The sequence below is a fragment of the Gymnoscopelus braueri genome (genome assembly GCF_963280865.1).
Source record: "Gymnoscopelus braueri genome assembly, chromosome: 4".
Taxonomy (NCBI): Eukaryota; Metazoa; Chordata; class Actinopteri; order Myctophiformes; family Myctophidae; genus Gymnoscopelus; species Gymnoscopelus braueri.
This window is the reverse complement of record NC_137605.1, coordinates 3,773,085-3,845,173: the sequence shown is the minus strand read 5'-3', so window position 1 is coordinate 3,845,173 and position 72,089 is coordinate 3,773,085. Positions and strand designations below refer to the sequence as shown.

The 72,089-nt window shown below is 40.2% G+C and overlaps 5 protein-coding genes across 6 annotated transcripts in view; all 5 read left to right on the top strand.

Moving 5' to 3' along the window:
- LOC308084257 (uncharacterized protein) overlaps nucleotides 1–7,098 on the top strand; it is a 9,810-nt gene extending 2,712 nt beyond the window's left edge. For both annotated transcript variants that reach the window (XM_080426815.1, XM_080426814.1), the window contains exons 5-9: nucleotides 3,059–3,166; nucleotides 5,317–5,446; nucleotides 5,926–5,977; nucleotides 6,097–6,444; nucleotides 7,015–7,098. In XM_080426815.1, the coding sequence (XP_080282941.1) occupies nucleotides 3,059–3,166; nucleotides 5,317–5,446; nucleotides 5,926–5,977; nucleotides 6,097–6,105 (299 nt within the window). In that variant the 3' untranslated portion in view covers nucleotides 6,106–6,444; nucleotides 7,015–7,098. The remainder of the gene's footprint in view (nucleotides 1–3,058; nucleotides 3,167–5,316; nucleotides 5,447–5,925; nucleotides 5,978–6,096; nucleotides 6,445–7,014) is intronic.
- Nucleotides 7,099–12,387: 5,289 nt separating this feature from the next.
- On the top strand, nucleotides 12,388–21,348 carry LOC308083772 (C-type lectin domain family 4 member M-like). Its single transcript, XM_080426110.1, has 7 exons — nucleotides 12,388–12,441; nucleotides 12,563–12,629; nucleotides 15,948–16,058; nucleotides 18,895–18,984; nucleotides 19,815–19,960; nucleotides 20,048–20,148; nucleotides 20,456–21,348. Exons 2-7 carry the CDS (start codon nucleotides 12,569–12,571, stop codon nucleotides 20,592–20,594), a joined length of 648 nt encoding a protein of 215 aa, XP_080282236.1. The 5' UTR covers nucleotides 12,388–12,441; nucleotides 12,563–12,568; the 3' UTR covers nucleotides 20,595–21,348.
- Nucleotides 21,349–28,178: 6,830 nt separating this feature from the next.
- LOC308083134 (urokinase plasminogen activator surface receptor-like) lies at nucleotides 28,179–41,825 on the top strand. Its single transcript, XM_080425292.1, has 5 exons — nucleotides 28,179–28,317; nucleotides 38,077–38,193; nucleotides 38,308–38,460; nucleotides 39,661–39,786; nucleotides 41,154–41,825. The coding sequence occupies exons 1-5, from the start codon at nucleotides 28,272–28,274 to the stop codon at nucleotides 41,549–41,551; spliced, it is 840 nt and encodes a 279-aa protein (XP_080281418.1). The 5' UTR covers nucleotides 28,179–28,271; the 3' UTR covers nucleotides 41,552–41,825.
- Nucleotides 41,826–51,324: 9,499 nt separating this feature from the next.
- Nucleotides 51,325–56,820, top strand: LOC308083742 (uncharacterized protein). The gene is made up of 7 exons (XM_080426070.1): nucleotides 51,325–51,381; nucleotides 52,021–52,143; nucleotides 52,790–52,921; nucleotides 54,600–54,719; nucleotides 55,201–55,311; nucleotides 55,618–55,708; nucleotides 56,534–56,820. Exons 1-7 carry the CDS (start codon nucleotides 51,330–51,332, stop codon nucleotides 56,583–56,585), a joined length of 681 nt encoding a protein of 226 aa, XP_080282196.1. The 5' UTR covers nucleotides 51,325–51,329; the 3' UTR covers nucleotides 56,586–56,820.
- Nucleotides 56,821–65,925: 9,105 nt separating this feature from the next.
- The window catches only part of LOC308084527 (ependymin-like), a gene marked incomplete at both ends in the record, with an annotated part of 7,345 nt that continues 1,181 nt past the window's right edge, over nucleotides 65,926–72,089 (top strand). The window contains 4 exons of the mRNA XM_080427193.1: nucleotides 65,926–65,995; nucleotides 66,910–66,944; nucleotides 67,389–67,523; nucleotides 70,405–70,591. Of these exons, the coding sequence (XP_080283319.1) occupies nucleotides 65,926–65,995; nucleotides 66,910–66,944; nucleotides 67,389–67,523; nucleotides 70,405–70,591 (427 nt within the window). The remainder of the gene's footprint in view (nucleotides 65,996–66,909; nucleotides 66,945–67,388; nucleotides 67,524–70,404; nucleotides 70,592–72,089) is intronic.

Below are 72,089 nucleotides of genomic sequence, written 5' to 3'. Positions count from 1 at the left end.
AAATAGCCCATGTATAAAATAGGGCTAAAGTGGTTAATGTATGTTTCATGATATCATAGTTTATATCTGAAAAGTAACTAGTAACTAAAGTTTTCAAGTAAATGTAGTGGAGTAAAAGTACAATATTTGCCTCTGAGATGTAGTGGAGTAGAAGTAAAAAGTATTGGAAATTGGAAATACTCAAGTAAAGTACAAATACCTCAAAATTGTACATAAGTACAGTACTTAAGTAAATGTACTTAGTTACTTTCCACCACTGCATACGCTATGCGTGTTGGTAGTTGCAGGGTAGGGGGGGGGGGCGTCGCGGACGTCTGTCGCTGTGGCCTAAAAGGAAAGGTTGGTCCTCAGGTATAAATGATATTCCCAGTAACCAGGGGGAAGGTTCTCTCTCCCTCCCACTTCCAGGAGTACTGCTATCAACAGTATTAGATGATTCTGCTGGTGTGTGTGTGTGTGTGTGTGTGTGTGTGTGTGTGTGTGTGTGTGTGTGTGTGTTAAAATGCTGAATGTATGTATGTAGGCCTACTGCATAGTGTACTACTGTCTACAGCAGGGCTCCTGAAACCTTTTCATGCCAAGGACCCCCAAATGAATGTATATGGCTGTGGACCCTCATCTGAGAATATATTCTGCCAGGGACCCCCGCGCGAGATTTATATAATGTAATGTTGAAAATATGTATTTTTTGTTTCAAGATTTGCAAAAAAATGGCTGATGCATATAGGGTTAAAGTGCCCATTCCCCCCCCCCCCCTGATGATTTCACAGCGTGAGAAATAGGAAGTGTAGCGTGTGAAGAGCTTCATTTACTTTCCTTTTTCTCTCATTGCGTGACAGACATGTACCAGTCTACTGTGACCACATCCTCTCCTCTCTATCTGCTGTCTTCTACCCACACTCTGAACACACACCCACGCACCCACACCCACACACACACACACACACACACACACACACACACACACACACACACACACACACACACACACACACACACACACACACACACACATACCTCTACCACTAATAGGCTCTATGCACAGCAGCCATATATTGGAAAGAAATTGGGCCTCGTCTTACTTCCTTAACAGGTCTTACCAATAATACTAATTAAGGCTCTGTTCCATTCTGGTCAAACAGAGTCGGGGGTCTGATGGTGTGCATGTTGGCTCACTGGAAACACCAGTGGGTCTCAAAGTGTGGTTCAGGGACCCTCTTGGTTCCTTGAGGGCCCCTTGCGGGTGTGTAACTCTGAGAGTGTACAAATGGAACCAAATGGACCCATAAGGGTCCATTTGGTTCCATTCGTACACTCTCAGAGTTACGGGGGTCCTTGAAATTAAAAAGTTTGAGAACCACTGTGCTATACGCTAAATGGAACAGAGCCTTCATTAGTATCATTGGTAACACCTGTGAAGGAAGTAAGGAAGAGGCCCAATGTCCTTCCAATATGGCTGCTGTGCATAGAAGCTATATGCACAACACTCAGCATTTCTGTCAACTGTCAAGAATACACTTTATTCACTGTTTTAGCATTAAGCTCCATCGAACTGTTTTCCAGAAAAGGGATGAGAAGAGCAGGGAATCTAACATTAAAAAAGCACATCAAGAGACCATAAAAATATCAATATATCTACATATAGTATACACTTTCCACACAGCATAAGACCAGCAGAATGCAGTATGTACTTGAGGTATAAGGTGCGAACGTGGTTACCTATTGTTGGTAGGTCCACATGCTTTGGATCCAGAGCTACAAACACCCCATTGTTACTATTGAATTCCTTATTATCTGTATCTTATTATTATATCTTTAGCTTTTTACTTTATTATTTCACTGTATGACACCTGTATGAGCAGTGACCTTCTTGATTCTTGTTCTCTCTCTGAGTGTGTGTGTGTGTGTGTGTGTGTGTGTGTGTGTGTGTGTGTGTGTGTGTGTGTGTGTGTGTGTGTGTGTGTGTGTGTGTGTGTGTGTGTGTGTGTGTGTGTGTGTGTGTGTGCATGTGCGTGCGTGCTATGAGTAACAATAGCACAGATCAGGGGTCTTCCAAAGGGGGTCCGGGACCCTTAGGGGTCCTCAAAGATACTGCAGGGGGGCCACAAAATCTTTGTGTGATAGGGACTTATTTTTTCCCCCTATTCTGGGGGGAACATCAGCCGAAAATAGACGACCTGAGGGAGGAGACCAAGTACAGGGCCAAAGGTCAAGTTTACAAAGTATTGAGGGTTTAAGTGGTTAAATGTCTGAAAATACACATTAAACATGAATCCAATATCTAGTGGGGGTCCCTGCTTCATCTCTCTCTCAGCTAAGGGGTCCTTGGCCTGAAAAACGTTGAAGACGACCCTGGCACAGATTATAAAGTAGAGTAAGAACAATAGTACAGCGGTTAAGCGCCCATTTTTTAGCAAATCGTGCACTTTTTGCAAGAAGCATGAAACTTTCATCACTTTCATAGTATATGACATAATGTTCATTTTCAGAAGGGGAGGGAAGTCAGATTTGACCTCTGAGGACCGTGAGAGGTCAAATCCAAAATGGTCCAAAAAAAGTTTGGAACCAAACACCGTAGAAACATGTTTAAAGTATCATTTACAAACTAAATAGGGGATGCCTTTTCATTTGGTGATACTTTAGAGATTACCAGTTTTCAAAGAAATGCATATAGGTTTAGGTCTCGGTAAAAATGTGCCCAAAAAAATAATAATGCAGTGATTTCCTCAGAATCAACAAATGGCAGTGTAACACACACTGGTCTCTTATATAGGCGACACCAACAATGACACACCTGAAGGGCTTTAGACAATTAATTATTGAACATTCCTCTAGCAGAGGGCAAGGAACTGTATGCAACCAGTGGAAGTGGAGTCCTCTGTTCTCCTGCTGGTTCAAACTTGGCCTGCCTTAGACCAGGCAGGATTGCAGAACATGTGCTTAAAGTGCCGAAGGCAAATCGTGACACGATTTCTCTTTAGAAGACATTTTGTAGAATCGGCCTCAGGTCTTAATGGGTTAAATTATGAATGACTGTTTTATGTATTTGTGTTCACAGTGACAATCGGAAGAGTGAAGCTGACAGGGAAGGGCTGTGCCTCTAAGAACATGTGTGTAGATCTAACTGAAGCAACCTGCTGTAAAGAGAACTGGTGCAACGGTGAGAGTAAGTAAAACATTGTTGTTGTTCTTCATACCTTTGGTAGGATTATCTCTACACTTTGGATGCATCAAGAATCAACTTTAGCGGAATTAGTTTTTGCGCAGGCTCCATCATTTTGTTGTATTGTTTTCAGGAAGAGAGAAGAGGGAAAAGGAAGGGGGACAGGGAGTGGGAGAACGTGGAGGAAAATCAAACATTAACTCTTTAACTGCCAGAATTAAAACATTGTCTATAGCTGTCCTTGCCAGTTGCCAGCGATTTTGAGCGTTTTTACTAACCTTTGTAACATCATAATCAGAATAATATTTCTCACAGCCATCCACCCGGCGATCACCTCAAAAGACGTAGGGGGGTCTCGGATAATCCATTTCCATAGTTACGGGCACTTGAATGTGCCTTGTTTTTGACGATAACAACAGAAAGCAGCGACCCAGCAACCCTATGTAAATTACACCACTGCTGAAAAACCTCCCAGCCCAACAGTAACGTAATTAATAATTGGGCCGCGCGACCCGGAAATTACCGTAATAATCCTAAAACGGCAGAAAAAAAAAAATTTCAATAGAAATTTATGGGCCGTTTGGCGGCCCGTAAATGGCGCGGCCGTTCTGGAATTTTCCCAAATTTCTCCGTGGCCAGCACGTCCCCCACACACGCACACACACACACACGCACACACACACACACACTTCAGTATCATTGACAGCCATTGTGTCATTTTGGAACCCGCTTCAATTAATGAGCAATATCTATAATCAGTAGCTAGAATGATCTCCAAATAGGCAAAAAGTGCCTATTAACAATACTATACAAGCCTATACATACAAAAAGCCTGCAAATACAATAAGGTTGTAGTATGAAATTGATGACTAATGAGCGTCGCGCCTGTCACAGACATGCGCAGAGCAAGTTCTGTCAGGGAACTCAGTGCAGTGAGCGTGGCCTACTATTGGACCACATCAGCTCCACGTACACATCACTCATCCATGCACACTCATCTCACTCAGACCGCTCTATTTAAAGGGGCTACACCATGAAAATCACTTTTTTCTTGGTTTTTTTGTATTTTTTGGGGTCCCCAGTGTCTCTTGTACCCAAAAAAATGTTTATTTTTTAAATTCAGTCATTCCTTCTCATTTCATGGATTTCCAGAATGGGCGTGTCTGAACAGGCGATCTCAGAATGAAAATGTTTATGATGTCACAAACATTATTGATGGCAAACCCAATGTTAAATGAATAGTGCCCGAATCGCCCTGAAACTTTTTCTACCCCCCCTAAGTGGGGGTCTACGAACAAATACTTCGGGCTCGGATTTTGGCTCCGCCCCCCGGAAGTGGGTGAAACAGGCACCTCAAACACTTGGTGGAATTGTTCAAAAATGTTCAAAGTGTTTTCTTTTCGATTTTGTATTTTTCTTAGATGCTTCTTTTTATGCAGAATTTTCCCATTTTTTTCCTTTTTTTAAATATTTTTTTTAAATATTTTTTTGTATTAACAGACAGAATTGCTCAGTAGCCCCCCCCTGCCCAAGAGGACGTTTTGGTATTGCAGCTGAAAGCGCTGTACAAGCCAGAGACAATTGACTTGGGATGAGTATATCTGAGTGATGATTTAGGCTCAAACCTTTTGAAAAAGGTTTGAGGGACATACACCATATGATATTAAATATCAAATATTTTTTTTAAATTCATGGTGTAGCTCCTTTAAGCTGGAAGGTTGCACTTCTCATTCTGTTGTTTTGCTGCACACACACCATTGCTGCTGCTGCGCTGCTGTTCATTGCTGTTGCTAAAATTGCTGCTCACCCTTCACCACCCCATGCTACCACCTGTTGTTTTTGGATCTGCTGTTTATGCACGGGGGATTCTGAGTCCCTATGGTTGGGAAATGCGCTTTATCAGAGTACCTAAAAGCAGATCCAATTCATCGCCAAACCATAATAAATATATTGCTCATTTTATATTCAATAAATATATCTTATCCTTCATTATTTGTCTTTTCTATTTATGAGTTGTCCTGACAGAATAATGGTTTGCTCATGTCATTAGTTGTGTGATCTGACTGCTCTGCAAATACAAATAAAAGCCTTTTTCCTTTATTTACATACACTGGTGTGATACCTTAGTACATGTTTGTTGATCTTTGTTTTAGGAATACACCCCACTGGAGACCCCCCTGGAGACACATCCGGGCTGGGGACGGCTGTCATTGTGATTGTGATTGTGATTGTGATCGTGATCGTGATCGTGATCGTGATCGCCATCGCCGTTTACTACCTGTGGTGAGTACTACCACATTAGATGGATATAGGACCACCTCATACAACATAGATACAACATACTACTATATTGGACTGATTACATCTTGATTACAATCACTGAGCAACTCTCTATGAAAAGGAACAAACAACTGTTAGGCCTGAAAAACAACTAAAATGATACACATGTAAATGTAAAAATAAAATAGTTAAAGTCAAGTAAATGAACATAATGTGTACATTAACTAAGGTAGAAATGTCCTCATTTCAATCAATTTACTAGAACATAGTCAGAGAAAACAATCACACTATGAGAGCAACACAGAAACAATACAGTAATTAAGCATATTCAAATGTATCGATTCAGCAACACAAACAACTTTATGACAGAAATATCACAGATCTAGTCCTAACAACAATGAAAACAATAAACAGAACATGTAAGAGTGTGGAATTAGACCAATCAGAACACATACAAGACAGTGTGTGTTGCTTCTCACTAGGAAGAACAGACGCACATGGTTCCCAGGGTACACGGCGGCAAACCCGATCGAGGTGAATGACACCACATGCAGCCTAACATTTTCTACCAATACGTAGCCACACAAATGCAAAGCAATGTAACATTATTGTTCTCTTGGTGAAATGTGTCTCTTCATTTAACCCATCTTCAGGAGCGGTGAGCAGCCACCGTGCAGCGCTTGGGGACCAACTCCAGTTATGATGCCAGTATCTTGCTCAAGGGCACCGGTAGCCTACTGTAGGAGTGTTCATCCAGCAAACAAGGGGAGAACATTCAAACTCCACACAGATAGAACACCATGCACTACTGGGGCTCTAACTGGTTCAAATAGGCTAAACGTATATTTTTCAAAGTATGTGAAATACAGTAAATTAATTAATAAAGCTTTATTTTTATTTTCAGAACAATGTGTGCTTCAGTTTGTTCATATGTTGTGATCATCCTGAATGTTCTTTGAATCTGAACAAGGTGCTGAACAACTGTCATGTTGTCCCTCTAGGCCAGTGTTTATCAACCCTGGCAAACGTCCCAATTTTGGGCCGGGGCTACTGCTGAGGTGTGCCGCGCCGTTTGAAGAAGGTTTGAAAAAAAATCATTTTGAAAAAAAAAAAAGAAAAAACATTATTATTATTATTATTTTTAACAATAATAATAATCAGGCATGCAAACAGCCCCGAGGTGAAAAGGGTGACAACATGCTGTTTTTTTTCGGGTCAGGTGTCACACTATTGCCCTATTTGGATTCAAAACGGCTAGTGGAAGCTGAAAAGCTACAAGTTTGCATGTCTGAATAATGCAAAAACAGAAATATTTGTTTGCATTTGCTTTCTTTCTCCCCCATATATTTTCATGATAAAAAAGTGCGTATCGTATCAAAGTTGTGTGCCCAATATCGTATCGTATCGTTTCGTGAAATTAGTGGCACACCCCTAGTGTGTGTATATAGATATACCGTATATATATATATAATTATATATATATATATACCGTATATCTAGGTGTGCCCTGGGATTTTTTGGCTATGCCAGGTGTGCCTTGGCACAAAAAAGGTTGATAAACACTGCTCTAGGCTATGGGATAAGATATGGATAGGCTATGGAGCTACAAATGAAAACTTGCCAAAGCTCACAAAAGCTTGACTTCTAGTATAGGTATAGGGGTGAGTGTGAGTGTGTGAGTGTGAGTGTCAGTGTGAGTGTGTGTGTGTGTGTGTGTATTCCTAATAGTATTATAATTTATTTATTTTCAAAAATGTGAAAACGTAAAGAATAAAAGCATCCTTTGGAAAATGGTCTGAAATAATGTAAAGTATATTCTATGTGATGTTAACACGGAAGGTCCATCATTATCAGACCAAAATGGACCCCTCCACTTGTTTATATGCCCATAATGACTGGATATTGACAGGGTTTGCAGCCATTTGTAGCAATTGTTGAAATATTAGACCTTGAGTCATGTGTAGCCCACTTTACCTTATTTCAGACCATTTCCCAAAGCACACATTTATTTCTTAATGTTATTACAAAGTAGGGCATAGATATAAGATATGAGGTTTCTGCCCGGCAACAATGATAACTTCCTGCAGCTTCCTGCAGCCATATTATGATGTGGCTGCCGGCCATAAAAAACAGACTTTCTGTTAAGCATAGTTTTGTTCTGTTCATAATTACAATAGACACAGGGGGGTCAAACTCATTTTGGGTCAGGGGCCTGATTGTGCACACATTCAACTTATTGCAGGTCTAAACAGTGCATGTGCACGTCACGCGCAAATGCACATGCGTGTCCGTGCACGCTGCCTTTGTGCATGTGTGCATTGCCTTCGTTCTTGCATTCAGGTCTCTGTAAGTGCGTGCCAGTAACATCAACACAAGCATTGGTGTGAAAGGCTTGTGCTTTACTCGAGCGGTGTGGTTTCTTCCTTGTGAAGAAACCTGAAGTGACTCTATGTATACTGACACTGTGGTCAGCTTAGCTTCCTATAGAAGCTGCTCACGAGACTTAGAAAAGATGAGTGCGTGCGTGTGTGTGTGTGTGTGTGTGTGTGTGTGTGTGTGTGTGTGTGTGTGTGTGTGTGTGTGTGTGTGTGTGTGTGTGTGTGTGTGTGTGTGCGCATCATGAACAAATTAAAGTCACCTTAAAACAGACCACAGTTCATAGTCTATTGTGCAACGGTGAAGAGCGATGTAGGACCACACAGATATTTGACAATAATAATAATAATAATAATAATGATAGTAATTATAATGATGATAGTAAAACATTATGAACGTAATGTTCATTAGTGTACTAATATATATTTTTTAAATAATCTAATCTACCCTGAAAAAGTCTAAGTGTTAATTTAACTCTGAGTGTGAAAATGGAGTTACAGACCTGTAAAGGTCAATTTGGACCCCTGGCGGACCCCAGGCCAGATGTTGAGAATCCATCCTCCCCAGTGATCTATCATAAAGATCAGCTGTGGTTCAGAGTGCTGTGCCATGACGTGCTGATTGTAACTTGACACCCCAGCGGGCCCCACGTGTTAGCCTCATGCAGCTATACTTAGTTGTGTGCCGGTGTCGTGCGCAGTAAATAGCAGATCTACAAGCTCAAAACACATCACGAATAGGACGCGTTGTGAGCTTGTTGATCTGCTATTTACGGCAAGCAACACCAGTGTGCAATTAAGTATGTTGTGCTCTGTTCCCCCTCTCATTAACGTATGACTTAAAGTAGCACAGATTTACCACTGTGAAGTTATGGAAGGTGGACGGTTTCCAAAAGATGAAATCCCAGGAATAATGGAAGACAATGGAGTTTTAAATCGAAAGTGGATTACGCTACGTAACAGGTACAATCTAATTATTTGTTGACACGGAAGACCAGCAGTAATTAACAATAAATGTATGCTTACGTTCTCTTGCATTAAAATAAGCAGCGGAACAATTGCTCTGTTTACCAATCGGAGATTCGAGAGGATTTATTTCTCACTCTGACTCACAAAATTCACTCATACAGGTGCCAGGTGCCAATTGTCATTTGGAACGGTAAGGTATCATGATAGGTTTTCAAAGCAGCAGTCGGAGGTTTATCCAGCAGCCTCTATATTGGATTGTTTCTCGTGAGAAGATGCAATAAATTACTCCCACTTGTGGCCGCGGTCCAGTCGAATGATATCATCGCGGTGGCGTTGGTGATAAAAGAAGGTTTGGACGTGACTGTCATTGAGAGCACATTTAAACATGACTGGAGATGAGCTTGGCTGAATGAAAAAGTCATGGTGCCGATCCTGTGGGTGCTCGGGAGCTCATGCACCACCCACGGGAGACAGCGAGCACCCACTGGGAATGCGCCGGTCGGACGGTTAAAATGCTTTGTAACGTGCGCACTGCGCAGGATGCATGATACCCAGTCAGATTTGTATCAGAGGAACGTGTTGTGCACTTCCATAAAGCTCTAATAGTTGTGCCACAACTGGTTCCAGAAACAGGCGAATGACATCGTTTTATTTTTTCGGCATACCAATTTTATCCAATCAGAATAAAGAAATCAGTCAGGATACAGATTGAATAAGTGAAATTGGAAGTGATGACACAAAGAGATGAGTAGACAAATGTGTTACTCTCTCCTGGTTGGCTGAGATTTTGTCACCTACCAGGAAATGTATTTTCTGTTTATTAAAGAGCTGGATAGACGTGGAGACCCCCCGTTACTAAACAAACACTCTATAGCAATGATTCCTATCAGAATATAGGGCTTTAACCTTTTAACAAAATGCTTTTTGTTTTAACCCAAAGAATATCACTACCTATGTTGAATTATTTATTAACAATGCTTATTAAACTTGACCTTTGGCTCTGTACTTGTTCTGCTCTTTTTCCACTCTACACTCTATGCCAAAAGTAGTAGATCTACAAGCTCATAGTGAGCTTCTAGATCTGCTTTTTTTTGGGCAGATTTAGGGATGCTAGGGATCAAATGGTTTATGTAAAAAACCCAATGACATCAGGGGTGTTAGCTGAAATGTTAGAGAACACAGAATCATTGTTACACAGAAGTCGACTCCTACCGAGTCACCATTGAGTTAAATGACTGAGTCTTCATTGAGTAGGAGACTCCTACTGAGTCCTACTGAGTCTCCTACTGACCGATGATCCACTCATCATATTATTTAATCAGGAATGCAACAAAAACTAAAACATATCTCCATGAATTCAAGGCTTCATGCATGGGGTGTGTAATTGATAGGAAATAAGTCATTCTTGGGGGGAAAATACTTATTAAGAGAGCAACAACTTACACAGCACACCCAGTACCCATTTATCAGCCCATTTGTTCCAGTTCCAATTTTTTCTCCTCATTTCTTTTCCAATTTCACTTGTTTATCAGGTATCCTGAATAAGTGTTCTGTGTACAGCCATGCATTACTGTCCACAGCAGGAATAATACAGCATTCAATATATTCCAGTGCACAAAAGCATAAAATATTTATGTATTTATTTATGTATAAATAATTTTGTCCGTAGAAGTCATTTAAAATGTACAACCTCTTCATGTTTATGTGACTTTATTATTTTCTTCGGCCTTTCCATTTTGGACCAGCTCTTCAACAACGAGAAGAAGTTTCCTCCAGAATACATTCTCCCTCACACATATAAAGATATGCAGGTCAGTGATTAGCCTGCAGAGGGCAGTGTGGTTAAATACACCAGTAGGTTGGTTCTCTCGTTCTCTCGTTCTCTCGTTCTCTCGTTCTCTCTCTCTCTCTCTCTCTCTCTCTCTCTCTCTCTCTCTCTCTCTCTCTCTCTCTCTCTCTCTCTCTCTCTCTCTCTCTCTCTCTCTCTCTCTCTCTCTGCCAATGTTTACTGTAGTATTTACCAAAATCTTCCTAACTTTTCTTTTGCCTGGAAACCAGACGATTACATTCCCCACAAGATAGGGTACTTATAGTGTTCTGGTATTATGTTCTGATACTGAAGCATGCATGAACACATCTTATTGTCACATAAGACATCATATCACATTTATAGAATGCACTAAATGAGATACTTTTTGAGATACATGACATTCATGGTCAGCAGAGGATGATATGATATGACTTCATTTTATAGAGGTTCGTTATGGCTGGAGGATCTTTAGTTAAACCTTTAAGGCCGGGAAGGGAACGCATGTGTGTCATTTCAAAAATAGCAGATATACAAGCTCATAGCGCGGCACCGAGTGCCACGCTATGAGCTTGTAGATCTGCTATTTTTAGAAAAATCATGAAAATGTGTGCAAATCTTTTATATACATTTTTAACTGAAATCTTTGCTTCTGGGGGTACCTGGAACAAAATGTTTTTAAATGGGAGGGGGTCCGCGGACATTTTGGATTATTTTCGGGGTCCTTGACATGAAAAAACGTTATAAACCATTGATAATATATCAACATAGGTAAAAAAAAAAAAAAAAAAAAAATAACTTTAGAAAAAAGAAACTGTTTTTAGAAGACATTTGTAAAATCCCCAGAAGTAAAGATTTGAGTTAAAAAAACCTTTGCTTTAAAAAAGTATATATACGTTCAAACTAAAGATTTGCACACATTTTCACGATTAAAAAAATAATAATAGCAGATCTACAAGCTCATAGCGCGGCACTCGGTGCCGCGCTATGAGCTTGTAGATCTGCTACAAACACACACACACACACACACACACAAACACACACACACACACACACACACACACACACACACACACACACTTTCACACAAAAAAAAAAATCTAAAACAGCCGATCCACAAGGTCATAACGCGTCGCATCAAGAGATCAGCTATTTTGGCCACTTTCATGTGACGCTGATGAAGTAGGGCATAGATATGAGATACTGTATGAGGTTTCTGCCCGGCAACAATGATAACTGCAAACAACTTCCTGCAGCCACACATGATGTGGCTGCAGGGAGTTGTTTGCAGGCCATAAAAACAGACTTCCTGTGAGGCATTGTTCTCTGTTCATTGTTCACAATAGACACAGAGGGGTCAAACTCATTTTGGGTCAGGGGCCTGATTGTGCAAAAATTCGACTTCATGCAGGTCTAAACGGTGCATGTGCACGCGTACATGCACATGCACTGTTCATGCACACTGCCTTTGTTCTTGCATTCAGGTCTCTGTACGTGCGTGCCAGTAACATCAACACATGCATTGGTGTGAAAGGCTTGTGCTTTACTCGAGCGGTGTGGTTTCTTCCTTTTGAAGAAACCTGAAGTGACTCTATGTACCCTGGCAGCTTAGCTTCCTATAGAAGCTGCCCACGTGACTTAGAAAATATATGTGTGTGTGTGTGTGTGTGTGTGTGTGTGTGTGTGTGTGTGTGTGTGTGTGTGTGTGTGTGTGTGTGTGTGTGTGTGTGTGCGCGCATACGTGCAACATGAACAAGTTAAAGTCACCTTAAAACAGACCACAGTTCAGAGTCGTGCAACGCCAACGGTGGTGAGCGATGTAGGACCACACGGATATTCGACAAAAAGTAAAATAATTACTATATAATATTTACGTATATTTATATAGTATTTATTGTGTAATCGGTTAATGCATAATATATGTATATTAACTTGTACTGATTAACTTGAGTTTTTGTGTCATTTCAGCCAGTCATGACTAAAGGAGTTTCCAGAGACCAAGGCTCTGGCTCACAGGAGACTACAGGAGATCAAGGTAATAATAATAATAATAATAATAATAATAATAATAATAATAATAATAATAATAATAATAATAATAATAATAATAAAACATTATGAACGTTAGAGTTCATTAGTGTATCAAAAGGAACCTTTTTTTTTTTTATAATCTAATCTACACTGAAAAATTCTAAGTGTTTAACTCTGAGTGTGAAAATGGAGTTACAGACCCGTAAAGGTCCATTTGGACCCTTGGCGGGCCCCAGGCCAGATGTTGAGAAGGGTTATATAATACCCATTATCATAGTACAGTGGTTCTCAAACCCTTCAGGCGTGACCACCCAAAACCTCTTTCATCTTTTTGGATAGGTGTTGAAAACTAGCAATCGTGCTGCAGTATATACACTAAGCAATGCATCTGGTTCATCAATGTGATTGTAATGGCCATGTCAAATAAATATACATAGTTTGTTGATTACTTTTGACACAGTAATAGTGTTATTATTTATAGATTTTTTTCTGCTCATCAAAAGAAAATTGGGTCTATGTATTTATTTGTACGTATATTGTATTTTACACCCCAATCATCCCACCACACACCCCTCCCCTTTGCGTGGGAGGAACACTCACAGAGACTTCGTGATGTGTGCGCACACACACACACACACACACACACACACACACACACACACACACACACACACACACACACACACACACACACACACACACACACACACACACACACACACACACACAACTAAAAAACACAATGGAAACAAGCTGTCAGCTTTTTTCTGCGTTTCTCCTTTTGCTTGTGGTGGGCCTGTATGGGCCATGTACTGTAGATGTTATTGTTGCATATGATACAGTATGTGTTGGAAGTCATCAATACAGATGTCAATTAGGGATGCACGATATTGTTTTTTTGAAACCGATACCGATAACTTCCTGCTTCTCAAGACCGATACCGATAACCGATAATACAAATATATATACATATTAAAAAATCATAAATATATTTGTTCAAATGTATATGAATCTGTAGTACCTTATGGTAAGGAATACTAGTAGTGGGCAAAGGTGGATTTAACATAGCTTTGACCAATAGAATACATTTAGTCATAGAACCTTTTAATCATTATTATTATTTTATTTTGTATTATTTATGAATGTAGAATTTCTTTTTACTATTTATTGTGTAGCAATACAAGACTCAAAACACTGGCTTACAGCAACTAAAGAAATAGGAATTCAAGAAATAATGAAGACAAATACTGTCAATGCCTATGAACATTGGCTTGCAGTTATTGCACATAGCCAAAATGCAATAATAATATTAGGCTTGTCATTGAGAAAGGAAAATAAAGTTGTCTTTTTGAGCTGAAGTGGAACCTTAGAAGTCACTTTAAGTTTAGCATGAGGGAGAGGGTTTACCCTCTTCACGAAATTACTTGATACCTCTAGGCCAGGGGTCTTCAACGTTTTCAGGCCAAGGACCCCCTAGCTGAGAGAGAGATGAAGCAGGGACCCCCTCTATATTGTATAAAATTGTGTTACAGATTAAAGGAGAAGTTCACCCAAAAAATGACTTATTTTCTATCAATTGCACACCCCATGAAGCCTTGAATCCATGGATTTATTTTTGTTTTTGTGGCATTCCTAAGCCAATAATTTGATGACCGGTGTGTATCCGGTAGGAGACACAAATAATCTACTTTGTGTCTCCTACCGGATACATTAGCCGGTAGGAGACGGGAATCAAATTATTAGCTTAGGAATGCCAAAAAAACAAAAATGAATCCATGGATTCAAGGCTTCATGGGGTGTGCAATTGATAGAAAATAAGTCATTTTTTGGGTGAACTCCTCCTTTAAACTTTTCTTGTTTACTTGGTCTGCTCTTTTCCCCCCTCTACACCTATACCTCTTTGCCAAAAATAGCCGATCTGCAAGCTCACAAAGGCATTGTGAGCTTTTAGATCTGCTATTTTTGGCTCAAGTTCTCCTCAGAAAAAGGGATGCTAGGGTTCAAGTGGTTAATGCAAAAAAATAAAAATCCTATCACACAAAGATTTCAGGCGGACCCCCTGTAGTAACTCTGAGGACCCCCTAGAGGTCCCGGACCCCCTGTTGAAGCTTGCTCTAGGCTACAGAAAACATTCAGTTGGCTATTAACCCTCGTAGGGTCTTCGTGTTTTAGTCACACCCAGGGCCTTCGGGTCACTTTGACCCGAAGGCCCTGTGTGAAATTTTTCATTTTCATGAAAATGAAAAATTTCATTTTCATATCACATGTTTAGTACAGTAAATAAGGCAAATAGAAGAAGTTTCATAGAGAACAAAAATGTTTTACATACTTTTAATTCATGTTGAAAATGTTAAACCGGGTTAAAAGGACCCGAGGACCCTACAAGGGTTAAACATACACAAGACACAGATGATAGACAAGACAACCGGTTACTTACAGCTGCCATCAATTAGTGCTTTTGATTACCTGTGTGGTCAAATCAGGGTCAAATGCATAGGCTCAACGAGCCATTCGTCCACCACATCACTCTGATCTCCAAACAAGTTGGAGAACACTCTAGGCCACATCCACACGGAGACGTTTTAGGTGAATCCGCATACGTTTTTAATCGTTTTGACGTTTCGTCCACAGGGAGCCGGTGACTTAGGTCCGCAATACGCGTATTTTTGAAAACGGCTTCCAGAGTGAATTAATCTGAATACACTACCCTTGCGTCTCCGTGTGTACACCTAAAGACGTGTACTCCTGAAACCGATGACGCCACAGCCCCCCCCCCAACAGCAACAACAAACATGGTGGCCCCCCTACAAGCTTGTAGATCAGCAGAAGCTACTTAACGTAACTAGTAGAGGTGTAACGATATAGTAAATGCATCGAAAAATCGTTTTGAATTTCTCTTCCGTTTCTTCCTTCTACTATATCGATATGCAAACAGCTAAATATCGTATCGTTTGACTTTGTATCGTATCGAATCGTTTTGCAATGCAAATAATCGTATCGAATCGTTCTGCAATGCAAATAATCAATTATATCAATACTAAGTACTTTTAAGGAGAAAAAAAGAGAAAGAGGGGTTTATATGGGGGGGGGGGGGGGGGGGCTGTGCTGCTGCTGCTGCTACAACGTGTACGAGAGTCTCCACCACCACACAATGGTGTCTAACCGAAAGAGTCCATGCAGATCACAGCTGACTAATATTATATATTATCGGAGCTATTATTAATGTTATCGGTTTATCGGGATGACGTCATAATTCCTGATATCGGACCGATAATTATCGGGCCGATACTTATTGTGCACCACTAATGTCAATCACCTCCAGGTGTCCAGAGAGAGCTGATCATCCAGAGATCCATCCTCAAAGCGGCTGCAGTGTGTCTGGTGCTGCTGTGTTTCCTACTGGCGTTGAGAACCACAGACATGGCCCTGTACTGTGAGTATCAGCTCAAAGGTCAAATTCATGCACTTACATCAACAAACAGAGACTCAGTGGTGTAAAGTAACTAAGTACATTTACTCAAGTACAGTACTTAAGTACAGTTTTGAGGTATTCTTGGGCGGTGAAACCACCCCTATAAGTGAGATTTGGAAAAATGTACATTTTCCTGCGCTGTGATCTGGGCCCAGGAAATTTGTACAATTATCCTGCGCTGTGATTGGCCAATCACAGTCTATTCAGGACTGTGATTGGCCAGTGTCACATGACACATGTGCATAGCCCTATATAAGAAAACATAACTTGAAAAAAAACAAAAATTTGTTTTTTTCAAGTTATGGTTTCGTCCATCATAAAGAGTGTTTCAATAAATGTATTTATCTTTTGTACATGATTGGTTGACTCCATTCAGTATTGTGATTAGCTAGCAAGACACCGCCCACTTCACACAGGGTGTGATTTTTTACTTTACTGCAGTATTTCCAATTTTCAGTACTTTTACTTCTACTCCACTACACCTCAGAGGCAAACATTGTACTTTTACTCCACTACAATTATTTGAAAACTAATTAATTTACTAGTTACTTTGCAGTTATAAATGATTATATTATAAAACATACATTAACCACTTCAGCCCTATTTTATACCTCGGCTATTTGAAAATAGCCGATCTACAAGCTCACAACGTTGTGAGCTTGTAGATCTGCTATTTTCAAATATTTGTTATTACTTTTACTTTTGGTACTTTAAGTACATTTTGATCAGGGTTTCCGCTAGGCATTTTTTGGGCCGGCCACCATGGCCGACAGGATTATATTTTATCGGCCAAAGAATACATTTATCGGCCATATTATAATTAACGTCAAATGCGTGTTTGCACTTGTCGTATATGATGGGCATTAAACTGCGTGTTAGCATAGCAGGTAGTTGTAATACAGAAGAGGAGAAGAAGAGACGTCAGGTTTCCAAGTTCCATCATGATTCATTTATTCAGCATTCGAGTACAACAGCATCATAGCAACTTCATCCAGGGGCAGAGCCCCTGTCCACCCCCCAGCAGCCTCACGACGTGTGACAGTCCTTCCAAACACCCATCTTACACAGTTCTTATAGTAGACCATTTACCAAAGATAGATGCTATTCTCAATAGTCATACATAAATAGCAATGACCATTCGGCTCAGCTGTTAGATTGACAGCTGTAGCTGTGTTAGAATTAGCACATTCACCAGGCATTCACCAGTCACAACACACTCATGATTACTCTTCTGACTTTAGCAAGGTTACTTCTATCTGATTTTACTTTCACACTGTTCAATAACTATAAGCCATATACCACACACTGCATACATGCACCAACCAACTGATCAATACACCTTGTTACGTTAGCGCTGCGCTTCTTTCCACTTTATCACAGATGCAATCTGTTCCTGTTTTTATAGATAACTAAATTATATGATCTACTATATCATGCAGAGATGTCGCTTGCCAAAAATGAAATGAATAAAGTGGGCATGAGTGAACTGCTGCGCAACGAATACGAAAACGCCCCGCTCGCCCCAAAACACAGTCGCCCCGGGGAAAATCCGGCGGTATTCACTTGGTATTCCTATACGGAACATCAGTTAACTATGCCTAAACCTAACCTTATGTATAATAACACAAGAACCGCTGGTCCGCCTGAAAAATGGGGGCGAGGGTGTTTTGGGGCGAGTCCTCCGGTTACCCTGCGCCAGAGCCTTGCCCTGCGTGACACCGTCGCACAGTATGAACAAATTAATATATATGTTGGGCTTTACATCTCATTCAACCTTAATATGCAAAAGTAGGTTTTGTTTTGTTAACGTTAATTATATATGTCATGATATATGTGGGCGCAAGGGAGGTTGTCAGGTTGCCTGCTGCAATCAGTGTCACCAACTTTCACCACTTTATCCATTGCAGGCAGACAGACACTATGCTTGCATAATATCCACGACCCACACGAGTTCGGGTCTCTGTTTTATTATCGACAAATGGGTCCGGCTTGGTTCAGATTCTATCACCTCGGAACCCCAGTTCTGTTTATCAACACCCGAGCGAACCACCCGTAGGCCTACGCAGCGCTGATTAGGAAGAGACACAGCTGTGCAAAGAGCTTTGTGCTTCACCCTGACGGTGTTGTGGCGTATCAAAAATAGCAGACATACAAGCTCACAACGCGGCGTGTTGCAATGTGCTGCGAGCTTGTAGCTCTGATATTTTCAACGCACGACACCATCGTACAACGAATAGGCTAATCTACAACTGCAGCGCACAGCAGCAGCAGGCTGTCGGGAATTAAGCCACACAGTAAGATCATGATGATTTTTTAAAAATTATTATGAGTTTAATGGTTATAGCCAACTACTTTATCCAAATAATCCCTTATTATTAATAATAGACTTAAATGATAAAATAGCCTAATAACAGCATTTTCCCAACCGGCCACGGTGGCCGGTGGTGTTTATAAATAACGGTCAATTAAACATTTTATCGGTCAATGGCCGGTAAATACCGGCAAATGGAATCCCTGATGCCAATGCTTTTGTACTTTTACTTAAGTAAAATTTTCATTCCGGAATTTTACTTGTAACAGAGTACTTCTAAGTTGCATTCTTTTCTTTTACTTAAGTAAAACATTTGAGTAATTTTTCTACCACTGTGTATTATACATGTTGAGAACTATTCACATTAAAACACACCTGATCAGGAACATTGAGTTTATTGTATGTTGTTTTCACACATTATGTTTGATCTCATCATTTGAACAGTAACAACAGCTGTGTTTATGGTTATCTGTTGGTTCTTTGCAGATCATTCAGCCAATAAACTGACCGCCCTGACCCTGGAGATTAACCTGTTGAAGGCCAACCTGATGCTCGAACGAAACCAACTACAACAATGTATGTGTGTGTGTGTGTGTGTGTGTGTGTGTGTGTGTGTGTGTGTGTGTGTGTGTGTGTGTGTGTGTGTGTGTGTGTGTGTGTGTGTGTGTGTGTGTGTGTGTATATGTATATGTATATGTATATATATATATATATATATATATATATATATATATATATATATATATATATATATATATTTTGTACCTGATTGGGTTTTAGATTGGTATTACTGTATTTTAGAAAAGCTTCCTGTGGACATTGAAAATTAGCACTCGTGCTATATACACTGTAAACAATGCATCTGGTTTTGTCCAATGTAATTGTGATGTCCATATCAAATAAATAAAACATAAAAAAAAAAAAAAACATGAACTTAAGAAAGAGAAAGGTGAGACGTTACAAACCTTTTGCCATCATTGCCACAATGTGTTGATAGACAGACAGACAGACACAAGGGGGCAGTGTTGAGCTGTTTATCATGAAAGCATGAGTAGCAGAGTTCTGGGGCAATGAGTGTGAGTGTCATTTAAGAGTTTATGAGACTAGTTAAACAAATATCTTCTAAATGAGGTGCTGAAACACTATATATTAAATAAATATGTTTACCCTCCTCTACCTCCCTGACTACTATTATTATAAATACTCTAGTCTACGTGTTAGAATTGATTATCAGTGCATTGCAAATCCGTCACTAAATCTCCTTTTGAATCTTTACTTAATGAGTTTTTCCCCACTGAGGTCAATCAGATATAACATTTGTACACAGAAAACCATGCAGTGTGTTCCATGCAGCAGGTGTATAAAACCAAACATATTTTCCTCTTTCCCAAATCTGTTGTGTTCAGTGAAGTTGTGTCCCAGTGGATGGCAGCAGTTTGAATGCAGCTGTTATCACAGATCTACAACATGGAAAACCTGGGAGGAAAGCAAACAGCAATGTCTGGAGACACCAGGAGCAAATCTGGTGGTCATTGACAGTAAAAAAGAACAGGTTAGTGTATCTGAGATAATTCTGTGATTACGGTGAAAACATGAATACATTAGATTAATTATGGTTCAATCATGTACAAATTATCAGGAATTCATCGGAGGATTGAACGATGAATCATCATCCTGGATTGGACTGAAGAGGACTTTGGGAAAGTGGACCTGGCTGAATGGAGCTCCACTGACAACACAGTGAGACCTTTTATACGTTTTCATTAGGGCTCAGGAACGGATTAATTTCGATTAATTAATTACAGAAAATTAACATGATTAAAATATATTAACGTAGCATTTTAATCGCGCGGGGGAGGGGGAGGCGGAGGCGGGGACATAGATTGGTGAAGCAATAGGAAGCGGCGCAGGAATCCAGCGCCTGGGTTTGGATCCGCCCTTCAAGACCATCGATTGGGCTCGTTCTTTCAGTCTACTGACTGACTGACTGACTGACTGACTGACTGAGTGGATGTGATTAAAATGCATTGTGTTGTTTATTCTGCAGGTACTGGGACAGTGGATATCCTGATGAGAAAGGTGACTGGAACTGTGCACGATACTGGCACAGCAGTGGAAAATGGAGTAATGGGGTCTGTTCAGATACTGTCAAATCGATTTGTGAGAAGAAGAATGAGTCAGAATAAAACTCATCAGAATGAGTTTTATTTGTCACAGTCACATCACATGTTTACTGTTGTAAAGAAGAGAGCAGAAGGGAAGGAGAGAGAGAGAACAAGTTAAATGTGAGTGATGTTCTATAAACATTCGATTTATCATTTGGTATCATTTGCATAAAGATCTATCTGTTAAAGATGCAACCAAGCTTCAGGATAAACAAAACAAAGTCATTTGTTTTTACTCAAGTAAAAGTATCAATATTGCAGTGTAGAAACACTCTGTTACAAGTCAAAGTCTGGAATAAAACATGTACTTGAGTAAAAGTACAAAACGTATTAGTATCAAAAAGCACTTAAAGTACCAAAAGTAGAAAGTACTCATTATGCAGAATGTCCTGTTTCACAAGTTTTTAAAATGTATAACAATCTATTGAAAATAGCAGATATACAGATCTTGTAGATCGAATTTTCAAATGGCTGAAATGTATATAGGCTGTAAGTTTTGTGATGATAATCAAAATCTACAAAGTAACTAGCTAGTAACTATAGTTTACATCACAAACTACATCACACATGCAGGCGTAGTGAGACGCTGCACTATAGCTACCCAATCAAACATCATGTGGAGTAACGCAACGATGAAACTCTCTCCAGAGAGAAAATTTGTCAGAATTCAATTTGGATACAAAAACTTTTGCAAACCTAGATTAAAAGTAGGGATGCACAATATTGTTTTTTTGAAACCGATACCGATACCGATAACTTCCTGCTTCTCAAGACCGATACCCAATAATAATATAGTATAGTAGTGAGCAAATGACATGAGCATTACTACTATGAACAAAACAAAGCCAAGAACAGTTTTGACTCTTCAATTAAAGTGACCATATTTATTTTCCCAAATAAATATAATTGAGTCAATCAGTCAATGTCAATGACACTGTGTTTCCCTGAACAATGAGTGAACAATGAGTGGTCCATATTAAGACATCATCAATTCAAATCATTCAAATTAAATACTGAAGTCAAATCAGTCTCTGTAAACAAACTGAAAAGGTGCATTCCTCACAGTAACAAAAAAAAATAAGGTACTGAAACAAGTTAGACATGTATATGTAAACACAAACTGAAAAAGTGCATTCCACACAGTAACAAACAGTCATTTTACAGAACAAAGGATTAATGACTTGCTTTAAAATCAATATATATGACAGTGAACCCGTTTTTCACAAAAGCACGAGGTTTCAATTGTCCTCTTTTTTCTCAGAGAGAGAGAGAGAGAGAGATTCATATTTGACCCTTGATCCTGCATTGTTACTTTCCTTTAGAGCAGGTAGCTATTCTTCTAAAGTTCTACTTTTTTTTTAATTCTGAGGATGGTCAACATGTTTTCAACCAGGGCCCATTGGTGGGAGTTGAGTCTTGCTGGTAACTTGTATTCTATTGCATAAGCTGCAATAGCTTGCTCCTGCGCCACCAGACTCTTAAAGGGCAAGACCACTTTGGTAGAGGTTTGGGTTGTGTAGTTACCTTGCCATGATGTAACTCCAAAGGTGGGCATGAAATTAAAAATAATTGCTCCATTGATTAGAAATTGATAATTCAAAATATGCTCCTCATTGACTTACATTGTACGGTAAAAGAGCTCTCAAAGTCACTCTTTTAGCACATAAACAAACGTAAACAAAGTTGATTCAGACAATATAGAACATCACCAAAGCCAGTACTGTTTTTTTTTTTTTAAATAAAAATGTTAACTTCCTTTTGATTTTGCCATTTTTAATAAGTAGAAAACCTGAACTGGATCCGCGGATCCGGATCTTCAAATAGTAAAATCAACAGGAAGTTGACATTTTTATTTAAAAAAAAAAAACAGTACTGGGTTTGGTGATGTTCTATATTGTCTGAATCGGCTATGTTTGGGTTCATTTATGTGCTAAAAGAGTGACTTTGAGAGCTTGTTATACCGTACAATGTAAGTCAATGAGGAGCATATTTTGAATTATCAATTTCTAATCAATGGAGCAATTATTTTTGATTTCTTGCCCACCTTTGGAGTTACCTCATGGCAAGGTAACTACACAACCCAAACCTCTACCAAAGTGGTCTTACCCTTTAAGCAGGGCCATATTACCAATAGGCCGCTGGGGGCGAGTGCCCTGGGGCACCAGCCAATGGGGGGCACATTTTATAAGAATGAAATAACATAACCCTAAAACTGAAATAAAGTAACCAAAAACCATATAGAAACTAACAAAATCCGTAAAAAAAAAGGCCAACCTCCCCCAGCCTCAAGCCATATATCTCCGCCCCAGGGAGCAGGGGGGGGGGGCACTTCAACTTGAGGTCGCCCTGGGGCACCACATAGTGCTAATCCGGCCCTGCTCTTAAGCATGTAAAATGTACTGTTCCAACGTGTGGCCACGTCCTGTTGGAGTCGTGTACTCAGGGCCGGATCTAGGCATGGGCAAGGGGGGGCAATGCCCCCCCAAATGCCCTGACTGCCCCCCCCAAAAAAAATAAAAAAAAATTAAGAAATGTGAGCTTACCATAATCAAAATAATCCTTAATCATATTCCATCATGTATCATTGCACAATTCAAATAATCCTCTGCCCTGATTTTCCACACACACAGTCACACACACACATGCAGTACTACTCCTAAACAATAGGAAGCAGTATTACACAAACAGCCGGAAAAAACGCAAAAAAAACGCAAACAAAACGCAAAAAAGAAAATCGCAGAGGAAGCCGCCCCCCCCAGCATTTCCTAATGCCCCCCCAATTAATAATTTCTGTATCCGGCCCTGCGTGTACTGGTGGTGGTGGTAGTAGTGGTTGTTCCCTTTCGCAGGTTTGCCTGTAACTTTTCCAGGGCGGTGGACACTACTTGGGAGTGCTTAAAATGTCCAACAATCTTCCGCCCGATGGCAACACAGTCAGACACAGCCTCATTCACGGCCAACTGTAAAGTGTGGGCCATGCAGCCCAGGCTATCGACTCCATAGTCACCAAAAGCCTTCGCCATATTACGTGCGTTGTCTCTTAGGACAACATGGACCACGTCTTTAGTAATGTTCCATTGCTGAAGCATGGCTTCAAAAGCCTCACGGATCATATCGGCAGTGTGTGAACCTGGTAGCTCCTGAGAATGCAACACCGCTCTGTACAGTTTGTAGTCTTTGTCCAGCCACTGCGCCGTCAGATCTAGCATGCTAACGGGGCTAACATCACTGGTCCATATGCCCGTGGTAAAACTTATGTCCCGTATATCGTTATCGATCAGAGTATGAAGGAGTGTGGCGATCTCATTATACTTGGCTGGTAAACACTCGTCTGAAAAGTGGCGGCGGCTTGGAATGAAACACCTGGGCTCCAAATGATGAACTAGCCGACTGAATCCTTTATCTTCGACAAGGGAGAAGGGCTGGTCGTCAAGCGCCATCATTTCTATGATGAAGTTACAGATCGTTTTAGCCCTGGGGTCGTCTCTGGCAAACTTCTTGCAAAAGCCTTGTCGAATGGTAAAAGCCCCGGTGCCTTTGCAGCTGGCTTTGGATTCGCCGCTAGTTTAGCAGCGCAGGCGTCTTTGTATGCTTTTAACACACCATCGTAGTGATGGCGATGTTTCAGGTGACTAATTAGGTTGGAAGTATTATAACTTGTTGCCTTTCTCCCTCCTCGTGGAACTTTTGCATTGCAATTGTTACAAATAACAAGCAAACTATCTAACTCTGAAACTTTGAAATAGTCCCATACTACCGACGGCATGTTTGTTTACTGTCCTGGCTTCACTTGCCGGCCGCACACCATTTACGTCACAGCCAGGCATGAGTTAGGGAGCGCTGGATTTGTGAAAAACTCAGCTCTTCCTAAACCACTAATATCACAGTACTGGCAAAACGGGAGGAGCCGAGTGAAAAACAAACGCCCCTCATCCCAATCCACCCACACCGCAGTATTTTTTTTTTTACCCAAAAAATATATTGTATATTATTGGGGCTATTAATAATTTTATCGGGTTTATCAGTATGACGTCATAATTCCTAATATCGGGCCGATAATTATCGTGCACCACTAGTTAAACTGTTGAAAGCAGGTGCGTAGGCTAAAAGCAGCAGGCCACATCAGAGCAGATGCGTAGGCTAAAAGCAGCAGGCCACATCAGAGCAGGTGCGTAGGCTAAAAGCAGCAGGCCACATCAGAGCAGGTGTGTAGGCTAAAAGCAGCAGCCACATCAGAGAAGGAAGTACCGTGCACGCCGGGCAGTGTGTGGGTTCCTTCCTCCCTTCTCAGAATTCCATGTAATGTTAAATTACATGGAATTCCTCAAAATATGTAAAACCTGTACAAATGGCAGCTTGTCCCTATACTCCTCCTTGTGCTGTCTGTTTGGTAGAAGAGGACACAGAACATAATATGTTTGTTTCATGTAAAAGTAACTTTTGAGACAACGTTGATGCTGTCATGCCTCAGTCAGTTCAATGTGAAATTTATAGTAAAACTGAAATATTATGTTGGGTCTCAAACACATCCTTTAGTGAAACAATATATCATGTAAATGTAAAACCAAAACTGATTCAAGAACACATGCATGCTTTGTAAAACTTGTACCTGTATGTATTGCATGTTTAAGCGTTCAGTATTATGGATATACTAATATCCATGGTACTTTGATGTGTTTCTGCATGTTTTTTTTTCTAAATGGCCTTGCAATGTAAAAGCTAAATAAAAACAATAAAAGTACACCTCAAGTGAAACCAGCCATGTAAATCCTCATATTGTGTGTGTGTGTGTGTGTGTGTGTGTGTGTGTGTGTGTGTGTGTGTGTGTGTGTGTATGTATGTGTGTGTGTGTGTGTGTGTGTGTGTGTGTGTGTGTGTGTGGGGTGGGGGGGGGGGGGGGGCAATCATCTCGGTAGGGATTGGGATGAGAATTGAAAGTCGGTGCTCGTAAAGACAGTGATGTCACTGAAATACGACTACTTGCCTGTCTGTCGTCTCCCCTCTGCTGTGTTAACATTATGGGTAACCCATTAAAGTGGCAAATTAAATGTGAAACACATCAACTATTAAGAAAACAAGAAGACATGTTGATAAAGACACTCTGTACATTTGGAAACATATTTGTATTCAACTCTATATCGTCTCCAGTTCATGTAGGATCATTTTAAAAGTAACTCTCATATTCCTCTCATAGCAATTGCAGTGACAGCTGCAGTACATCGTTCTAACGGACCTCGCGTGGGTGCACTGTCTCAATTGTGGGCGTGAAATTTGTAGTTCCCGTGTGTCTCTATAGCAGGATAATGAATGTGCTCTCCCACATTGCGAGACCACGCATCTAATGCTGGGTCAGGGGAGGTATTACACTCCCCAGGGTCTAGCAGGGGGACGACCTCCAACCACTGCACATGTTTCTATGAGAAGAAAGTTTTATTCTGAATGTATGATCATTATATTGAACTTATAGTGTTATGAGTGACCTATATGTTGTTCTGTTCTGCTTTCAACTGACACAAGGGGCAATACTTATATTTTAGTCTGACTGCTTGGGACAGTAACTCATCTTATATTGTCATACTGTATGTTGTATTGTGTATGCTTTTGTTTTCATATATTCAGTTTTTGTATTTGCTGCAGCACAAACTGCACAACTTTTAACTGTTTCCAGGTGTCCGTTCAGCTTGTTCTCACGAACCCCTTTTGCCTGCCAATGAACACGTTTTAGCGGACATGCACTCTCCAATCCCCTCTAAGAGCTGCTTTGTAATGAATGGCAGCGGTCTAGACATAATCATTCCCAGATGATCTACATTGCACTTCCTGAAAAGTCAAAAATCGCTCCTGAACGAACTTAGAAGACCTGTTGTGAATGTGCAAATATCTTAAATAAGAATGTGCCATCTTCATGTTTAAACATACCAAAGTCTGACATCATATAGGCTACCACACACCCACTGGGTCATAAAGAAATTGATTACATAGATTAGCGTTGGTTGAAAGCTATCTGCTGTCGTCTGCAACTAACCAGCTTCATCACACCTGTGTCGCAGATCTCTGTATAGATGTATATAGCTGTATATAGCTGTATATAGCCCTTTTAAAAAAAGTACAAAGTAAAAGTACAAAAGTATTGGCATCAAAATATACTTAAAGTACCAAAAGTAAAAGCACTAGTTATGCGGAATGTTCCGTCCTAAAATGTGTAAAAGCCTTTTGAAAATAGCAGATCTACAAGCTCACAACGCGTTGTGAGCTTGTAGATCTGCTATTTTCAAATGGCCGAAATATATATAGGGCTGAAGTGGTTAATGTATGTTTTGTAATAATATTTTTTTTTTTAAGTAACTACAAATATCTAACCTGGTAGATATTTGAAAACGGTCGGGAAGCCATCGCCGAGCGTAATTATCGTGGCCGTATCCTCTCGCAGAGCCTTTCACACACAGCGACCAAAACATCGCCGATCACAGCCCGATCTGCGTCAGATCGGGAGGTTTTGTCGGCGAGCGCCAAAAAACGTCCCCGATAGCATAATCGGACCAAATATCCTGCAGTGTGCCTTAGGTCTCAAATCAGGCTGTTACTACGTAACTTCAGTGGTCAGGTTCTGGTAATAACTAGAGAGGAGTCAAGAATCATTCTAAGCTTGGTTTATTAGGACAGGCCTGTCAGGGTTAGTAAAAATGTTAATCTCTCTCTCAAGTGAGACATGCTTTAGATATACAAGTCACTTCCACAAGCTCCTCCTTCCTACACATCTGTTATCCATTAAACAGAACAAACACTCATTAAGAACAAAACACAGAGCATTTCATTGTGGTCACTCTTGACCCTTTAAATTAACCTTTACCAGGGTCTAAGTCAAATTAACATTCCATGGAATTAGCTGGACACTGATCCACTTCACCTAGACAACTAGACATTGTCTCAGGCACATCTTCATTATACTTCACAGAGAAGGAATAAAGCTTTAAACTATATAATTGCAATCAAATATACTATCAGTTAATAATACATACTAACAATCCCCACTTTTTTTTTTTTTTTTTTTTTCCCGGTCACTCCCTTTCTTTTGTGAAGAGTGACGTTAGCCAATCAAAACTAGTACATTAAGCAATCGTAGCAGTAGGGATAAAACAAATGACAGTTTAATACTGTCGAACAAATTTCAATTTAAACAAGTAGTATAATAAAAAGGATATATGTCATGACAACAAACTTAACACAGTAAACTGTACATGATATAGTGATGAAATGGTAACCAACATCCAGGTGAAGGCGAAAAAACCTATGTAAACCGTTTGTGTTTATATCATACTTAGGAAAAATTCCCCCACGATCCCCTAAAAATCCAACCTAGTAACTAAAGTTTGTAAATCACTATAGTGTAATAGTACAATATTTGCCTCTGAGATGTAGTGGAGCAGAAGTAAAAGTATTGAAAATTGGAAATACTCCACTAAAGCAAAAATACCTAAAAAATTTACTTAAGTACAGAACTTGAATAAATGTACTTAGTTACTTTACACCACTGGTGACATGAGTGGGACGACATGGTCCATCCGCCCGCCTTTTTTCTCTCCTCAAGCATTCAAGCATCTGTTGTTCAAGTATCCAGCAGATGTGGAACGCTCTGTGGTACGATCATTAAGAAGCTGTAACTCTGCTCAGCCTGTCATTTGAACCTCTCTGTCCAACATGCATCCGATCATACTCATCCTTGGGATTCTGCTTTTCACAAAAGGTAAGTCTTTTTTTTTGTATTAACATTTCTGTCTTTTGGTCATTTGTTTTGTTTTTTTGTTTTTTTCTGTCTTTCACAACACTTTATTATCCTTTGAGAAATGTAATAATGATAATGTGAATGAAAGGCAAAATGTTGAGGTAATTTCAGTGTGACAGTGAAATCCACACACATTCAACCTAGATGATCTACACATATTACACTCCATGTCTGTCTGTCTGTCTGTCTGTCTGTCTGTCCTACATCGACAACATAAGTATAGGCTTTATTCACAAAATGTGAACGGAACAGAATGTCAACAGAATGCTGTTGCTATAAGTTAGAGAATAGTAAATATAACAAAGACAAATTGTAGGGGGAAAAAGTTGTATGAAATTTTTCAAATATCCAATGTATTTGAATATAGGTTTAAAGTGCTTTAGTCGTTTTCTTTTGGGCTTGTTTTCACAAACATGGTTGCTTATTTCTTGTAAAATCTGGCAACGCTGTCTGATACACACTGCGGCTGCACACACAGACACAGACACTCGCTCTGGCTCTCTCAGTCTCTCTCTCTCTCTCTCTGTGCAATTCCTCTCCTATAAACACAGCCCCCACCCCCCCCCCCCCCTCGAGCACGCTTGCTCACTCTCTCATTTTGTTTTATAATGTTTAACTTAATGGACGGTAATATACTAATATTGCGGTATAGGGACTGTTTGTTGTGGCGAGGTCCAGCGAAACTCCCCTACAGCCACGGTGACTGTAATGTTCTCTCATTGGCTGTGGGGCAGATCTGCTCGCAAAGTGGTCTCAGCTCCTTTCATACTGTATGATATTGTCTGATGTCCAGTCTGCGACAGAGAAGAATATCTAACCTGGTAGATATTTGAAAACGGTCGGGAAGCCATCGCCGAGCGTAATTATCGTGGCCGTATCCTCTCGCAGAGCCTTTCACACACAGCGACCAAAACATCGCCGATCACAGCCCGATCTGCGTCAGATCGGGAGGTTTTGTCGGCGAGCGCCAAAAAACGTCCCCGATAGCATAATCGGACCAAATATCCTGCAGTGTGCCTTAGGTCTCAAATCAGGCTGTTACTACGTAACTTCAGTGGTCAGGTTCTGGTAATAACTAGAGAGGAGTCAAGAATCATTCTAAGCTTGGTTTATTAGGACAGGCCTGTCAGGGTTAGTAAAAATGTTAATCTCTCTCTCAAGTGAGACATGCTTTAGATATACAAGTCACTTCCACAAGCTCCTCCTTCCTACACATCTGTTATCCATTAAACAGAACAAACACTCATTAAGAACAAAACACAGAGCATTTCATTGTGGTCACTCTTGACCCTTTAAATTAACCTTTACCAGGGTCTAAGTCAAATTAACATTCCATGGAATTAGCTGGACACTGATCCACTTCACCTAGACAACTAGACATTGTCTCAGGCACATCTTCATTATACTTCACAGAGAAGGAATAAAGCTTTAAACTATATAATTGCAATCAAATATACTATCAGTTAATAATACATACTAACAATCCCCACTTTTTTTTTTTTTTTTTTTTTCCCGGTCACTCCCTTTCTTTTGTGAAGAGTGACGTTAGCCAATCAAAACTAGTACATTAAGCAATCGTAGCAGTAGGGATAAAACAAATGACAGTTTAATACTGTCGAACAAATTTCAATTTAAACAAGTAGTATAATAAAAAGGATATATGTCATGACAACAAACTTAACACAGTAAACTGTACATGATATAGTGATGAAATGGTAACCAACATCCAGGTGAAGGCGAAAAAACCTATGTAAACCGTTTGTGTTTATATCATACTTAGGAAAAATTCCCCCACGATCCCCTAAAAATCCAACCAACCAACCTAGGGCGACCATTACAAAAACCTGGATTAATTTGTAGTTAACAACACACCACATCATAATATCAATAACATTAATATACCATTTTAAGTATAAAAAAAATACAGTTCCCAACTACATTGATATTTATTTTGGCATAACTATTCAGTTATGTTTCTGTCAATATACTTTTCACACTTGGACCAATGTTCACTTAAAATCAAACAAAACAGTGAGAGATCCCAGCCAAAAAGAACAAAAGTTAGGAAGGACACCAGACCAGCCACGCAATGGGCCGACGAATCCAGTTCCTTCCCCTCACCTATCAAAACACAGAAATGTACCCTAACCAAAATAAGAAACGAAAACTGGACTACCAGTAACCTCTCACCAAGATAGAGACAGAGGTAGGAAGAGAGAGCAGAAATAGACAGATAGGCAGATAGATAGAGACACAGAGAGAAATAGAGCCTATATTAATGGCCAAGTGTGTGTGACTACATCTCATTGTGTGCAGAGACCACCTCATGGTGTTTGACCCCCATCAGGGATCAGGGGTTAATCTGGGTCTTGCCCATTCTTCCTCTTTCATCCTATTGTTTCAACATCCTATTGGAAGTCCACCAAGGGTCAGTCAGGTCCACATCTGGGGACTGTTTCCCTGCCGGGTCTCAGTTTCTGCAACTGCGTCCTCCTCTCCATCTTCGCCAACCCTATGTAAGAAATGAAAGAAAAGATCTTAGAACATATTCTCTATTATTGAGGAATCAGAAGATGTCATTATCAAGAGATTTTTTTTTTTAGCTGGAACCACATGTACCGCCAGTAACTATAACATCAGACATTGGGGCTTGTACCATAGTAAAGTTAGCAACAGAGGAGATAGATTTCATGACAAACATACGTAAAAGTGGAATACAACAACACTGTATAGCAATAGTGAAATTGCCTATACCTTCGCTTTCTGAAGGTAACTATGTCCATTAGTCTTACCCATATGAAAATTATTCTGTGTTATAATTGGTCTCGGTCTTACCTGTTCTGTTGATTGCACGCCTACCGTAGAATGTGATAATATATTGATAAGCCACCATACACAAAGTTGGAAGTCCATCAGGTCCCGTCAGTGGCCTAGCCATGAAAGGAAAAACTTCCTCTGTGGAATAAGGGATCAAAGAACAGGCATAACAAGAGTGGGGCGTAATTTTTCTAACTTTGTTCCATAGCCTTATACCAGAAATTCAAAGCAAATGGATGATTCGAATACTTCTAAGTCTAGGAACAGTTGCTCTGGATTATCTTCTATCATAAGGTGTAGTATTAGTGTTATCTGTGATCATGATGAGGCCTTCCCCAGACTGCTTAAGCTCGGTAGGGGTGCTGCCCTTTGACCTTAAGTGCAGTCCGTGTTGACAGAAGAGCATGGACGGGTGGTCCGTCACCAGGACTAAATGAATGCAGCGGTTGATCCCCTGGACTGGGCAGAGACTCGAGAACCTGTTGATAATACTCAGAAACACAGACAAACAAACTAAATAAGAAAAAAGATTGCGCATTAACAACATGATTTCTCAGTGGAGTGCTAGACCCAAAATCCAGTATACATCACAAGTAGGAACTAGGAAGAATCCCAAAAAGGCAGCTCATTATGAAACTGGCCTCCCGAATACTCTGAGGTCATTGGTATGGATACATCATTAAACTGACCTCCTGCATACTGAGGGATCAGTTGTGGAGCCTGTAATTTAGATTTAACTGTTGGAAATAATCCTACAGCATCTAGTTCTCTAAGTTTCTTCAACAGGTCTACTGGTGATAATGAATGCACATTTGGGGCAGACAATTTCAGGGTGTGCGCTGAGGATTCATCCATGCCATTCAATATCATAGAGGCAAAGAATGCATCTGCTTCCTCATTTAATTCCAATTTTGCTTGCTCACGCCAGCACTTCTGGAATCTATTTGCAAAATCACACATGGACTCACCAGGTTTACGTTTACAGTTCAGCACATGTGTAATGTCCTTTCCCAATGCGGCATGCTCTTTTAGGAATGCCTCCATCTCTCCCACGTGGGTGTCTCTATGATCTGGGTCTAACCATGGGTATTTGTCTGTAAGCTTAGGGTCCTTAGTGTCTATAGGCCCATCATACTTGACTTTAAGAGTAGGACACTTTTCAATCAATGTGTCAAGTTTAATGTTTGGCATCAGTGTGGTAAGGATATAGCGCAAATCCCTGCCAGACATAGAACCATGCATCAATAGACTCTTATACCAATTAAGAAATCTAACATGATTCTCAAACACTTTAGGAGCATCATCCGTGATTTTAGACAGCTCAGCCAGTGACAATGGTTTTTCCATCACCTTCCCGTCAAATACTATCAACGGGGCATTCAGGTTCTTATCTGCATCAACTACTAATGTATTTTGTTGTTGTGCACTCTCTTGTTCACGAGCAAATTGCATTATTAACTTATGCAATGCCCTGACAGAAACATCATCAATTAAGGCACTTATGCCTATGGTATGTTTCTTGTCATAATCCTTGCCAAAGGTAATCTGCAGTGTCTTGTCCTGTTCATACTGTTTGACTGCATTTTGAAATGCGGACAGCATAGCCTCGATTGGGCCATATGACATGGTATCCATGTCCTTGCCATTATTAGCTAATGTCACAATTTTCTTGAACTCAGAAGCCATAGCTTCCTTCAACCAGGTTAATTGACGAGAAAGCACGAGATTACTGTCTCCCGTGGTACGCCTGTCTATGTCCTCAAAAGCCTTAACACATTTGTTCATCCAGTTAAGAAGACATGCCTGCCTTCTATGTAAATGAGGTGTAGGCAGAGAGTCGATCATCGGAAAAATAATCAAAGCCTTTATCTGAGGAGCATGATACTGGTTACTAGTATCATGATCAGAGCCATGGGCTCGAGAACAGGAAAACATTACATCGTTTTCATCCTTGTTGTCCTGCTTTGTGTATTTAGGAGGTGCATCAGACAATGACTGCAAGGCTGGATAGCAGGATTGGGTCTTTATTTTACCCTTAGAAGGCTTGCTATCAGCAGGACTCACACTAGTATCAATCAAAGCCAAATTGGTAATTGCGGATGACTTTTGTCTCCTTGAATCTTTGGGTAGGCCAAATGCTGGCCATTGTGGACTGATTTGTTCCCATGCCTTGAAGCAAGTGGTCATGTACTCAAAATCCCATGCAGAATTTGCAACCAATTTTCTTGTGACAAGATAAGAGCGTATCAGATCCATCTTATCTTTGTCAAAACTTCCATCACTGGAATATCTATTATCTGTCCATTCTGATAATAGTGTTAAGTAAGGCTCAACATAGAAAATCCCCAATTTGGATAACATCCACTCACGTGGTGTCATCTTTTGAGGCAATTTATTAGGCACTTGCTTCAAATGTGGGTTAGTCAGCAATAGCTTTTTAACAGCTTTGCGCTCTTTCTTAGGCAAATCATCTTCAGATTTGTATCTGATCCCATTGTTACATGTCTGTACATCTTTACCAGAATTACCCCCCATGTTACCTTTTTTTTTTTTTTTTTCTTTTAGAAAAACACAGTTATGATAAGAATTAGTAAAACATGCAGTAACAAGCAGTAGAAGGACTCCCTCCCCTATAACTAACAAACCTCGTCAACAATCATAAACCACCTGGGCAATGAGCACTTGGAGATGCTGCAGACATTAACTCCAATCAAAGAACAACAATGACCCATACAACACAAAAAAGCGCGGTAAATCCATCGTCACATACCATATCCAGTAGCTATACGTGCCACCTACTTAGATCAGTAAATATCAACTAACATGATACCAGCCACTAACACAGCGGTGTGCCAAACCAATCTTGTCACCTACAGTATCCAGTATATCAAGGCCACCTACTGCGATAAGTAAATAACTCAAGTATACAAGCCACCTAATTAGACATGTGTCATGCCCTCGAGCTGCAACGCCATATACGCCAGCTTAAAATAAACTGCCACACAGTTTAAGAAAAAATGAATAGACTGCATCACAAAGTAAACAAAAGTATAGGAGAAATAGACGTGTCGACTGACAACCTGACGCGTACTCGCCTGACACAAGAAGGCAACACCGAATCTAATCATACCATAATAATGCCCAAAATAATGAAACAACCTAAAACATTAGTACAGCCAACACAGAGATTCAGACCCTGTGTGCCAACACATTCAACTGCCCTAAAACAGTCAAGATACCCTTGCCCCACATAGGAACACAGCCTGGGTCAGAGGCACAAACACATTAACACAAGCTCATTGACCAAGTGGAGAATAACATTGCAAGAACAAAACAACCAAGAACCAACAACCAGTCACTTCACCAAAAAAGGAGAAATGAAGACCACCATCCAATTAAACAAAACACAGGTTACCAAACAGTGAGAGATGACAAAGGCAAGCAGAAAAAGCATAATATAACACCAACACACATTCTGCTTACCTGGTCAAACTGCAACACCGCACCAACGTGACGCCAATTGTTACTACGTAACTTCAGTGGTCAGGTTCTGGTAATAACTAGAGAGGAGTCAAGAATCATTCTAAGCTTGGTTTATTAGGACAGGCCTGTCAGGGTTAGTAAAAATGTTAATCTCTCTCTCAAGTGAGACATGCTTTAGATATACAAGTCACTTCCACAAGCTCCTCCTTCCTACACATCTGTTATCCATTAAACAGAACAAACACTCATTAAGAACAAAACACAGAGCATTTCATTGTGGTCACTCTTGACCCTTTAAATTAACCTTTACCAGGGTCTAAGTCAAATTAACATTCCATGGAATTAGCTGGACACTGATCCACTTCACCTAGACAACTAGACATTGTCTCAGGCACATCTTCATTATACTTCACAGAGAAGGAATAAAGCTTTAAACTATATAATTGCAATCAAATATACTATCAGTTAATAATACATACTAACACAGGCCCTGTCAGTCCTTATGTGTGTTCATCTCAGGTATTTCTAGACTTTATACTTATTTTAAGATACTACACAGGTCCATTTGGTTACATTTGTAACTTGTCAGAGTTAAATTGACTGATTAAAATGTTTCCAGTGTAGATTAGGGGCCCAGAAACAAAACCTATACGCAACTGGGGTCCTTGAAGTTTGAGAAACACTAAGCTACACACTCGAGGTAACCTGACTCTACCAGGTGGAAGAAGCTTGCTTCACACACTTATAGTTTCACAGCCTGTGATCTCAATACCGCCCCATCAGGCGGAGTCAGGTTACACTCGAGGGGCTCAAGGCACGGAAAACTTGAGGGGCGTTTTTTTCAGTGCCAGTGAACCACAGTCTGTTGTTGAGAGGAGAGGAGAGGAGAGGAGAGGAGAGGAGAGGAGAGGAGAGGAGAGGAGAGCTGAGAGAGACTTTGAAATAGAACAGATCAGTAAGAAATGTGTGATATGACTTCATTTATTTTCCTGTAGCGATTATTTCATCTCGGTCGCAATCATTCAAAGTTAGTGTTCATTCATGCGAAGTCAATGAATGAAGTCAATTCATTCATTGACTTCAATGCATTCCATTAAACTTTCATCAAGCAAAGAATTCTCCATCTGCATCTATTTATAGCGTTTACATAGTTGTATGTTTTCAAAGTGGGGTCCGGGGACCACCAGGGGTCCTTGAGCGGGTTCCATGGTGTCCCCAGCAAAATGTTTAATTTCACTAGAAGTCACTAGAAGCCCAGTGAGAGAAAGGCAATTCAAGGCAAGTTTGTATAGTACATACATAACAAGGCAATTCAATGTGTTTTATATAAAACATTAAGCAAAGAAAACACATTATAAAAGGACATTTGAATTTGTTAAAAAAAAAAAGATGCCCTGATCTCAAAGGCAGTGCTCTGGGCACACTAATGCTTTGAAATACCACGTAGACACATTTAAAATAAAATACATCATTTCAATAAATAAAAATATGAACCCTGCAGTTTTCTGAGGAGAATGGAGAAAGACACTTTCAATCTTCAAGCCTGTCGACTAAAAGCCCAGTCCACACCTACAGTACGCAACTAGTTACTGTACGTACTGTATGTAGGCAGTGGTGTTAACTAAGTACATTTACTCAGGTACTTAAGTAACATTTTGAGATACATTTACTTTGCTGCGCACTGTAAAAAAAAAAAAAGTTGGGAAAACGTACAATTTTAATGCAACAAACTTCAGGAAACGTTTAAGTTAGACAATCAAACTTACATTTTTAGGTTTTGCTTGAGTTTGTTCAACTTTCAATTCTCAGTTGGCTATTTCCAATATCCAATATTTTTACTTCTACTCCACTACATCTCAGAGGCAAATGTTGTACTTTTACTCCTCTACAATTATTTGAAAACTTTAGTTACTAGTTACTTTGTTGATTATAAAACATACATTAACCACTTCAGCCCTATTTTATACCTAGGATATTTGAAAATAGCCGATCAAGCTCGCGTTGTGAGCTTGTAGATCTGCTATTTTCAAAAAAAATTACGTTTAGTACTTTAAGTACATTTTGATACCAATACTTTCGTACTTTTACTCAAGTAACATTTGAATTCCGGACTTTTACTTGTAGCAAAGTACTTCTATATTGCAGTATTGATACTTTTACATTTGAGTACTTTTTCCACCACTGTACGTAGGTGTGGTGTAATCGAAGGCAGCTTACCTGGACCGCCACATCAATTATTAGCGTGTGTTAACTCATTCTCTGCCAGGTATTAATTCATTAATTCATACGCCGTTTTTTACCTTATTTTGACGATCCACAGAGAGCCATGGAAGCCACCATGTGGCCACGGATGTAAACAAAGGCTGTCTGGGGGGAGGGGCAGGGTCTTGTCTATCCACCGGCACAAAAACATTGTAACCGCGACCGTCCGTTCTGTTGTTATCGGCAGTTGAATAAGGCTTGTTTTCACCAAAAGAAGAAATCCGAGCTAGAGGTCTTTTTCTCATAGACTGTATAAAATGAATGGAATGAATTGGTTTCTACAGCCCGAAATAAAGCCGATTGTTCAGCTGTGTGCAATCCACCATCTTTCAATATCGCGTCATATCCTTTGCAACCGGAAATTCATGCTATTGGTTGGGTAGCTTGTCAATCAAGAGCAGGGGCGGGGAATGAATGCTATTGGTTGTGTAGCTTATCAATCAAATCATCCCGCCCCTCCTAGAGCATAACCTACTTTATCGTCAATTTTAAAATAAATGGGACCATAGTTTACCAAAACGCATGTCATGATGATTGAAAGAAGACTTTAAACTAGCGACTGGAAGCATATAGTATTTATGACAATTTTTATTAAGGTAAGAAAATCTAGTCTAAAGGTTTGTCAAAAACCCACCCGCTTTCATTGAGATAAATTCTTTCCGACACCAGCAGGGGTAAAACAGCGAAACTACAGGCCATTCATATGAACTGTCTCTTCCGTATTGGTGTCAGTGTAAAAATCTCAGGCTGGCCCCTTGGTTTTTCGACGTCTCATAAAATGGGAGTGGACGGAGAGTTTTGGGGATGACGTCATTTCTGCTTCTATGATTCTCTCGCAGTGAAGGGATCATTCATAGGTTTACAAAAAAAAAAGAAAAAAAATATTGTAGGGAATGTGTTAATAACAGTGAAGTGATAAACTTCAAATAACATTTACTGTCGGCAAAGAAAAATGTGTGATTTCACTAAACTATCCACGGAATAAACATATAGAAGTGATTGAGGGGAGTTTTACTTCACAGTGAGGCTGGTGTGACAAGTCAACTGGTTTGTTAAAGTTAAACTAACACACTGCTCCTAATACACATGCACGATGGAAATGTGTTTCATGTTTACAGCAGTCTTCATTTGTAATCTGTCTTCTAACTGTCGTTTTAGGATATGCCTTGAAATGTTACAACTGCATCCCAACAGGTAAACTAGACTGCGCTAAACCACTGCCGGAGGAATGTGGATCCAAGAAATGTGGTGCATGGACACTCAGGACATATCGGGGTATGTGACAGAGGTATAACCTAGTAAAACTATCATCACAGTTACTTTCTAGTGCGACTAAGATGTTATTTGACAGAGACTAATATCTTGTTTGTTTGTTTGTTTGTTTTTTAGATCCAAATAGGTACTCAAACATAAATAATAAGAGTTGCCTGGCAGACGACAAGCCATGTGTTAATGGCTCAGTGCATTATAAAGGTGAAGCTGTAGGTGTAATTGGATTCTTCCACTGTTGCACCACCAACCTCTGCAATGAACAGTTCAAACGTAAGTAACTGCATTATAACGATAGTCATGTTTTTACAACAAACAGTGACATTTGTAGCATCTATGCATTTAAAGGACAAGACCACTTTGGTAGAGGTTTGGGTTGTGTAGTTACCTTGGTTGTGTAACTGTTGATGTACAGTAACTCCAAAGGTGGACAACAAATCAAAAATAATTGCTCCATTGATTCGAAATTGATCATTATAAATATACCCCTCATTGACTTACATTGTACGGCGAAACAGCTCTCAAAGTCACTCTTTTAGCACATAATTGAACGTAAACAAAGCTGATTCAGATAATATAGAACATCACCAAACACAGTACTGTTTGTTTTTTAATAAAAATGTCAACTTCCTGTTGATTTTACTGTTTGAAGATCCGGATCCGGATCCTCAAATCCAGTCTGGGTTTTCTTCCTAATAAAAATAGCGAAATCAACAGGAAGTTTTTATTTAAAAAACAAACAGTACTGGGTTTGGTGATGTTCTATATTATCTGAATCAACGTTGTTTACGTTCGTTATGTGCTAAAATAGTGACTTTGAGAGCTGTTTCACCGTACAATGTCAATGAGGAGTATGTTTATAATGATCAATTTCTAATCAATGGAGCAATCCCTTGTATAACGCACTGACTTTTTTTTCTGTCTTTTTTTTATTGTGCTCCTTTTTCTCTAAGCACCTTAACGTCCATTGTCTATCATGCACAGTATAACATGCACAGTATACAATACATTGCTGCTATGCTCAGGCACCTTAGTTTAGTTTTTAGTTTTTTATTATCTCAGGTAATTTGTAAATATGTAGATAACTTGTCTGGCCTTCTGTTGCTCTCTTGTTTTGATCTCCTTCCCACTTGCCCCCCACCCCTCTTCTTCTCCCCCCCCCCCCCCTCTTCTTTCTATGGAAACTAACGTTGCGATGGGAACGATGTACAAAAAAGAATTTCACCCACGTTTTTTACCTTGTAAACCTGTGATGTGACAATAAAACTGATTCTGATTCTGATTCTGAATTATTTTTTGATTTCTTGTCCACCTTTGGTGTTACATCATGGCAAGGTAATTACTCAACCCAAACCTCTACCAAAGTGGTCTTGCCCTTTAAGTGAAATTATTTGGGCTCTGCGTTGTTTAGAGGCCCCTCAATGTGTGATTCAAATTCGCGTATATCGTACATGATTTCTGTTTACCTTACAGATCCTAGAAAACATACTGACAATGGAAAGATTAGGTGCAACTCTTGCGAAGGTAATGCAACCTTCGGTTGTACTCCCTCCGTTCTACAATGTTCTGGTGATGAGGATCGCTGCTTCAAAGGAAAAGGTAATAAGCTGGTGAATTCATACAACTGCCTCACATTATTTAACATTCCTCAGCTCAGAGGAATGTTCGTTAACACTGTCTATGAAGCCCATGTCTACTGTGTAATGCCTTATAAACATAAAATAATCTGATACATTATAATATGCTCATAACAATGTACAATTGTTGTAGTTAGTACTCATTTTATAATACTAGATTTGCAGGGCCCTACGCAGCCTCTAAATCCAGCCCTATATTGCGCTGATCAGAGCAATGGTCACTGAGTTATGGCCATTTGAAGTGTTAAACAATGACGTCCACCGTCCGCCCAATAGAGCATCGCAGTTCCCGCCCACTTCCTGGTTCCACTTCAAAAAACTCAATGCATTTTTCCCATTGACATTTCCAAAAATATTTATATCAATTAATTTAACCATGACCATAAAACATTTTTTTCTGTGATTTTATTTATTTTATATTTAATTATATGATATACTATATTTAATAAATACCCTTTGTTTTGCCGTTTTCAAAAAAGTTTTTTCACAGATTCAAACGTTTTATGGTCATGATTCACCAGGACCCTGGATGGCTTGATTCTAGGCTTAAATTAATTGATATAAATATTTTTGAAAATGTCAATGGGAAAAATGCATTGAGTATTTTGCAGTGGAACCCGGAAGGGGCGGGAACTGCGATGCTCTATAGTCAATTTTAGTATAGGATAATTCAGGAAGCCTGGGAAATCCTGGAAGTGTCGCAGTGACCAGAGCCCAGGCCAGCGGTGCAACTTTGATGATGGAGAGGGCCACTATATTTCCACACTCACTCCAGAGGGCCACATTGTATATACTGTCTCTCCTTTTTTTGCCATTCTATGTTATACAAAAGTAGCAAAAATAGCCGATCTAGAAGCTCAAAACGTGTCGCAGTGCGACGTGTTTTGAGCTTGTAGATCTGCTATTTTAGCTATTTTTGAATTGGCACCCAGATTTTTTTGTTTTGTTTTTTTAATTGGAAAAGTAAATTTTCAAATGCATTTAGTTATACTTATGTTAACTTAATAACTTTATGAACTTAAATACAAATACATTGGACATAAAAAAAGACAATATAATGTTAATTCTAGTCATTAAGCTGCTAATATAGAGTAGACTGAAGTGATTAAAGCGGGTCATGTTTGCATGTTTGGAATTGTAACAGCTAAAATCAATACTATATCAGTATTCTGTGTGTGTGTGTGTGTGTGTGTGTGTGTGTGTGTGTGTGTGTGTGTGTGTGTGTGTGTGTGTGTGTGTGTGTGTGTGTGTGTGTGTGTGTGTGTGTGTGAGTAATTTTTTTGTAGTATTAAGTTATTGATTTGTTGTTGTTGTTCTTTTTTCCCACAGGGACAAACAAAGGCAAGGAGTTCACCATATCGGGCTGCGCCTCAAATAGCACGTGTAATAAGACATTCATATTCTCAGAAGAAATACAAATGAAAGTAGAATACTGCTGTAAAGGGAACTTGTGCAAGGCAGATGATGGAGTTAAAAGTGCTAAAAGGACTGCTGATAGACCTACAAGCACTACCTTTTGCCCTGTAATCACAGGTCCGGACAGGACTCACAGGACTGGCGCTCAAAAAGCTATAAGCACTCCTGTTAGTGCTACAAGTTCTACAAGCACTGCCGTTATTGCTAAAGATAATGTTAATGTTAAACATGTTCCAGGCAGGGCCACAAGCAGTGCCGTTAACCTCTTGTTCCTGGTAGCTCCAGTGGTCTGTGTTGCACTGTTCAACTGAAGTGAGCCTCACTGATGCAGTTTGATAAACTGCAGTTATAGAACCTTTGACCTCTGAATATTGTTCATCCATCCATCCATCTATCCATCCATCCATCCATCCATCCATCCATCCATCCATCCATCCATCTTAGGGCGGACATATCTGGTCCCATGCAGGTTCAATTCCCGGTGCAGGTTATTAGCCGAGGTGTCCATGAGCAAGACACTTAAAGCCCTAACTGCTGCTATATGATCACCTGATCAGCCGTCAGCTGGGTGAAGCTGAAACTGCGGGACTAATAATAAAGTCTAAGAAGCTGAAAACGGAATTTCGCCTGCAGGATTAATCAGGTCTCCCCCTCCCATATAGATCATCCATCCATCTATCTATTTATCTACCCACCCATCCATGTGGGACCAACAAATGCGACCAGTTCACAGTTTGTCGTACAAACTTTATTTGTCCCGCAGCTTCCTCGTGTCATGGTGTGGTGTTACTAAGTACAATACCTTTGAGTGCAATACAAATGAAGAGCAATGACACCGTGTCAGGTTTAATTCTGCCTGTGCTGTTCTGTGCTCCAGAGAGTTCGGTCAAAAGAGTCCCTGTGACTGAGCACCTATACTGTACATAGGGCATAGCAGTGGCTGCCATTTTCTGGTTCCACTCCAAAATAGTCAATGCATTTTTCCCATTAACATTTCCAAAAATATTTATACCAATTAATTTAAGCCTGGAATCAAGCCATCCAGGGTCCTGGTGAATCATGACCAGAAAACATTTATTTCGGGAGGCACGGTGGCGCAGTCGGTAGCGCTGTCGCCTCCCAGCTAGAAGGTCCTGGGTTTGATTCCCGCCGGGGACGCTGTGGGCACTGGGGGCGTGTCTTCTCCTCCGCGTCATCAGCGCCCATACCCTAGGTGGGGTTGGCGAAAGGGCCCACTCTGTGTGGAGTTTGCATGTTCTCCCCGTGTCTCCTAGGGTAGTTAATACCCTCACAAAAACATGTAGTAATCCTGGTCACTATACCGCCTCCCCCATGACAGCCGGGGCGCCTGATGGAGGGGAAGGGAACTGGTTGGAATAACGTGTTCCTTCCACGAGCTACGTCCAACCAGGGAAACTCCCCCCTGTCAGGTGACAAGAAGGTCAGTTGGCTCTCATGCCTGAAGGAAGCATGAGCTCGGCCCTGGCCTCCCTACTGTGGGGGACTGGTGTAGTGCTGGTGTAGGGCTGGTATAGCGCCCAGGATCACTTAGGAAATTGGCACCGGGTGAAAAAAATGGGTTACAAAAATCGCGGGATAAAAAAAAGAAAAAAAAAAAGAAAAAATGTATTTCTGTGATTTTTATTTTATTTTATTTTTAATTATATGATATACTATGTTTAATAAATACCCTTTGTTTTGCCGTTTTCAGAAAAAAATAAAATAATCACAGCATCAAACAATTTATGGTCATGATTCACCAGGACCCTGGATGGCTTGATTCTAGGCTTTAAATAATTGATATAAATATTTTTGGAAATGTCAATGGGAAAAATGCATTGAAAAACGCCACTGCTGTGCCCTATAGTTCCGGGCTGGACCCTGAAATAGAATGTCAGACCGGTGTGTCGGTGTGTGTAGAAAATGTTAAATTATTGACAGTCTGTGTCTCAGTGTCAGAACTCAGACACACGAGTGTCAGCTTCCCCATTCATTCCATTCTATGTGAGAAAAGGGGTGGAGCATCCCAAAACCTTTTGAAATGTTTTATAATGTAAATTGTTACTATCATAATTAATATATAACTGGAATATCTACAGTAATCTTTTATTTTGTTATAGAACTCGTAGACGTGTAAAGTTTAAATCATTTTGAATTGTTTTTTGAAAACACGACACAGGATGCACTCTGCATTATGTAAAGCTATTCATGTAGATTCTGAATACTAATCTTAATTACATGCATTTCCAAATGTGTATGAATGAAGAGAGCATAGTTATGACTTATGAAACTCTCTCGTCTGCCCAGAGATGATCAGATGAGGTGTTGAGTGACATCTAGCGGCTGAAAGTTGCCATAGCAATGTCAGGTTTGAATGTTGACACAGTTGTCAGGAAAGGCCGACAGGTCTTGCTTCAAAGTCTGCGTTAGCTTTGCAGGTCAGACAAATGTCTCATTTATTCCTTTTTGTCCCACGATGAATTAGGTTGCCATGAAGCTTTGTCGTTTGTTCGGCACATTCTGTAAAACATGGGTTCCCAAACTTTTCAGCCCGCGACCCCAAAATAATGCGGAAATTGACTCGCGACCCCTGCTAAATCTGGAGGTCATTTATACACATAAACTTGCACGTTCGGTGCGCATTTGTAATGTATTATAATGGTAAAATGTTCCATTTGTAATCATTTTTAGATTGTATTTCATCCATTCTGTTGAATTTAAAGTACAAAAAATATATAGATATTTATATTTATTTTTTATTTTCTTAATGACCCAAAATAATTTTGCAACCCCACCGTCAGTCTCCCGCGACCCCAAGTGGGGTCGCGACCCCAACTTTGGGAACCCCTGCTGTAAAACTGTGCACGTATGCCAACGCTCAACTCAAAGCATCATAGTTATGCTCCATGTATATACATTGCCTAGATAGATCACATAGATTGTGCTACCGGTTCCCAGTGGTGGAAAAAAGTACTAAAATTCTTTCTTTTCTTTAAGTAAAAGTACCAATACTGCAATATAGAAATACTCTGTTACAAGTAAAAGTCCAGAATTAAAAATGTACTTGATTAAAAGTACAAAGGTATTGGCATCAAAATGTAGCCTACTTTAAGTACCAAAAGTAAAAGCACTAAAATGTTTGAAAATAGCAGATCTGCAAGCTTGTAGATCTGCTATTTTCAAATAGCCTACGTATAAAATAGGGCTAAAGTGGTTAATGCATGTTTCATAATATCATAATTTATATTATATTATTTTTTCAAATAATTGTAGTGGAGTAAAAGTACAATATTTGCCGCTGAGATGTAGTGGAGTAGAAGTAACAGTATTGTAAATGGGAAATACTCAAAAAGTAGAATTACCTCAAAATTGTACAGTACTTAAGTAAATGTACTTAGTTACTTTACACCACTGCCGGTTCCTACAGTACAATGACCACTGTACATGCACTGATTGTTTTGTTTTTTTTGCAAATAAATATACATAATATGCCAAACATGAGTCTTCATTCTATAACATACATCTGCTGCTGTAGTCAAACAGTGTTTGTTCTATATTTATAGACAAATGATATTATATTTCATATAAAATGATGTGTGTGTGTTCAGGTTGTAGAGGACAGCAGACAGAGAGGAGAGGATGTGGTCACACAGTAGAATGGTACATGTCTGCCTCCTGTCACCAAGTTGTCGTACTATGTCGACCAACAATGTTGTCCTACAGACAACATTCTCTGCACATGATTTGGTCGACGGTAACCTCGCATCACCAGTCTTTCCACCTCGGAGGAAAGCCTGGTGTTCGTTACTAAAGACCCGTATGATCCGGTCTACTGAAGAAAAAAAAAGAGTCCTGTTTTTCTGGATTCTGCCCATCCGGTTTTTGCGGTGCCGCTTTGTTTTGGTTCCCCAATCCCTATTTAAATGGAATAGAATTTCCCCGTGGGATAATACAGACGCTAAATAGTCTCCGGATAGTGCACGCACATTTATATTTAAAAAATAAGCTAAACTATGCCGAATGAAGGATTTTATTAGCACGGACCTATTTTGTGGTGAGACGTGTTTCCGGTTCTGCCCATCCGGCCACTTTTCTTTTTTTTTACTTCCGCTCCCGACCGGATCAAATACCCGAAAAGGAATGATGCCCAGGCTAGGTCGACGGTATTAACCCTTTCAGACCGATCTGTGTCATTTTAAGATTTATTTGGCTATTAAAAAATAGCAGATCTGCAAGCTCATAGCGCTGCACAAGCTTGTAGAGCTGTTTTTTCCGAAGCAAACATTTTTAACTCTGTTACAACTTCTGGGGGGGTCCCTGGAACAACATATTTTGAGATTGGGGTCCGCGGCCAAAATTCATATAATTTTGGGGGTCCTTGACATGAAAAGGTTTGAAAAAAATAATATATATACTGTATATTCAAAGATTTGCTCAAATTTTCAAGATTTTTCAAAAATAGCAGATCTACAAGCTCATAGCGCGGCACTCGGTGCCGCGCTATGAGCTTGTATATCTGCTATTTTTTAATAGCCAAAGAAATCTTAAAATGACACAGATACTTTCTCGGTCTTAATGGGTAAAAAATGTAGGTATGTGTCGTATATTATGAGGCATCAGACCGTGTGTTATCAGGCTTGTAGTTGTTATAAGAAGAGGAGAAGAAGCAGACGAGCAGACGTCAGGGTTTCCAAGTTTCCATGTTCATTTATTCATCATCAAACAAACAGCATCATGGAATCCAGAGAGCCAGGGCAGAGCCCTGACTCCACACAGCCTCCTCTGGGCACAACCATCTCAAACAAACATCTCATACAGTTCTTATAGTAGGACATTTACCACAGATGCCATTCTAAATAGCCATATAAGGTATGTACTAAGATAAGAGCAGCACAATGACCATTTGGCTCAGCTGCAGCTGTTGCTGCGTTAGAATATAGCAATTTCACCAGTCACACTCTGAGTAGCAGATGGCAGGCTGGCTCACAACACATTCATGATTCTCTTACTTTAGTAAACTGACTTTTAGATTAGTATCATTTCTTAATATGTTTTGACTTGCACACTGTCCAGATACCACATATGTAACAACATCAGTATCATGGTGGGCCTGGCTGTGACAGCATCTACCATAGCAGTGTTTCCTATGAATTGACTAAACCCTGGCAGTGCGCTATAGACACTTGTCCCACAACCAAGTCAAACTAAAGGTAATGCCTTAACTCCTACACTTCCAAGTGCGTGTCAGGGTTCAAATATGATTATTTTGGGGGGGTCCCCAGTTCGAATATGATTATTTTGGGGGGTCCCCAGTTCAAATGATTGTTTTGGGGGTCACGGCCTGAAAAGGTTGAAAACCACTGGTCTACTTGAATGGTCAAGTCAAGTCTCGTACCCCCCAAATTCGCCACAAACATGGGAATGAACTATTCAGCCCATCAAACTTTACGATCCCCATCCTCATTCAAAACCATCATAAAAGAGCAACTGTCTGCAATTTACGACAAGACCTAGATAACCATCAGAGAGTAACCACCCCCCCCACACACACACACACACACACACACACACACACACACACACACACACAGAATCTACACACTCTGAAGATAACACACCAGATAACACAGTAGATAACCATCAGAGAGTAACCCCACCCCCACAGAACAGACACACACTGAAGGGCACTCTTAGGAACATTTGAGTGCTCATATGTTAGCGCAAAATAATTGTTTCTTTTGTTTTCTTCAATTCAACAATTGTAAAATATAGGATTTAAATTGCAATAATATATTTTGTATATCATATCTGTATAGCAGTGGTTCTCAAAGTGGGGTCTGGGGACCCCCAGTGGTCCTTGAGGGGGTTCCAGGGGGTCCACCGCAAAACGAGGAACAATTCAACCACTTTAACCCTATTTTATACTATATTTGAAAATAGCCGATCTACAAGCTCACAACACATCCCACTGCTGCCCCGTTTTGAGCTTGTAGGTCGGTTATTTTCGAAGAATGAATAATTGTGAAAAATGCACAAATCTTCTCTCATGGGGGTCCGTAGAAGAAAATCAGATGGGGGTCTGCAGCCAAATAGTCTATTGTTGTTAAGACATGGTTATTAGATTGTGGATTATGCCGTGTACCAGGTGTAATTCTATGAGACATTTACAATGGAGGCATTTAGCAGACGAGGTGCACAGACTCACAGCAGGAAATGTTATTTGGCAGGAAGCAGACAGAGAGGAGAGGAAGTGGTCTGCCTGCTGTCACACAACGAGCAAGAGACACAAGCAAGTTCAGCTCTTCAAACGCTCTCACGCCGCACCTCCTTTTGTCACACTGTGAAATCATTCCCTGCAAATGATTTTGTTGAAGAGATTAAAAATGTAACTCGGTATCAGTATTATGGTGGGCCTGTGACAGCATCTACCGTAGACAGCAGTGTTTCCTATTAATTGACTAAACCCTGGCTGAGTCTGATAACGGACCGATTTATTATTATTATTGTCTCTGCCAGGCCGAAGGCAGACTACGTTTTCGCCCCTGTCCGTCCGCGTGTCTGTCTGTCTGTCTGTCTGTCTGTCTGTCTGTCTGTCTGTCTGTCTAAAAAGTGGTTTAACCTTCAGACACACACAAGGGTGAAGAACAGTCAGACATATTAAAGTATATTGACTCACACTTCTATCAAGAGCAAGTGGCAATGTGAAGAGTTTGAGCGAGAGAGATTATCAGTCTCTCAGTGTGTTTGCTTTCGGCCGCCACCGTTATTTTATCCAGCATGCCTCACAAGTTAACGCTTATTGACATTCTCTGGAATGTTTTGGCAAAAACCCAACACAACACAGCAAACGGGCTGAGGAGGATCATCTGTGCACATGCCTGCAGCTATATGCAACTAACGATAACCAGCAGACAGCTAAGACAGGATAAGGTAGAGGGAGAGGGGACTACCACCCCTGCAGATGACAATAACAACAATACAAATACCTCTGGTAAGTCATACATAACAAAAATCATACACACATGACACCCACATGTCAATCACCTAGTATCCATCATTTTGATTGACAGGTTTCTGACTGTCGCCACATAGCCTCTAATGCAAGGGCTCTCAACCTTTTCAGGCCGCGAACCCCCAAAATATCAAATCATATTTGATATTTGATCGGCCCACCCAATCGATTTAGCAAAAAAAAAATCATTTTTATTTTTTTTATAATTATTTTTTTTATAAAAAAATCTGTAAAATCAGGCAAAAATATGAATTAAATAACATTACCCTAACCCAACCCTAAAACCGCGCACACGAAGGTTGGGGACGCGTGCTGCGTGCGCATGTATGCCCACCCGCTCCTGCCAGGCCCAGCCTATACTAGCGTTCTGGCTGCGCCACTGCCCCACCCTGACAAGCACTTGGAATTGTAGGAGTTGAGGTTTTACATTTAGTTTGACTCGGTTCCACAGATAAACTTTGTAAAAATAATAGCCGAACTACAAGCTCACAACGCCTCGCAATGCGAGGTGATATTTGACAATGTGGCCAAATGTTTGACCATCTTTATAGTATAGTTTGTTGGTTACTTTTAACGTTGTAATGGTCTTGTTATTAGTTGTTATCTGGTTGGCTCGATCAGGATGTTAAGGATGTTAAGGATGTTAAGGATGGAGGATGTGGGACTCACATCGGACTCCTTAGTAGTGTTTGGTCTGTACATTTTTAATATTGTAGGTTGACTATATGCTTAGATGCCTATTTTAGATGTTTTTAATATTATAATGTGCTTTTATTGATGTCTCTATGAGAGTTGCTGTAACACCTTAATTTCCCCTCGGGGATGAATAAAGTACCTACCTACCTACCTACCTATTCATTTATTTCATTTTAGAAGTATTAAAAAGGTCTTAAAAGTCCTCAAATTGTGACTTTATAAATGTCCACATACCCTGTATCCACTTATACTGTGTGTTGGTTTGTTTACTGTGACAAAACAATGATACACATTAAGCTCATCATCTGGGGACCCCACACAATCATTTGGGGACCCCCCCCCTGGGGAACCATCGCTCTAATGGGCAGCTATTGACCACATGCACTCTATACTACTATTACTACTATAATGAATATAATATAAAACTAGAAAAAGTGCTCCTCGGAGCACAAGTCTCCGCCAGGTCAGGTAGGTTATTATGGCCTCCTGGTGGCGCTATAATAGGCCAATGTGAAAAGGGTGCCATTTATTCCTAGGCTGTGCACTGCAATCGGACACTGCATGCATGATTTGAGGCATTTTGTTCTAAAAATGTGTTTTGCTAATTTTGACCTGCTGGTGGCGCTATAACATGCCAATGTTAAAAGGGTGGCATTTGTTCCTCAACGTAGTGCAAATGTGCATTCAAAGTTTCACCACAATTGGACGCTGCGTTCATGATTTGCGGCATTTTGTTCAAAACGGGCCACTACTGCAAACATTACATGTCAATGTTAGCCAATCAGGATAGAATATGAAAAATAAAACAGATCCGTCTTGATCACATGACTACAGAGATCATGTGTACCTATTTGCGTGAAATTTTGGATCTGAAGGCTTAATATAAAAAAAAATGTTTTACATAAGTCTGCCTCCTGGTGGCGCTATAAAAGGCAAATGTGAAAAATGCAGGGCAAAGGTTTTTCCTTGGCCTCTAGAGAGTGTGCATACAAAGTTTTACACTGATCGGTGCAGTTATAGGTAAAAACACGAATCGGCCTGTTACAGCGCCACCATGAGGCTGATTTGAACATTTTCAAATGGCATTTCTTCCTCTGTCTAATGGGAATGTGTGAGCAAAATTTCACGGAAATTGCATGCTGTGGTCATGATTTGAGGCATTTTGTTCGAAACGGAGTACTCCTGCAAACTTTGAAAGCCAATTTTTGCCAATCAGGATGGAATATGAAAAATCTGAAATTAGCCGTTTCTTCTAATGACTATAGAGATACTGCATACCGATTTGGGGGATTTTTGAGTACCGTCCAAAAATGTGTTTTGCAAAAAGCGGCCTCCTGGTGGCGCTATAACAGGCCCATGTGAAAATTTGGGGCAGAGGTTCTGCTCTGGCATCCAGGGAGTGTGTGTGCACAGTTTCTCTGCAATCAAGCCAACGGTGCCGGAGATTAGCTGTACACAAAATGACAGAATGACAGACACACGGACGGACACACGGACACACACACGGACGGACGGACGGACAGACAGGGGCGAAAACATACTCTCGCCATGCCTTTCGGCCTGGCGGAGACAATGATGAATTTGTGGATGAAATGAGGTTGAAAGCAATCTGAGAACCCATTTGGTAAAAAAACAAGACTGACATTTAAATGTCATTTACAGGGTGGCTACCTATATAAAGAACATGAGTGCATCTGTGTCTGTCTTTGTGTGTGTGTGTGTGTGTGTGTGTGTGTGTGTGTGTGTGTGTGTGTGTGTGTGTGTGTGTGTGTGAGAGAGAGAGAGAAAGTGAAATCTGACACCGCTCTGCTCTCTCTCTCTCTCTCTCTCTCTCTATCTCTGAGTTATAGCTGAGTGGTTTGTGAGCCCGCCTGAGGCGGCCAGAGGCCCTGGTTGTCACAGGTTCGATTCCAGGCCAGGCCAGCAACGTGTCGACATGTCCCGGAGCAAGACTCTTAACCTCTAACTGCTCCCTGAACGCAGCACAATGGCTGCTCACTGCTCCTAGTTGTCATAGGATGGGTGAATGCAGAGGAGAAATCTCACGTATGTGCAGATATACAGTGACAAAAAAACACCCCAAGGAGTGGGGACTCTTCTATCTACTATTGTATTCTAGCTTGAGACTACAGCTGAAAACCAAATGGTAAAAAAGGTAAAAAAAAATAAAAAAAACAACAACACATTTGCATATGCATTTTCAAACAAACAGCGTAGTTCAAAACCGATGAAACACATTGGCTTGTGAGAGATGACATGTTCAGTCATAACACTACAATATGACCACACTGACTCCCATCCAGACACCACACTTCCTTTACAGACGTAGTATAAGCCGTAACCCTGGTTAACCCATGCAGATGTCTGAACCGTCACTCACAATGCATCTGCTCATATGCCTACTTATTGCTTGGATTACGCTCGTCACCAAAGGTTAGTGATATTGTGTGTTATCATTAGTAGTATTGTTATTGTTATTTTATCGTTTGGGATTAGGGATTTATTTTTCTTACATTTGTCTGTATTTGTTATTATTTATTATTCCACACACAGATTTGGACAAATGTATATTTTAATCTAAATACTAATACTATTAATAATACATGTGCATGACACGGTGTTGTGGTCATTTCAGTGATAGTTAAACACTGTTGTCAGATGATAGACATTAAATCAGTTCTACTCAACTTGACCTAACTTTACTTAAGAAGGTTAGGAGCCACACAGCAAAACGCAGCTGTCCTTTTTTAAGGTTATATAATAAACTATGTTGTAGTATCATTTCAAGCCACATGGATATGAAAGGATTAACCGATCATATGACAGAATGATTAGGCTTTATTCATAAAATGTGAACAGAACACAGTCTTCCTTTAACACTGCTGTCACTCTGCGCTCCAAGCAGTGCACTTTTCTTTTTTTTCCCCTATCTTCTTTTGAAACACTTCTTGATTATTTGATCAATAAAAAAGATATCAAGATAGAATAATCGCTAAGAAAGAAATGAATAGTTGCAGTCCTAGTTTACATTAGTTTTCCATTGTAACCTGACTCTCTAGTGTTGTCTTGTAGGCTATGGATTGACATGTTACAGGAGCATGCATGACATATTACAGATCTCGGACCGTAATAAAACTACCGTACAACACACATGCAAAGAAAACCAAACATGTGGCGCACGGACAACCATGTCAGGTATGTGATACAGAGGGATAACCAGTGGTGGAAGTAGTACTCAGATTTTGCAATATCACAATATATAAAAACGTTAAAGTAAATTAAAAGGCCTGTATTCAAAAATGTACTTGAGTAAAGTACAAAAGTAGCTATTCACATCAAAATATATTTACCGTGCCAAAGTACCAAAAATTGTTACATTTTATTTTTTGAAGCTCACGAGGCATGGCATCGTGACACGTTGAGCTATTTTCAAATAATATAAATTAGAGATTAATGGGTTAATGTATGTTTTAAAATATAATATAATAACATCAAAATGTACATCTGGGATGTAGTGGAGTAGAAGTATGAAGTATATAAAAAACAGTATAACCGTATAAACCTTATTTTCGGAATGTAAAACTCTGTCATGGATAACAAGGACTTTCTATTATGATTCAGGGTGGTGCGATCCCACCAAACTTTAATTCTGACTATAGCGGCGGATTCTGCTAATGCTTTTCAATGGGAACGGGGCGTTTGTTTTGTGGAAGTCCACGAATGTCAACAAACCGCTCCGTTCCCATTGGAAAGCATTGGCGGAATCCGACGCGTAGGCAGAATTAAAGTTCTGTGTGACCGACATTATTTTGGCAGAGACCAACATCTTGTTTGTTTTCAGAAAAACACGTAATGGAGTATTATAAGTATTGCGTCAACGTAAATGATACCTGTGGCTCAGTGAACTTTGGATTCAGCCTTAACAGAGATGAGTGCTGCAACAAACATCTCTGCAATGAACACTTTCCCCCATGTAAGTATCTATGTACCTCCTGGGCAGGGGTGTAATGGTGATTTCTTTTTTGGTGGCGGAATGCCATTTTAATGATGTCACACACGTGCACGGCACGCGCATTTTATTTTACAGTAAGGTAGGAAACATGTTTATATAGGAAATGACTAGTTTTTAGCTTAGTTTTAGTCTTTTAAAACTAATGAAAATAATTCAAGGAATGCCATGAATTATAGGAGCTGAAACTAAAAGTTTGCTTTGAACGAGTCTCTTTCTCTTCTTTGATGGTGGCTGAGGCATTGCTGCGTGCAGATAGGATACTGGCAGCAGTGGCTACTGAAGCCATTCAGCCAAAATGCTGTGTTGCTTAGTATGTATAATGCGAATGAGGATACATTTGCGCACTCACTTGTAAACCTGTTATGCAAAGTAGCCTTTTGGGTACTTGGCTGTGGCTCATGAATCGATGGGGGACGTGTTCTAGCGTGGACACGCGTGCACATCCGTACCGTACCTACGCGTGAAAAAAATAAATAACCCCACGTTGTGGTGTTGCGTGAAGCGACCATTAGTGCACCACTGCTTCTGTGGTATAGGGCTGAGCTATAGAAATCAAAATCACATCATTTTTGCCTTGACTATGATTACTGAGCGATAACGCATTGCATCGCATTCTGAGCTTGTTGATCTGCTATTGTCACTACTTTAGCCCCCCCCCCACCTCCACACAGCATATAGGTTGCAGAATTTAAAACATATATTTATAGGATTGAGAGACTACCCTTAGATGAGATGAGTTGCATAACTTTCGGCTGTGCGGCACAGCCGAACAGCCGTTGCCAGAGGACAACTGACATACAACTAGAAAAAGTGCTCCTCGGAGCACAGGTCTCCGCCAGGTCAGGTACGTTATTGTGGCCTCCTGGTGGAGCTATAATAGGCCAATGTGAAAAGGGTGCCATTTATTCTTAGGTCTTTCACGGCAATCAGACACTGCATTCATGATTTGAGGCATTTTGTTCCAAAAATGTGTTTTGCTAAATTAGACCTGCTGGTGGCGCTATAACAGGCCAATGTGAAAAGGGTGGCATTTCTTCCTCGGCCTAGTGGGAATGTGCGTGTGAAAATTCACGGAAATCGCAAGCTGCGTGCATAGTTTGAGGCTTTTTGTTCAAAATGGACCAATCCTGCAAACTTTGGAAGCCAACCATAGGCAATGAGGATGGAATATGGGAAATCGGACAGATTTGTGTTGATCACATGACTATAGAGATACTGTGTACCGATTTGCATGACGTTTGGATAAAATCTGTAGGAGTAATGTAAAAAAAAAGGGTTTTGCACAAATCGGCCTCCTGGTGGCGCTATAACAGGGCCATGTGAAAAAATGGGGCAGAGGTTCTGAATTGGCATCCAGGGAGTGTGTGTGCACAGTTTCGGAGCGACCGGGCCAACGGTGCCAGAGATTAGCTGCTAACACACAGACAGGACGGACGGACGGACGGACGGACGGGGTGGAAAACATACTCTCTCGCCATGCCTTTCGGCCTGGCGGAGACAATAAACTTGTGGTTGAACTAACTAGACAGATCACGCATGTGAAAGTTGTTTTGTTGTGCATGAGGTTCAGGGTTGAACACATCATTAATTGATGATGGTGTCTTCAGCCCTGAACATTTTCTAAATGTAAACCTAACAGCTCCTGACAAGAGTCAGCCCAATGGTTTGCAGTGCTTCACTTGCAAAGACGACAAAGACAAAAACTGCACCACCAGCCTAACTTGTATTGGGCTTGAAGATCGCTGCATCAACGGAACAGGTAATACACAGATGGTTTGTATGACTGTGTCTCTTGCCATTTTCATTGGGAGGTGAAGTGGCGAACAGTCGACACCAGCGTCCTCACTTTTCCCACATTCACACACCAATGGTGGCAAGCGAGCGCCGACCGAATCATTGGAGGCAATGTAGGGTTCAGTGTCTTGCCCAAGGACACTTCGACATGTGGACAGGAGGCGCCGGGATTCGAACCGCCGACCCACAGATCATTGGACGTCCTGCTCTACCTCCTGAGCCACAGCCGTCCCCATGGGGAAGCTTCTCTGTCATTCTGTGACCGGAATGCTACCAAGAGAATTAGATTGTTTTTCTTTGAGTTGGATACAACCAAAGAATACCCAGAGTTATAGCGCTGGTTCCAGAAAATAAAGTTGAGCAACATCAAGGAAGTGTGTAATGTAATGTAATCATTTAATGATTAATGGAGCAGACATTACAGTTTGATGTTTTTGTGTTCACAGTGATAATCGGAGGTCCATCAGGCGTACATCTGACAGGGTACGGCTGTGCCTCCGAGAACATGTGTGTCAATCAACCTAACGCAACCTGCTGTAAAGAAAGCTTTTGCAACGGTGAGAGAAAGTAAAACATGCTGTGCTTCATACCTTTGGTAGGATTATCTCTAAACTTTGGGTGCATCAATAATCAACACGAGGGTGAAATAATTGTTTGGCTAAGTATTGTTTTATTTTATTGCAAACACGCACACACTCACACTCACACACACACACACACACACACACACACACACACACACACACACACACACACACACACACTTTGACTAAAACACATACTACTCAGGTGATATACCTTTTCATTCATGTCAATACACTGGTGTGATACCTTACTGCAAGTTTGTTTGATTTTTGTTTAAGGAATAAAAACTCCTGACAACCAGTGGCTGGCTTTCGGGCTGGGACTGTTCATCTGTGTGATCATCATTGCTGCTTTGATTTATAACAGATGGTGAGTACTACTACATTAGATGGATTACCTTTAGATTACAGAGTACTACATTAGATAGATTACATCTAGATTACAGAGTACTACTACATTAGATAGATTACGATCACTGAACAACTCTACATAAAAAGGAACCAACAATAACTGTTAGGCAAGGAGACCTGATTGGATTCATTTGTTATCCCGTCCTAAAAATGCATGTTCTGTTTACTAAAGAGCTTGAGAGATGGGGAAACCTCTGCTACTGAACAAACCCTCTATATTAATGATTACTATCCGAATATACAGCTATTTACTGTGACACTTATCGTAACAAAAGCCGTTCTACAAGCTCACAACGTTTCACAGAGTGACGCGTTGTGAGCTTGTAGATGCAGATCAGATGATGTAAACAACACCAGAATCACGTCACAGGTTTTACAGGTGGAAAGAAGTGGGTGAAATGATGTTTTTCAGGACGCTGGGGTGGCGCAGTGGAAAGTCCCTGCCCACCACCGCAAAGGTTGTGGGTTCAAATCCACCGTGGTGCATCCGGCTTTGTCGAGCGTCTACATGAACACAATTGGCCCGTGTTTGGGGGAGGGAAGCCGGGCGGGGAGGAGGAGGGTGATATCGTTCATTGCATATACTCCTAGAGGAGGAGTAGTACGGCTCTGTAAGTCATAACGACTAAATTGGGGAGAAAAATGATTGGCTGCTCAAACTGTTGAAGCCGTTTTATAGGCCCCCCCCCCCCGCTGTTGTAGAACAACATGAGGTTACGGGGAGCCGACTCTGAACTTCTTCAGACAAGGGAATATGAATTGTAATCTGTCACTCTGTTCTCAGGTACCAGAGACGCGAGCCAGGAGTTGAGATGTACCACAACACAATGAGGTGAATGAAGGCAGATGGATCTTCTTGTGCACAATAACATTCACCACACACACACACACACACACACACACACACACACACACACACACACACACACACACACACACACACACACACACACACACACAGGATTGTACAGTCTAAAACTATGATGTACTGTTGAAGTGTCAATCAATATATCCAGGATGTGGTGCCCATAGGGCTCGCTGTGTTATCCTTTTAACAATCATTGTAACAATCGTGCCACTGTACTATTTACAAACTGTTAATAAAGTTTATACTGGCACCCCCTAGGGACCTTTTGGTATCACTACACCCCATTCAGCAAAACTAGTTTTCTCCTACATTTTTAAGCTCTCTGTGTGTGTGTGTGCGTGCGTGCGTGCGTGCGTGCGTGCGTGCGTGCGTGCGTGCGTGCGTGCGTGCGTGCGTGCGTGCGAAGCAAGCAAGCAGTGGAGCACCTCATGTGTGCCTATAATATTAAAGGAGCTACACCATGAATTTAAAAAAAAAAAATGATATTTAATATCATATGGTGTATGTCCCTCAAACCTTTTTCAAAAGGTTTGAGCCTAAATCATCACTCAGATATACTCATCCCAAGTCAATTGTCTCTGGCTTATACAGCACTTTCAGCCGCAATACCAAAACTTCCTCTTGGGCAGGGGGGGGCTACTGAGCAATTCTGTTTTTTATTTAAAGAAAATATATTAAAAAAAAAGAAAAAAAAATCTGCATAAAAAGAAGCATCTAAGAAAAATACAAAATCGAAAAAAAACCACTTTGAACATTTTTGAACAATTCCACCAAGTGTTTGAGGTGCCTGTTTCACCCACTTCCGGGGGGCGGAGCCAAAATCCGAGCCCGAAGTATTTGTTCGTAGACCCCCACTTAGGGGGGGTAGAAAAAGTTTTCATTTAACATTGGGTTTGCCATCATTAATGTTTGTGACATCAGAAACATTGCCATTCTGAGATCGCCTGTTCAGACACGCCCATTCTGGAAATCCATGAAATGAGAAGGAATGACTGAATAATAAAAAAAAACAAGAAAAAAGTGATTTTCATGGTCCCTTTAAATAATTAAACAATGACAAACATACATGTTTATATAAGTGTAACCTGAGGCCCACTTTACAAACGGGCCCAGTTTTATTTCAATGTCTATTACGTTACATTGCGATCAATGTCAAACGCCAATCTACATTCCCCCAAACATCTCCAGAAACATGTAGAAACAGTAGTTGTCTGTGTTAGTGAAGATCAATGAGATTCATCATGTCACGTTGATGACAAAAAACCCAAACAACAAAACAACATTCACACGCGGGAACTGTCTAGTTAGTTTATGGTAGTTTGTTGTTGTTGTCATCTGGCACAGCTAAGTTATGCAACTCATCTAAGAACACCTTAGAGCAGTGCTTTTCAACCAGTGGTCCTTGAGGGAGTAACAGGGGGGTCCCCAGCAAAATTAGTCAATAGCGTCACATTCATTTTTAACCACTTAGCTTTGGCTATTCAAAAATAGTAGATATACAAGCTCATAGCGCGGCACCGAGTGCCGCGCTATGAGCTTGTAGATCTGCTATTTTTGAAAAACCTTGAAAAAGGTGTGCATTATCTTTGAATATTTATATTTTTTAAAGCGAAAATTAACTGATATCTTTGCTTCTGGGGGTCCCTGGCGCAAAACATTTTCAAACGGGGGTATCTTTGCTTCTGGGGGTCCCTGGCACAAAACGTTTTCAAATGGGGGTCCGCGGCCAAATGTATATCAATTTAGGGGTCCTTGGCATGAAAAAGGTTGAAAACCACTGCCTTAGAGGAACAGTAGTAAGTAAATAAGTAGTACAGGTGGTACTACTACTATACTAGAGTAGTAGTCAAATCAGTCAAATCAATAGGTTGCTTGTAAAGAAAGTCTGGTGGCCCGGCCAACTGGAACAGGCCTCTCGCCTCGATGATGAAAACAATATTGCTGGTAAACATCCCCACAGTGAATCTCTCCCTTCTGCTGTCCCTGTCCCTGACGCTGTCCATGGTGCTGAATGGTGCATGTCAGTGTGAAAGTCAATATCAGTGGTGGAAAAAGTACTCTAATTATTTCAATATTGCAATATAGAAGTACTCTGTTACAAGTAAAAGTCTGGAATTACACATAACCAGAGAAGGTCTCAATAGTGCTATCTGGTGGGTAATTCCCTTGATATTGGAGGGAGGTGTTCAGGAATAGTTTGGGGGCTAACATTGGTTAGAGAAGTTCAAGGGGGTGGAACGAGGGGGAGAGAGGTAGAGATAGAGAAAAAGCAGGAAGGGGACCTTCTTTTTTTCTGGACCTGAATCAATCGTTCCTTTTGGAAGATTAGCTGGTGTCAGAAACAGGAGTGAGAAACCCCTGCTCTCGATGTCGCCAGCTAACTGGAGGAAAAGGGAGCGATCAGGCTGTGAACACAGACACATTGAGAAGAAATAAAGAGTTCAACCGACAGAAAAGACGGGAGGAGAAGAGAGTGAAGACATGTGGAAATTAAAGTGGTGGGTGAGGAGTAGGTTGTGAGTACAGTTTCCATGCAACATTGTGAGTAAATGAGTACAGACGAGGGGAAGCCCCTGAATGGCCGAGAAAAACTCTCGGCAGTACAATAAAATAAAAAAAAGGTTATAATGTGTAGCTTGGTCATAGGAGAGATGAGCAATCATTGCACTCAGTGTCTGTGTGTCTAAGAGTGTGTGCGTGTGCGTGTGCGTGTGTGTGCGCGTGTGTGTGTGTGTGTGTGTGTGTGTGTGTGTGTCCACCCCCACAAATATCGAGAACTGTCAGACCGATCGATCTTATTCCCTAAGGGATATTTTCACTTTCAAACATGTTTGTGGTCATTTGAACGTCTACTCAGGCTTGTATGAACATCCCAGACAGTTTTTAAGTTGCTTGATTCAGTATTTAGATATTTGATATTCATTTTATCAGACCCCTTCCTATACAAACCCATTGTAACTTCAATCTTAATATTAACCATGATAGATTCATTTAAAACACACGTCATTGGTTCTGGTGACTGATATTGTCCTTCTAATACGTGCGATTTTTGTGGGGGAAATAAAAATAAATTAAAAACGTAATTTAAAAAACACAACCCCCTCACGTATAAACATGTTGAAGACTCCTGCTGTAGATCGATGGATCTATCTATCCATCTCTCTGCCCGGGCTAGAAGAGCAGGGGTGGATCACCACACGAGCCTACCGGGCCCAGGCCCAGCGGCCCAAGAACTCAGGGACAGCCCTGAGCCTTTCATGTCAATAACAGAGCCCCAAAAGTACTACCGAAAGAACCTGAAGGAATAGGAGAAATAGTCTAAACATTCACATTCACATCATGATGCCTTTTTAAGTGTGTGTTTATGGGCGGTTTGACTTTAGAGGGGCATGCCAAAAGCAAAGTGTAAAACAGCATTGGAATGTGTAACGGTCAACCCTCAGGCCCTCAGGACCCTCTCAGGGGCCCTGATTCAGCCCCTTTTTGACTATGCTAGCTCCTCTTGGTACTCCTACACCTCAGTGTCACTGAAGACTAAGCTTCAAACCTCCCAAAACAAACTGATTCGACTACTTCTCGGACTGGGGCCCATGACCCACCTCTCTCCCACTCACTTTGCCAGCCTATGCTGGCTCAGGGTGGAAGACGGGGTTAAACAACTAAAAATGGGACTGGCCTTCAAAATTGTAAATGCAGATTTGCCCGAAATGCCCCCTATACCCGCTTATCTGTCAAAATACCTCCAAAAAGTTAGTGACACCCACAGTCACGAAACTAGAGGGAGCGTAAACAACAATTTGGTACCACCCACCCATAAAACAAACATGGGCAAATCCTCCTTCTACAGCACGGCCACCAAGGTATGGAATAGCCTAACCCCATCCCTCAACAAATGCAGTTTGTTGGGCTCATTCAAAACAGCCCTAAAACTCATCTTTCTGGAGGCCATAAGAGGAGGTAGTACCAGTTTCCCTGTAGACAGATGACCCCACTCCCCTTTTTTTTGGTATATATATTTTTTCTATTTTTCATGATGCTTTTTTTTGTACATAGTGATATTTTTTCTGTTTTTTCTGTTGATTTGAACTGTTTGGTTGCTATATGTCTATGAAATTAATTCAAGGACCCCAACGGAAACAAGTCCGCAAGGACTTTTTTGGTCGGACCTTTTAGACAAAAGTATTATAAATGTAACTGTGTTGTTTTACATTCTTTTGCCTAATACAAATTTCAATCAATCAATCAATGGTGTTGAGATGCAGCAGGTGTGTTAATATGGTCTTGGTGTTCTGTGTAGCCTATGCATGTGCACTGAAGATCCTCGTGCCGTTCAAAATAGTTGTTGTGACTGCAAGTCCGTGTACATCACTGGTTCCCAAACTGGGGGTCCTCAAATTATTATGGGGGGTCCCCAGATGATTAGCTTAATGTACAATATTGTTTTCTCACTCAACAGTAAATAAAGCAACATAATAAGTGTATACAGGGTATCTGCACATTTATAAAGTGACACTTTTAAGACCTTTTTTAATACCAAATTGGCCAAATTGGCAAATATTACCTAAGAAAGAGGCAAACATTGTGAAAATAGTCGAGCTTGTAGTTCGGATATTTTCCCAATATTTATCTGTGGAACCGAGTCAAACTAAATGTAATGCCTACAATTCAGCCAGGGGTCCATTGTCTCATAATCTGCCTATGCACAAGTGTGACCAGTTCACAGTATGTCGTACAAACTATTTCTCTGCAGCTTCCTTGTGTCATGGTGTGGTAACACTAAGTACAATACCTTTGAGTGCAATACTCAAAGGTATTGGGGGGGTAGGTCTGTGTAGAAACTAATAGATATTGTTTATGTATTGTTTATATTGCTTATGTGTTGCAGTATCTTTTTTTTTAAGAAGCACTCAAATTATCATGCAGATTCTGAATATGAATCTTAATTCAATGCATTTCCAAATGTGTATGAAGAGAGCATAACTAGTTTAGACTTGTGAAACTCTCTCTTGTCTGCACAGAGAAGATCAGAGATCAGAGAGTGAGGTGGAATGGGGAGGTGTAGAGCGACAGCTAGTGGCTAAATGTTGTCACATACATTGTAAAGTGTTCCAATAAAAGTGTTTTAAAGTGACACTGGGTTTGAATGTACTGTTTATTTTTTTTGAATCATGAGATTTTTACATTTTGCTGATAGGATGTGTAATTTATTTAATGCAGTTAGCAGTTAACCAGGGCCGGACTGGGACCAAAATTCAGCCCTGCCATTTTGGTCCGGACCGGCCCACCACCCCCCGGGCCGGGGGGGGGAGCGTTTCACTGTTTCAGCCCAGCCCTGCACATGAACTCTGCAGCCGCACTGAGGCCCCTGCTGGAAAGCATCCCAGCCCAAACATTAACGTAACTAATAATTGGGCTGCGCGACCCTGAAATGACCGTAATAATCCTAAAACTGGAGCGAAAATATAAGTGGGGCCCACTCCGCTGGGCCCACTATAAGTGGGGCCCAGCGTGCCCGGTACGCCAGATGGCCAGTCCGCCGCTGCAGTTAACAGTCTAAATTTTGCTCTAAACATGTATTACGCTTAGGGATGGGCAATATTATCGATATCACGATATATCGCGATATTTTATTTCGCGATACTGTATCGATACTCCAGTATCGATATCGCGATAAAAAAAATAAAACATTTTTTTTTTTTGCTTTTTCAGATACAGGCTTTATGAAAAACATTCAAAGAACCTATCACAGATCTGCAGCTACTCAATATGTAGTGTATATATAAACAATATGTAGTTGTGATTTATGTATATATCGCAATATATCGCAATATATCGCAATATATCACAATATATCGCAATATATCGCAATATATCGCAATATCGTGATACGACCCAAGTATCGTGATGCGTATCGCAATATAATCGTATCGTGACCCAAGTATCGTGATACGTATCGTATCGTGAGATTGTTGCCAATACCCATCCCTAATTACGCTACTAAAGCATTTTGACCTTAAAGATGCCTGAAACTATTATGATGTTCTTCTTCTTCAAACATGTAATGTGTTAGTAGCCTATAATAAATAGATGAATGAATGAGACCCATCATGTACTGTACGAGCAGCAGAGTGACTCTCAGAGCCTCTGCCTGAGTGTCCATAAGCCTAATATCTCCCCATACACCATGTTACATAACATGGTGCATGGTCCGCTGACGACCTCCAGGTCATGTGACAGAATGATGTCATTCCCAGTGCAACGTGATCCTCTCTCCACTCCAGTCAACCAACACTCCAGTCCAGGTGTTCTAAGCCTCCTTCTGTGAATACAACACTGTTTCCTCAACGTCCTACCTTAAACTTTAACATCATCATTCAGTGGTCAACTTACATAAAGTTAACACACTCTGTACATTATTAGCCCAGTGGTTCTCAAAGTGAGGTCCGGGGACCTCTCAGGGTCTCTTGGTCCTGAGGGGTCAAGAGAAAGGAAAAACAGCGCCCCCAGCATTTTTCACTTTTGCATTTGACTCTGGGTCCTTGCAAAATGTGTTAATATTAGGGGTGTAACGATACGTTTTAGCAACGATTCGATACATATCACGATACTTGGTTGTCCATGCGATACATTAACGATACAGGTTAATTTAGAACGATACGATACGTTTCGATTCAGTGATTTAGTCGATACATGAAGGATACAGGACAGGTTAATTTAGAACGATACGATTCAATGATTTAAAATCGATATAGTAACTATTTATTTATCAAAAAATTCTGTGTGAAAAATAAATACCTGGATACTGGATATAAATGCAAATATAAAAATCAGTTTAACCACTTTAACCCTATTAGTCCATGAGCCAGACAAGATTTCATTATCGAAAGAGTGGGCAAAACCATACCTATATTAAATTGTTCATAGGGTCAATACGAGTAAATAAATATATGATAACCTCTCCACATGAGCAGCTTTTTCATGGTTATCACACATTTTGTTATTTTCCCCATACGTACATGACAGGTGAAAAAAAGACAACATTTAAAAAAGAGTTATCATAATGAAACTTCCTGAGTTGATTACTTACATGAAGACAATGATTTATCGTATTATAAGTTTTCTGAAATTGTATATTTAAATATGCAAATTAGGCATTTAGCCCATGAGCCAGAGCCCCAAAATTGAGCCAGATATTGAATATTCCCTTGTTAAAAACCTTTGACTCCAACATCTTAACAAAATGAAATAAGTATGTTGACTCTGGCTTTGTCCAATGTTCCAATGTTGATTCTGGAAAGTTATGCAAATTTGGGCATATTTTCCTAATGCCCAATTTGCATATTTAAATATGCAATTTAAGAAAACTTGTAATACGATAAATCATTGTCTTCATGTAAGTAATCAACTCAGGAAGTTTCATTATGATAACTCTTTTTTAAATGTTGTAATTTTTTCACCTGTCATGTACGTATGGGGAAAATAACAAAATGTGTGATAACCATGAAAAAGCTGCTCCTGTGGAGAGGTTATCATATATTTATTTACTCGTATTGACCCTATGAACAATTTAATATAGGTATGGTTTTGCCCACTCTTTCGATAATCATTGCTCAATTTTGGGGCTCTGGCTCATGGACTATATATTATACACACATGGGCTATTTGAAAATAACCAATCTAGAGGCTCACAACAGTTGTGAGCTTATAGATCAATCTTTTTTTTTAAGTGGAATATTTTTTGTATGGGGGTCCCTGGCACAGATTTATTTTCAAATGGGGGTCAAATACATACTGTATTATGTGACGTGAAAAAGTTGCAGTACCAGTGCAGTAGCCAAACCCAACTAGCTGATACATAATAACTGAATTCAAGCCTTTATTTTACCGTTATTGTCAAATGATTTAACATTAATTATTTACATTTCATCTAGTAGTGTGTGCGGTGGGATAAAACACTGCTTCTCAAACATCTTCCTGCCAAGAACCCCTGAATTGACATGTATTTGGCCACGGACCCCCAATCTGAAAATCATTTGTGCCAGGGACAGTTGTGTGAAGTATAGGGATGGGTATTGGCAACAATCTCACGATACGATACGTATCACGATACTTGGGTCACGATACGATTATATTGCGATACGCATCACGATACTTGGGTCGTATCACGATATTGGGATATATTGCGATATATTGCGATATATTGCGATATATACATATATCAAAACTACATATTGTTTATATATACACTACCTATTGAGTAGCTGCAGATCTGTGATAGTTCTTTGAATGTTTTTCATAAAGCCTGTATCTGAAAAAGCAAAAAAAAAATATATATATATATATATATATATTTTTTTTTTAATCGCGATATCGATACTGGAGTATCGATACAGTATCGCGAAATAAAATATCGCGATATATCGTGATATCGATAATATTGCCCATCCCTAGTGAAGTACATTTACTCAAGTACTGTACTTAAGTACAGTTTTGAGGTATTTTGACTTAACTGGAGTATTTCCAATTTTCTATACTTTTACTTCTACTCTACATACATCTCAGAGGCAAATATTATACTTTTACTCCACTACAATTATTAGAAAACTTTAGGTAGGCCTACTAGTTACTTAGATTAGATGTAGATTCTGGTTATTATTACAAAACTTACATTAACCACTTCAGCTCCGTATACAATTTGGCTGTTTGAATAGCCGATCTACAAGCTCACAATGCGTCGCCGCATTGTGAGCTTTTTGGCTATTTTCAAAATATTTTGTATACATTTTAGACATGTCAAAACTTGTGAAATGGGACACTCTGCATAGTGAGTACTTTCTACTTTTGGTACTTTAAGTACATTTCAATACCAATATGTTTGTACTTTTACTTGTAATGGAGTATTTCTAGATTTTCTACATTGCACATAACGTGGGACCAGGTCAGTTAGGTATTCTGGGGCCTGACCATGACTGAGACACCAGGACCTTGAAATGGACCCTAAAGTTAACAGGAAGTCGGTGCAAAGAGGCCATGGACTGGAGTCTATGTTACAGTATAATGTTTTTTATGATACCTATGCTGTCAGAGTCACATGCTGTGTTACTGCCTCTTATCACCATGTCCTTAAAGTCCTGGGCTTTCAGAACACTGCTGGAAAGAAACACCGGCACCTGCTCCGGATCTGGAGCGTCTAGTGTCTTGTTTATAAAGGAGGTGGCTCTGGCTACAGCCATTAACCCTGCAGTGTGTGTAGGTGTGAGTGTGTGTTTCTACGTTGCTACGCTGTGTGTGTGTGTGTGTGAGGAAACATGAGGAACTTCATTGTGTTGCTGAGCCTGCTGTCTCTGTCCTGTCTGGCCCAGCAGCCTCATCCATGCTGTGAGTAAAATAGCACTGAACTTATACGTATTGATATCCTTTTAATACTAGTACTGTAGTATCCCTAATTCTAGCGGCAAACTTTCTACCAAAACGTCTTAATTCTCTAGCATACATCTGCTGCAAGGTAATCTGTTGTATAAAATACAGTATTTAGATTTTCTTCAGGGTAGAAGCAAAATACAGTATGCATAGTCAAACAGTGTTTTTGTTTCTATATTTATAGACAAATGTAATTAATTGTGATCAAAGATTATTTAACATAATTATTACTAATGTAAAATCATGAGAAGTTTAAATTTTGCTGACAGGACGTGCAATTCATTTGATGCAGTTGACAGTCTATATTTTGTGTCAAAAAAGCACATCTATACAAGCTCACAACATGTCACAACTCACAGTTATTATTTGGTCACAAGCTCTTGTCAATACTTTGTTATACTAAATTGGTGCTATATTTATAAAACCCACAGACACACTTAACCGCTTTCTTATTCAAAAATGTTTCAAAGATAGCAAAAAACAGCCAATCTACAAGCTCACAATGCATCGTGATGCGATGCGTGAGATTTGAAGTAAGGCATTCATTTAATTCTAGATTAGAAGTAAGGCATTCATTCATGAAAAACACATATTTATAAGAAGCTGGTTTACACTATTTACTCTAGGAATGTGTAGTTATATTCTGCTGTATGTTCCATCACAAATGCACAGTATGAGCCACACAGCTTAATTGTTGTAGAATAAAAACAACTAATTAACAGTATGAAACATGCAGCTTCATTGTTGTAGAATAAAAACAACTCATTCACAGTATGAACCATGCAGCTTCATTGTTGTAGAATAAAAACAACTCATTCACAGTATGAAACATGCAGCTTCATTGTGAATTAACATGTCTCTTCTTCTCACAGCTAGTCCAGCTCTAATGACTGGAGCCCTCACTGTGGTGAGTGCTGCTTCTCTTCAACACTATGTTGTGTGTGGTACTGTATGTATCGCATAAAAACACCGAAAAGAGCCCATCTACAAGCATTCAAGAGCCAATAATTTGATGACCAGCAGCGGTTCCGGTAGGAGACACAAAGAGTCTCCTTTGTGTCTCCTACCAGAACCGCTGGTCATCAAATGATTGGCTCCATGCAGGGTGATTCAAGTCTCCATGCAGGGTGAACTATCCTTTTAAGCCCTATGTTATACTTTATCGTACAGTGGTATGTATCGCATTAAAAATACAGAAAATAGCCAATCTACAAACTCACAATGCAACACATTGTGGAGCTTGAATCTGCCATTTGTGTGTTTTGATTATCGCTAAATGTTTTAATAATGGATGAAATGAATGAAGTGTACCCTATAGACTCAGATCAAAGTGATCGATGTGTTCCCTCAGAGCACCCAGAATGACAAGCTGTGGTCGTATGGACAGTACTGGTACGACGCTCTGGGACAGAGGCAACGCATCAAGGAGTGGGGACAACAAGACAACAAGACCCTGACCATGGATGCTCTGCTGCTCTACAGAGAGGTACGTGCAAGCACTCATATTTACTTAAAGGACAACTTTGATTTTTTTTACAACCAAGGTTTATGTTTTAGCTTGTAATTTAAGTAAATAAAAGATGTGTTCATTTTTTTTACACAGGACCTTTTTTATTGTGTAAAAAAAAAGACTATATAGGCTAAATATGTATTTTTTTACACAATAAAAAAAGTCCCGTGGTCTTTGATGGCCAGATGTGAGTTATTGGGGGCTAGAAAAGCTACTGTGAATAATAATAAAGAAATCACCTGGTTATTGTGTAAAAAAATACATATTTAACCACCTGCCCGAATGCCCCCCGCTCACTGTAAAAAATATCGTGAAAATTGCTTAAACTATATAAAGCAGTAAATGAAAGAAAAATGAACACTCATCTTTAATTTACTTAAATTACAAGCTAAAACATAAACCGTGGTTGTAAAAAACAAAGAGTTGTCCTTTAAGTAAAAGTAGCAATACCACAATATAAACATACTCTGTTACAAGTGAAAGGCCAAATGTGTTAAAAATGTTACTTGGGTGAAAGTACAAAAGTATTGCCATCAAAATATACTTACAGTGCCAAAAGTAAAAGTACTTAAATGTTAGAAAATAGCAGATCAACAAGCTCACAACGCGTCGTGATGCGACGTGTTGTGAGCTTGTAGATCTGCTCAAGTACAGTACTTGAGTAAATGTATGTAGTTACTTTACACCACTGTGTGTGCGTGCGTGGGTCCATGCGCGGGTGTGTGTGTGCGTGGGTGTGTGTGTGTGTGTGTGTGCGTGGGTGTAAGTTCGTGGGTGTGTGTGTGTGTGTGTGTGTGTGTGTGTGTGTGTGTGTGTGTGTGTGTGTGTGTGTGTGTGTGTGTGCATGGGTGCGTAAGTGTGTGTGTAACATTTCACAATACAGCTGCATATAGTTACTGCTGTTTGCATGGAGGAAGTCATTGTGTTTCATAGACACCTCAGTCACTACTGCAACACAATTAACTACCAAGGATCTAATAGTTAGTTACCCAGTAGGTAATAGCAAACTAATTATCTGGGTAGTTGAGTATTAAATAACAAATGAAACATACCTCGTGGAATTCGTCCTTCATGATAATATCTACTGATAAAGAACTGATTAGATCAACATGAAAACATTAGAGCAGTACTTGACTTTTTTTTTGTATTTAGCCTACTGATCCGAGTACAGCTTGGTTCTGATAAGACCCAATTATTGGAATATCAAACGCAGAACAGACTTAGACCAGGGGTGGGCAACTGGCGTCCCGGGGGCCACATGCGGCCCCCACCATCGCTTAATGCGGCCCGCAGATTAACATTGGAATACTGATATTATTGATATTCAGCTGTTTACAATTCCAAACATGCAAACATGACCCGCTTTTATTTTTTTCTTGTCTATTGTCCAATATATTTGTATTTAAGTTCATACATTATAAGTATAACTAAATGCATTTGAAATGAAATAAAAATGCAACTTTTCAGGATTCTAATAAAAAAAAAATCAATAAAAAATGTCAGGATTCCAATTCAAAAATAGCAAAAAATAGACGATCTACAAGCTCAAAACGCGTCGCAGCGCGTCTATTTTTGCTACTTTTGTGTGACATAGAATGGATATAGAATAGAATGGGCAGAAACGAATGGAAATATGGCATTCATTTAAGAAAAAAGTTAAAATACGGAAATACGAGGTGTCTGCACGACACTATATGCAATGTGGCCCTCTGGAGTGAGTGTGGAGATATAGTGGCCCTCTACATCATTAAAGTTGCCTACTGAACTCAGTTTCGGCACACAAATGGGGTCAAATTTGTTCTACTGCTATGGCACCAGAATGTGGAATGTCCAACCATGTCATAAAAAAGTGTGACTCCTTACCCTCCTTCAAAACCCTCCTCTAAAAGAGCACCACCTACATGAGGCTGCAAATTATAACTGGCCCCTGTAAAAAGTCTAAGCTTATCACCAGAAATGACCCACCACCCCTCACCCCCCATCTGTTTACTGTACATAACTTTATGTTTTTATTACTACTCGTACATATATGATGTTTTGCATATTATTATATGTTACTGCTCGTCTTTAAATGTCTCGATCAGGGCTGGATTAACACCTCTCAGTGCCCCTGGGCACTGGCACTCCAAAGCCCCCCCCCCCACAAGCGGCCGCGCGCGAAGTTTTTTTCTTCTTTTTTTTCTCTAATCTAGATAATTTGACACTGTGTTATGTTAATTCTTCATTATTAATAACAACAAAATGGGGAAAATGTTCGTAAAAAAAATATATATAAATAAAAAAAATCTTCACCCAAAAAAAATCAACCATCAGGTGCCCCCTGATGCCCAGGTACCCCTGGGCACGTGCCCAAAGTGCCCATATGGAAAATCCGGCCCTGGTCTCGATGAATTGAACCTCCATAGACCATATTCACACGGCGGCCATATTGGAATTTAACATTGAAAGTGCCGCCACCCGGGGTGGCTACTTTCATTGACTTCATAGAAACATGGCCGCCGTGTGAATATGGTCTATGGAACGAGCCCTGAGGGCTTATCTGGGTTATCCTTTTAGCATTATTTTGTATAAATCTGTGCCACCGTGCCTTTTTTTTTGTGCAAACTGTTAATAAAGTATTCAATCAATCAAAAAAACGTGGACCATGCTGCATTGATGCATGTATTACAGCCGGTATACAGTGCATAGACATGGACTTGAGGAGCAAACTGTTAGTTAGCGTTAGTTATTGCTATTTTGTATGTGTAAAAAAATATATAAAATAATATTAGGAAATGTGCATCACAAGAAAGCATGGTGATGAGTCCTCCTTGCATATACTGTAACCGTTTGCCTTCCTATAAATGTCATCCCTCAGCACACCGTGTTTCTGATCGACGAGCCCAACCAGAAATGCACCCATCATGCCCTGAAGTGGGACTTCCACCCCATGGGGGTCCCGCAGGACGCCTCCCTCATCGGTCAGGCTGTGATCGGCAGCTCCTCAGGCCCTGGTCAGGGTCTGCTTATCAACAGCTGGAGGGGAACGCTGCCCGATAAGTCAGGTTAGAGCAAGCTGGATGATGGAGAGGGCCACGATATTTCCACACTCACTCACTCACTCACTCACTCACTCACTCACTCCAGAGGGCCACATTGCATATACTGTTGGGCAGACACCTCTTATCTCCGTATTTTAACCTTTTTCGTAAATGAAGACCATACTTCGCCATTCTATGTCACACAAAAGTAGCAAAAATAGCAGATCTACAAGCTCAAAATTGTGCAATTTTTGAATTGGAATCCTGTAAAGAAACATTTTTATTTAGTTTCAAATGCATTTAGTTAACGTTATGAACTTAAATAAAAATACATTGGTTCATAAAAAAGACAATAGAATTTGAATACTAGTCATTTAAGCTACTAATATAGACTGAAGTAATTAAAGTGGGTTATGTTCTCATGTTTGGAATTGTTGAATCATAACAGCTGAAATCAATAATATATCAGTATTCCCATATTAACATGTGGGCCGCATTAAGTGAAGGTGGGGGCCGCATGTGGCCCCCGGGCCGCGAGTTGACCATGAATGGGTTAGAGAGCAAGAGATGCCACGGTTGCGTTCAAAATCACATACTTAATTTCAGACATACAGTACACTTTAAGTTAGGAGAGTGCCCCATCTTGTGACAAAACAGAGGTACTACACACGTTTCTGTTTCATCACTATAGAGCACCGAAGTCTGACGTAATTTACACATCCTAGGTTTGTCTACCTGGTTCGCGGTTTTCCACCCCCATTCTGAATCCCCATAGACGTGTTTAATATCGGGTCAAATAAGAACTGTGTTCCAAAAATAAACAAATGACCCCGGCGGTTTTACTCTTATGGATATGAAGCATCAACTGACGGTGAGAAAACGATAATGTTACTTCCGCCGAATTACTTAAATGTTCGCCAGAAACAGACTGTATCAAATATAAGTGACTGACTATCATAAACGATACAGAACCTCCTCCCTGACAATATCGCCGAGACAGTTTGTTTATTTTTGGAACACAATTCTTATATGAGACGATTCTATGATGACCCAATGTTATTCTCCATAGAGAAATTACTTTACGAACCAGGGGATGAACGAGTGACGTCAGGACTTCTGTACTCTATAGCAATGTTAAATGTTAAATGTTGTTTACTGGTTTAAAAAAAATAACTACATTCTACATTTGCTTAAAGGGATAGTTCTTCTATGGATTAGTCAACCCATGGAGATTTGAATCCATGGATATTTTTTTTTTTTTTGTCGCATTCCAAAGAGAATAATTTGATGACCAGCGGACCGGTAGGCAGCAGTTTCCGGTAGGAAACACAAAGGAGACTCTTTGTGTCTCCCTCCGGAACCGCTGCCGGTCATCAAATTATTGACTTAGAGAAATGTGACATAAACCCAAAAAAAAGTCTCCATGGGGTGTATAATGGATAGTAAAAAAAAAGTCATTTTGGGGGTGAACTATCCCTTTAAAAGAAGCATAATTGATGTCAAGACCAATGTTTGGTCGCTG

Bases quoted from the DNA above. Each gene is read 5' to 3' on its own strand.
- LOC308083772 (XM_080426110.1), top strand. From the start codon at position 12,569: ATGACTAAAGGAGTTTCCAGAGACCAAGGCTCTGGCTCACAGGAGACT. The intron at 12,630-15,947 runs GTAATAATAATA...AATCACCTCCAG, and splicing joins GGAGACTACAGGAGATCAAG to GTGTCCAGAGAGAGCTGATC. The intron at 20,149-20,455 runs GTGAGACCTTTT...TTTATTCTGCAG, and splicing joins GGAGCTCCACTGACAACACA to GTACTGGGACAGTGGATATC.
- LOC308083134 (XM_080425292.1), top strand. From the start codon at position 28,272: ATGCATCCGATCATACTCATCCTTGGGATTCTGCTTTTCACAAAAG. The intron at 28,318-38,076 runs GTAAGTCTTTTT...CTGTCGTTTTAG, and splicing joins GATTCTGCTTTTCACAAAAG to GATATGCCTTGAAATGTTAC. The intron at 38,461-39,660 runs GTAAGTAACTGC...TTTACCTTACAG, and splicing joins CTGCAATGAACAGTTCAAAC to ATCCTAGAAAACATACTGAC.
- LOC308083742 (XM_080426070.1), top strand. From the start codon at position 51,330: ATGCATCTGCTCATATGCCTACTTATTGCTTGGATTACGCTCGTCACC. The intron at 51,382-52,020 runs GTTAGTGATATT...GTTGTCTTGTAG, and splicing joins GATTACGCTCGTCACCAAAG to GCTATGGATTGACATGTTAC. The intron at 55,312-55,617 runs GTGAGAGAAAGT...TTTTTGTTTAAG, and splicing joins TAAAGAAAGCTTTTGCAACG to GAATAAAAACTCCTGACAAC.